Source organism: Xenopus laevis, chromosome 6S (assembly GCF_017654675.1).
Source record: "Xenopus laevis strain J_2021 chromosome 6S, Xenopus_laevis_v10.1, whole genome shotgun sequence".
Lineage (NCBI taxonomy): Eukaryota > Metazoa > Chordata > Amphibia > Anura > Pipidae > Xenopus > Xenopus laevis.
The window spans coordinates 74,064,997-74,137,085 of record NC_054382.1 but is presented as its reverse complement, the minus strand read 5'-3'; the positions used below and the strand labels follow the sequence as shown (position 1 = coordinate 74,137,085).

The following is a 72,089-nucleotide window of genomic DNA, read 5'->3' as shown; positions in this document are numbered from 1 at the left end:
GTGTGTTATTTATTTGTGTATGGCTTTATGAAGTGTATGAATTAATAGTTTCTTAAATAAGTGAAATTGTGCTTGTAAGTGAGACATTTATATATGTGTGTAAACATATAGTGATAAAAATATGTCAGAATTGGTCTGTGTGGGTGAGTTCCTCTTATATAGTGAATAAAGTACCCCCTATTGTAAAATATAAGAATATTATAAGTCACAGAGGAGTTCCAAAGGCCAAGTGCTTTTCAACAGAACATGGAACTCCAAGATTACTTCTAATATCCTCATATTCGCGAACTTGCGTCAAAAATGCGAACGGTTCGCGAACGTCGCGAACCCCATAGACTTCAATGGGAAGGCGAATTTTAAAAGCTAGAAAAGACATTTCTGGCCAGAAAAATGATTTTAAAGTTGTTTAAAGGGTGCAACGACCTGGACAGTGCCATGCCAGAGGGGGATCAAGGGCAAAAATGTTTCTAAAAAATCCATTGTTGACACAGCGCTGCGTTTTGTGCTGTAAAGGGCAGAAATCACACTACATTTCTAAACCTGTGTAATAAAATGCTTTAAAACGTCCGGCGTCTACATGCCAATCAAGTCGTGTAAAGGTTACAGCCTGTTCACACGCAAAGACGAAACGCGGTGCTTACTGCAACGCAAAAAGACGCAAAGAGCTTTAATGAATGATACCGTCAAGTGAGCAAATAATAGTTTTTAATTACTAGTTGCTTCTCACCTCCAGGATGTTCGTCCTGTTGGTGGCAATATTTCTGTAGTGGTGTGTTTAGCAGTCACCGTGCTTGTGCGCACGTGCACGGTCAGGCAGAGGTAATTCAATGTACAGTGAAGTGAACCAAAAAACACTGATTCTGCAGTGTGGGCCCAGTTTTGGTCTACTTTATTGATCACCTGCGGTGACCATAAAAGATGCGATTTTGCCACTGTTGCAGAACCCTGAAAAATTAGGCATGTGTACTTTCCTGAAAAATTATGTTTTTTTTGTCGCAGCCACTGAACCAGAAGTCCAGAAACAATATGCCATATAAATGCTGAAAATATTAATTTTTTTTTGTGGCAGCCACTGCAGCACAGAGGCCAGAAAAAATATGCCATGTAAATGCAAACAATATTAATTTTTTTTTGTCGCAGCCACTGCAGCACAGAGGCCAGAAAAAATATGCCATATAAATGCTGAAAATATAAAATTTTTTTGGTCGCAGCCACTGAAGCACAGAGGCCAGAAAAAATATGCCATATAAATGCTGAAAATATTCTGTTTTTTTTGGTCGCAGCCACTGAAGCACAGAGGCCAGAAAAAATATGCCATATAAATGCTGAAAATATTCTGTTTTTTTTGGTCGCAGCCACTGAAGCACAGAGGCCAGAAAAAATATGCCATATAAATGCTGAAAATATTAAATTTTTTTGTCACAGCCACTGAAGCACAGAGGCCAGAAAAAATATGCCATATAAATGCTGAAAATATTCTGTTTTTTTTGGTCGCAGCCACTGAAGCACAGAGGCCAGAAAAAATATGCCATATAAATGCTGAAAATATTCAGTTTTTTTTGGTCGCAGCCACTGAAGCACAGAGGCCAGAAAAAATATGCCATATAAATGCTGAAAATATTCATTTTTTTGTCACAGCCACTGAAGCACAGAGGCCAGAAAAAATATGCCATATAAATGCTGAAAATATTCTGTTTTTTTTGGTCGCAGCCACTGAAGCACAGAGGCCAGAAAAACTCAGGATTTACCTGGATTCAAATTAAACCAGTAGGGTTTGCACCCTAGTTTGTAACGGTGGTGGAGGGAGGAGGACGCTAAAGGACAGCTGTATGTGGAGTCATGAGGCGTGCAGAGAAGGACAGCTGCATGGGGAGTCAGAATCAGAAACTCAGAACAAGTCTTCCGGCGTGCAGTAACCCTCCGAGATCCACCCCTCATTCATTTTAATAAAGGTCAGGTAATCCACACTTTTGTGACCTAGGCGAGTTCTCTTCTCAGTTACAATCCCTCCTGCTGCACTGAAGGTCCTTTCTGAGAGGACACTTGAGGCGGGGCAAGACAAGAGGTTCATGGCAAATTGTGACAGCTCTGGCCACAGATCAAGCCTGCGCACCCAGTAGTCCAGGGGTTCATCGCTCCTCAGAGTGTCGATATCTGCAGTTAATGCCAGGTAGTCCGCTACCTGCCGGTCGAGGCGTTCTTTGAGGGTGGATCCAGAAGGGTTCTGCCGCTGCCTTGGACAAAAAAACATTTGCATGTCTGACGTTACAGAGTGGCCAAAGTGCTTTGTCCTTGCAGGTGCACTCGTGGCAGGATTACTGGCACCTCTGCCCCTGGAATGTTGATGAGTTCCTGAAGTGACATCACCCTTAAAAGCATTGTACAACATGTTTTGCAGGCTGGTTTGTAAATGCAGCATCCTTTCAGACTTGTGGTATGTTGGTAACATTTCTGCCACTTTATGCTTGTACCGAGGGTCTAGTAGAGTCGCGACCCAGTACAGGTCCTTCTCCTTAAGCCTCTTGATACGGGGGTCCTTCAACAGGCATGACAGCATGAAAGACCCCATTCTCACAAGGTTGGATGCAGAGGTATCCATCTCTGCTTCCTCGTTATCAAGGACTGCATCATCCACGGTCTCCTCCCCCCAGCCACGTACAAGACCAGGGGTCCCCAAAAGGTCACCACTAGCCCCCTGGGAAGCCTGCTCCTGTTGGTCCTCCTCCTCCACAAAGCCACCTTCCTCCTCTGACTCCACTTCTGACACCTCTCCCTGCGTTGCAGCAGGTGCCTGGGTTCGTTCTGGTGATTCCGACCAGAAATCGTGCGCTTCCTGCTCCTCGTCACGCTGGTCTACAGCCTCATCTGTCACTCGTCGCACGGCACGCTCCAGGAAGAAAGCAAAGGGTATTAGGTCGCTGATGGTGCCTTCGGTGCGACTGACCATATTTGTAACCTCTTCAAAAGGGGCGCATGAGCCTGCAGGCATCGCGCATAAGCACCCAGTAACGGGGGAAAAAAATCCCCAGCTCTGCAGATCCAGTCCTACCACCCAGTTCAAACAGGTATTCGTTGACGGCTCTTTGTTGTTGCAGCAGACGTTCCAACATGAGGAGCGTTGAATTCCAGCGAGTCTGGCTGTCGCAAATCAAACGCCTGACTGGCATGTTGTACCGCTGCTGAATGTCAGCAAGGCGTGCCATGGCTGTATAGGAACGTCTGAAATGGGCCGACACCTTCCTGGACTGCCTGAGAACGTCCTGGAATCCTGGGTACTTTGAGACAAAACGTTGTACTATTAAATTCAGAACATGTGCCATGCAGGGCACATGTGTTAAATTGCCCAGTCTCAGTGCTGCCAACAGATTGCTTCCATTGTCACACACCACTTTTCCGATCTTCAGTTGGTGTGGGGTCAGCCACCGATCGGCCTGTGACTGCAGAGATGACAGGAGTACAGATCCGGTATGGTTTTTGCTTTCCAGGCACGTCATCCCCAAGACAGCATGACAACGGCGTACCTGGCACGTCGAATAGCCTAGGGGGAGCTGGGGGTGCACAGGTGTGGAGGAGGAGGACCCAGCAGCAGAGGACGAAGAAGAGGAAGAAGACGAGGTAGAGAGCGAAGGAGGAGTAGAGGTGGTGGCAGAACCGCGTGCAATCCGTGGCGGTGACACCAACTCCACTGTCGTTGTTGAGCCACACATTTCCTGCTTCCCAGCCATGACCAAGTTCACCCAGTGGGCAGTGTAGGTGACATACCTGCCCTGACCATGCTTGGAGGACCATGCGTCAGTAGTCATATGGACCTTTGGCCCAACACTAAGTGACAGAGATGCGGTGACTTGGCTCTGCACATGGTGGTACAGGTGTGGTATTCCCTTTTTTGAAAAAAAATTGCGGCTGGGTACCTTCCACTGCGGTGTCCCAATTGCTACAAATTTGCGGAAGGCCTCAGAGTCCACCAGCTGGTATGGTAAAAGCTGGCGGGCTAAGAGTGCAGACAAGCCAGCTGTCAGACGCCGGGCAAGGGTTGACTCGCAGACATTGGCTTCTTACGCTCAAACATGGCCCTCACAGAAACTTGGCTGGGGGCAGATGACTGGGAATGGGAACTGGTGGTCAAGGTGGAAGGCGGAGTGGAGGGTGGTTCAGACGGGTCAAGGACAGCAGAGGTAGAGCAGTAAGATGCTGGACCAGAAGGAGGGTGGCTTTTAGTTTGCCTGTTGCCTTTGAGGTGTTGCTCCCAAAGTGCTTTGTGCTTGCCGTTCATGTGCCTTCGCATAGAAGTTGTACCTATGTGGCTGTTGGGCTTCCCAAGACTCAGTTTCTGACTGCACTCATTGCAAATTACAACGCTTTTGTCAGAGGCACACACATTAAAAAAATCCCACACTGCTGACCTTTTTGAAGCTGGCAATCTGGCGGTAACAGTAGAAGTTGGCGGCGTTGGCGGCAATGGCGGGTGCGTTGGCCGGCTGACCACAGGTGCCGATACATGTTGTTGCCCTACTGTTCCCTGCGAGCTGTCCTCCCTGCTTCTTCTAAGTCTTATTCTCCTCCTGCCTCTCTGCCTCTCCGTCTCTCCATCTGAACTATCCTCCTCTTGCTCTCTTCTACTGGGCACCCACAAAACATCAATCTCCTCATCATCATTCTCCTCAGATGCATCAATTTCTTCTAACAGCTCACAGAAGGAAGCAGCAGCGGGGACCTCCTCGTCATCACTCATTATGTCCATCTCTGTTGTGTTCTCTGCCAGAATTAAATCTGGTGTAACGTCCTCATCTCCTTCATCTTCTTCTGCCAATAATGGTTGCGCATCACTCAGTTCAAGAAACTCATGTGAAAATAACTCCTCTGACTCCAGTGAAGAAGGGGCGCCGGTGGTGGAGGAAGTGTTACGTGGGGTGGCCATAGCAGTGGAGGATGAGGATGTTGTGGTAAAGTTAGAAACGGTAGAGGATGGGGTGTGCTGTGTAAGCCAGTCAACTACCTCTTCAGCATTTTGGGAGTTCAGGGTCATTGCCTTTTTAAAACTGGGCAATTTCCTAGGGCCACAGGATAGCATAGCAGCACGGCCCCTAGTGCCTCTGCGTGGCGGCCTGCCTTTGCCTGGCATTATTTTTAAAACAAAAACAACAACAACTCAGGTGGTGTTTCTGGAGACGGTATTATTATTGATATTTAGACAGAATGTGAACAAGCTCACACAGCTAAGTGGCAGTGGTTTGAAAATGAAGAACACACTGGGCAAATAATGCCTGCAAGGTCAACGTATACACTACAGCAGTGGTGGATACGGAATATATTATTGCTGCTTGAAAAACGTCACTCAGGTGGTGTTTCTGGAGACGGTATTATTATTGATATTTAGACAGAATGTGAAAAAGCTCACACAGCTAAGTGGCAGTGGTTTGAAAATGAAGAACACACTGGGCAAATAATGCCTGCAAGGTCAACGTATACACTACAGCAGTGGTGGATACGGAATATATTATTGCTGCTTGAAAAACGTCACTCAGGTGGTGTTTCTGGAGACGGTATTATTATTGATATTTAGACAGAATGTGAAAAAGCTCACACAGCTAAGTGGCAGTGGTTTGAAAATGAAGAACACACTGGGCAAATAATGCCTGCAAGGTCAACGTATACACTACAGCAGTGGTGGATACGGAATATATTATTGCTGCTTGAAAAACGTCACTCAGGTGGTGTTTCTGGAGACGGTATTATTATTGATATTTAGACAGAATGTGAAAAAGCTCACACAGCTAAGTGGCAGTGGTTTGAAAATGAAGAACACACTGGGCAAATAATGCCTGCAAGGTCAACGTATACACTACAGCAGTGGTGGATACGGAATATATTATTGCAGCTTGAAAAACGTCACTCAGGTGGTGTTTCTGGAGACGGTATTATTATTGATATTTAGACAGAATGTGAACAAGCTCACACAGCTAGATGGCAGTGGTTTGAAAATGAAGAACACACTGGGCAAATAATGCCTACAAGGTCAACGTATACACTACAGCAGTGGTGGATACGGAATATATTATTGCTGCTTGAAAAACGTCACTCAGGTGGTGTTTCTGGAGACGGTATTATTATTGATATTTAGACAGAATGTGAAAAAGCTCACACAGCTAAGTGGCAGTGGTTTGAAAATGAAGAACACACTGGGCAAATAATGCCTGCAAGAACAACGTATACACTACAGCAGTGGTGGATACGGAATATATTATTGCTGCTTGAAAAACGTCACTCAGGTGGTGTTTCTGGAGACGGTATTATTATTGATATTTAGACAGAATGTGAACAAGCTCACACAGCTAGATGGCCACTGGGCAAATAATGCCTGCAAGTGCACTACTATTGGTGCACTACTATGAAGAACAGCAAACAGCACTGGACACCTTAAAGAACAGTAAGATAAGTAAAATAAAAAAAAAATTATATGTATATTAAAAAAATTTTCTCGGGTTGGTGCTGCTGAACTACTAGGAGCAGCACAGTAGCACACCAGTCCCACTCCCCAACACTGCTAGACTAATAGCACTTGGCTGTTAAAGTAGCAAAGTAAAACAACAAAAAAGAAAATAAAAGCAGTCCTTACAAGGACTATTGGGTTATTACAGCAGTCAGCAGATGAGATCAGAAGAGATCAGTGCCCACAGCAGGCAGCTACATACAGAGCACTGCAGTAGAAGGTAGATTACTAGCCAGCAAAGCTACCCTAAAATTTCCCTCAAATCCCTGCAGACTTCTGTCCCTCCAATACAGAGCAGTATCAAGTAGATTACTAGCCAGCAAACTTACTATCAACTGTCCCTCAAAGAAATCAGTGAAATCAGTAACAGCTCTCTCCCTACACTAGCTCTTGCAAGCACACACAGGCAGAATGAAAAAACGCTGCAGGGCTTCAGTTTATATATGGAAGGGGAGTGGTCCAGGGGGTGTGGGGGTGGTCCAGGAGGGAGAGCTTCCTGATTGGCTGCCATGTATCTGCTGGTCTGGGGTGAGAGGTCAAAAAAAAGCGCCAGGTAAGGCGAACCCAAAATGGCGAACGTCGCGCGACGTTCGCGAACTTGCGGCGGACGCGAACAGCCGATGTTCGCGCGAACAAGTTCGCCGGCGAACAGTCCGCGACATCCCTATTTATTATAATACACAAGTTTTAGTAGTCATGTGACAAAAATTACATCACTACTCACCGTTTATAACTGATGACATCACTAGTCACTGTTTATAAGGATATAATTTATAGGATATTCATGGCTTTTGTGTATTATAAATAAAAAAGTGAGCAGTTAAGTGATTATATTTGCGTATATTTATAAAATTGTACCGTATATACTCGAGTATAACCCGAGTTTTTCAGCACCCAAAATGTGCTGAAAAGGTCTACCTCGGCTTATACTCGAGTCATTGGGCTTCCCCCTATAGTTAGCTGCCTGCTGCCAGTACCTTTGTGCCTTTGGTTGGAGTCGAGGCTGCTGAGGACCCTGCTATGCATTCCCGCTGGCGACTGGCTGCACTGCGCCTGCATGAAAAATTCTACATTGACGGCAGGAAGCAGCAAACGTAATGCTGTCTTCGCATGCGCATGCGCATGCGCATTCTATTACGCGAGGCTATTACGAAGGAGCGCAATCTGGACTGCTACTTTCCGTGTCTGCACCCCCTCAGGACCGCACCACGGGGGCTCCAGGTCCTAAAGGGCCCCCACCATTGCTGCTGGCCAGTACCTGCCTGGAGCTGAGCAGATCCAGGAGCTACAAATCTGCTCCTGACTCCTAGCGCCGGTAAGTGTGACTTACAACTGTCCCAAGTTTGCATGTACTTGCGCTGGTTGCCTCTTTCTCTTGTCCCACTCGGGTGGTGCGGGGCTTGGGGTGACAGAAAAGGGGGCAGGCTGGAGCACTGCTGGAAAAGTGGGGAGCCAGCAGCTGTGTGTTAAGGAGCACTAAAGGGGAAGCACTGACCCTGTGCACCCAGGTTCACCTGTCACACACCCGTACAGTGTGCCCGCTCACACTCCTGTCCATAGGAGGCTGGCGCTCTCACTTGCACAGGCGGTCCAAAGCCAGTCCATAGCAGCAGCAGCAGCACCCTCACTTACACCAGAGCCCATATGGGATAGTGAAGGAGAGGGAGGAAGCCAACAGAAAACCTGGAAACGCTAGCGTGGCTAGTATGATGCAGGAGCGTGTGTTCTGCTGAAGATGTCCTAAAATGCATTTCTCACCCCTAGGCTTATACTCGAGTCAATAAGTTTTACAAGTTTTTGTAGGTAAAATTAGGTACCTCGGCTTATACTCGGGTCGGCTTATACTCGAGTATATACGGTACATAAAAAGGATGTGTTATGCAAATAATTAGATGACCTTATACCCCTAGATAATACAGGTGTATAGATTTACCTACATAAGCAGACAGAACCTCTAAGTTATTTTAATCAAATTACCCGTATTCATGATTATAAATGTGTATGTAATTAACTATATTTGCTTAAACGGGTAAGTGGGAATCTAATATAGGTGAGGTAAGGCATATAAAATGAGTATGTTTTCTCACATTTCTCACATTTCAAAATGTTAAGCCTCTGACCCACTTTCTGGACACATTCATCATCTGAGGCTAGATTTATACCTTCTTACATTGTATACCTGTTAATGCTCATATGGCCATTCCTAGGTGCCCGTCTAACTAGGATGGGTCTTACAGTCCCTCACACTGTAATTTGAACCATAAGAGGGGCCGAAAAAGGGAAGAATATAGACAATATCGCAAACTGTGAAATACTTTTACACATCTCAAAGGCTTATAGTTCTTCCATCAGATCTTCTTAGCTTTCACATATATTTAACTTGAACATTTTCACAGAACCTTTATATTCTATTATAGTCTCTAGTCTCTTAGCTTTACAGTATTAATCTTGTAATCATAAAAAATATTATCCAATTCCATGTTGCCATATATGAAATCACTCCAACCGATGTTTAATGGATGTCATAATTACCGTTCCTGAAGGACGATAGTTATGTTTCTCTTCTAGGGGAAGGGTTTCTATCCCAACAGCGTTGGTGTATCATATGTTCTCTTTACAACTTGAGTCTGTCGGCCTTACCAGAGTTGAGCAAACTTTAGGTCTACTGGACACAGTTATGCTGTAAGCCATCCTGGAAGATCCATCTGGGGCAGTTGCATCTTTATAAGAAAGTTCTTTGTATCCTTTGGGAATCTGATTGTGGCTTGTTGCTCGTCTCTGGTAGCTGTTAATGAGAATGGGAAACCCCATCTATATTGTAGCTTTTTCTCCCTCAGGGTTTCAGTCAAAGGTCTCAGTGATCTTCGTTTTGTTACGGTTATCCCAGAGATATCCTGAAATAGTTTCACCGGTGCTTTGTCAAAAGTTAAATTGTTACTTTCTCTGGCTTTAAACAGAATTTCTTCCTTTAGTGCGAAGATTTTCAAGCAACATAAGATGTCCCTTGATGCGCTTAATGGTGCGGATTTGGATTTTTGCACCCTCTGTGCTCTCTCAATGCCTAAGTCAGTAGACAAATCTCTATTCAGGATGCCGCTACACAGTTTAATTAATGCAGATTTAATGGTAGGTTTTGGTAGTTTCCGGTATCCCACTTATGCGAATGTTATTTCTTCTCCTTCTATTTTCTTGGTCCTCTAACTGCCTTTTCATTTCCATCAGCTGCGAGGTAAGAGAGAAAATAGAAGTATGCATTGATTTTTGATTAGAAATGACTTTACTTTGGCAGGATTCCAATTCTTCCGTTCTATTTGCCAGCATAATTATATCCTTTTTTAGTTCCTTTATTTCCTCTTTTAGGGTGTAAATTACTTCTTGCAACATACTCCTTAGATCTGCTTTGGAAGGCAGTTTGGTTAAATAAGCTGCAATGTCAACCATTCCTTCCCCTTCACTCTCCTTTTCCGAGGAATCTTGCTGCATGTCCGCAGCCTCCTCTGTTTGCTCTTGGGCTCGTGCCATCTTACACTGCACTCACTCCATTTTTTCCTTTCTAAACAGCGGTGCTAGTTCTGTTTGTTGAGATGGTTGTTTTTTCTCTTGTGTTCTCTCCTTTTCTACTTCGGTCTTTTGCGATTTACCCATATTCCTTTCCCTTTAATGCTTTGCGCTTTCTATTTGGGTAAAAAATTGTTCAAGTGCTTGATTAACTCGCTCAGCTGCGCTGTTAGACTGAGGATGGTAAGCAGAAGAAAATTTAAGAGAAATATTAAGGGCTTTGCATAAAGATCTCCAAAATTTAGAAACAAGTTGGGACCCTCTATCTGACACGATTTCAGCCAGAAATCCGTGAAGACGAAAAATGAGCTGTATGAATAATTTAGAAAATTCCACAGCCGGCTTACATAGAGGCAGGGGCGCTGCCAACGAGGCGAGTTGAGAAACTCGCCTCAGGTGGCACGCCGGAGAGGTTTCCAGGGGCGGCAAAAAGCCGCTCCTGGTACCTTTAAAGTGGACCTGTCACCTACACATAAAAAGCTGCATAATGAAAGTCCTTTGCAAATTAAATATGAAACCCATAAAATTGTTTTCATTAAAACATCCATACCAGTTATAAAGGTGTTTAAATATCTAAACTGTCAATCAAATATTACCTGCCCCGCCTCTATGCCCGTGGCATAGAGGAGGGGCAGTCAATTAATTTCACTTTCCATTCAGCACTTCCTACATGTCACTGCTCTCCTTACATTCCCCCTTCCCTCCTCAGGCTCTTTAATTGTGTAGGGCACTGCACATGGACATCAGGTCCCCCATTCTGGTGCATACACAAGATTTTGGGGTGATACACAATTTCCCTTAGTAACTGTGTCCACAAAATGACTGCTGCCTGCTTGCTGTGATTGTATAATTCCGTGACAGAAGGAAACAAAATGAAAATAATAAATACAGTGTAAGTAAAGATTATTTTGCTCAACTAACATGATAGAAAAGAATTTGAAATTATTTCTTAGGGTGACAGGTCCCCTTTAACAGCGGAAATTCGGCTTTACTAATGCGAGAGAGCACAATTGCGCTCTCCGCATTAGAGTTCCTGCCTCCCCTCCCGACAGGTAAACTGGGAGGGGGGCGGCATTGCAGGAGCCGCCTCAGGCAGCTATTTTCTCTGAATCGGCGTTGCATAGAGGTATGAAATGGGCCATCTTACTAAATCCACCACCACCCAGATGACAGGGTGACCCAGGGAAACAGGTAGATCTACAATAAAATTCATAGCTAGATGGGTCCAGGGTCGAGAGGGTATGGAGAAGTCCTTTAGGAGGAGAATGTCCCCATTTAGATGCAGCACACACTGTACAGGAAGATATGATGTCCCTGATGTCCTTCCAACAAAAGATTTGTCCATGAAATTCCCAGCTGTGCCGGAATCTAGGAAGGCTTGCAAATGGATGATTCTTGAAGCCACTTGAAGGTGTACAGGAAGGAGAAGTCTGTGAGTAGCTTGATGAGGAAAAGGAACAATTCCACCCAGGTGAGTCTCCCCAAACTTACCTAGGTTTTGAAGTTTCCCTTTTTCGCAGAGCAGTTGTAGGCAAAATAAGCTTTGCCCCCACAATACAGGCATAACCCGGCAGCACGTCTTCGCTGTTTCTCTTGTTCTTCATAGGTTCTTCAGAAGAAACCAAAGACGGAGCAGCAGGTGTGCTGGGTAGTAAGGTTTTCTGGAAACGTGGGGCCAGCATGGGTTGAAACTTCCTACTTCTCTCTTTATCAGACTGATGCTCTCTCAGCCGAGTGTCCACCTTGATGGCTAGTGCGATGAGGTCATCCAATTGTGTGAACAGATCACGAGAGACCAGGTCAACTTTCAGCCGAGTAGAGAGCCCATGATAAAATGCGGCATGGTAGGCTTCATTATTCCAGCCTGTCTCAGCGGCTAACGTGTGGAAATCTATGGCATATTCGCTAGCAATTCAATTCCCTTGGCGATTCTGTAATAGCCGCGAAGAAGCAGAAGCAACCCAGCCAGGAGTGTCAAAAACAGTCTGAAAAACCAGGAGTAATGCTTTGGCATCCTGAATTAAGGGAGATTCTTTTTCTCACAGGGGAGATTCCCATTCTAGAGCTTTCCCTTCCAGACGGGTATTCATGTATCCCACCTTGGCTCGCTCAGACACATACTGAGTAGATTGCAATTCAAATTGGATTAGGCACTGATTGACAAATCCTCTGCAAGCCTGTGGGTCTCCCCTGTAAAGAGGAGGTGCTGGAATACGTGGATCCAAAGCAGGAGCTGGAGCAGCTGGAAGAGGAACTGCTGCTGGTACTGGTGCCTGAGTTGCTGGCATGAGAGTGGAGAGCTTGTCTAGAATCGCTTCCAGACCTTGGCCGAAATGTGACTGCCGGGCCTCCATGCGGAATGCCAATCCGCGAAAGGCCCTGCCGAGTCGGGTTGGGCTTCCTCAGAAGGGTCCATAGCCCAATTATACTGTCAGGGCCCGAAGGCTCCGCTAGGATTTGCGGACCAAGGAGGAAGCAACAAGTCCAACACAGTTCATGGTATCCAAAGAGTTAAGCAGAAGAGTAATCAAAGTCCAGGCAAAAGGGTCAATACAGGCAGCAAGGTTCTTAGTCTATATAACAGGCCAAGGTCAATAAAAGGAATCAGAATCAGTATCAATAAATCACACCCAGGAACACAGAAAGTCAAACCTATAATTGGGCAAGTTCTGTAATGTTCTGGCGTGTTATATACAGTAGGCTGATTTTCATGCCAAATGAGTGTGATGACGTCATGCATCACGTGCTGATGTTGCGCGTTTTGATGCGCCGCCATCATGACGCTACACATGTTTTGACATGCTGGTGTAAAGACGTTTTGCACGTTTCGACGCATTGGCATCAGAACAGGCCACGTGGGAGGACTGGGTGCCGCCATCTTGTCCATGGCGTCGGCTGGAATCGGCAGACAGGTAAGTGTTTTTGCCACGACAGAAAAAGCAAGTAGGTTTGTAAATATGACGAATGACAACTTTTTATTTCAGTTTGTTCAAGAATAGTGATGACCAAAATTTCCCCTAGGTTTCGGTGCAATAATGACGCCCATAGACTCTAATGGGTGAAAAAAATTGTTGCACGTCAAAAAAAATGTCACCCATAGACTTTAATGCATTTTGGCAAATGTTCACTGTTTCGAGAATTTTCAGCAGAAGAAACGGGTCAGATTCACCCATCACTATTCAAGAACCTACTAGGAATGATTTTGTTTTGGATCTTGTAATAACGAATAATTCCGAACTCATGGCTAACAACTGAGTGGGTGAGCATTTAGGGAAAAGTGGTCATAACATTGTCTCCTTTGAGCAGTGGCGGAACTACCGGGGGTGCAGGGGGGGCGGGGGGCCTGGCTGCACGTCCCACACCAGGGCCCGTCCCCCTCTAGTTACGTTACTGCCTTTGAGATTATGTTGCAGATGAACTCTATAAGGGAGTAACTAGAACACAAATTTTAGATGTGCAGACATTTACAGTATAAGGGCATCTCTGCAACATATTAAGTGGGAAATGCTTTTCACAGGGTTAAACAAAGACCAGAAATGGGACGTCTTAAACATGCTGCTTATATTCCCAGTATATTCCCCTTGTAAGTAAGGAACGTCATCGCAAAGCAAAACCTGTGTGGTTTAATAGAATTGTTGGTGTTGAGGTGGGTAAGAAAAGACATGCTTTTAAGGCTTTCAAGTTAGCTGGGACAGCCGAAACATTTATCAGGTAGAAGGAAGCCAGTAAATCATGCAAAAAATCTATCACCCAAGCTAAAGTCAATATGGAAAAGGCTATTGCAGCAAGCAGTAAAAGGAATCCAAATTAAATTTTTCAATATGTAAATAGTAAAAGAATTAAGGGGTGGGACCCTTAATATAAGAAGGGGGTCAGCTGGATGATGAGAATAGAAAAAAGCAGAGATTCTGAACTGCTATTTTTCATCTGTTTAAACAAATGAGGAACCAGTTGATGAAGGTTTCCTTCTTAATAGTCCCAATTCTAACTAATGGTGCATGGTTCAAGCAGTAGGAAATTCAAAAGAGACTAGAACATGTTAAGATAAACAAAGGTTCAGGTATTCATCCATGCGTACTTAGCGAGTTTAGCTGTGTGATTGCCAAACCTCTTTACTTAATGTTTCAGGATTCATCAGGCATGGTGCAGAGAGACTGGCGAATTGCAAATGTGGTGCCGCTATTCAAAAAGCGATCCCGTTCTCAGCCTCAAAAACTATAGGATGGTTAGTCTGACATCACTGGTAGGAAAGCTTTTCGAAGGGCTATTAAGGGATAAGATACATACATACATTTTCGTTACTGCGCAAATTCACTAACGAACGCTGGCGTAGATTCGCTAGTGTTACTTCGCTAGGGACGTAACTACGCAAATTCTCTAACGCGCGCAGTGTACTGAACGCTACCTTTTACGCTAGACTTCCTTCGCCACCTCAGACCAGGCGAAGTGCAATAGAGTAGATAGGGATTGCTTCAAAAAAAGACAACATTTTTTCTAAGTCCCAAAAAATGCTGGCGTGTTTTCTACATTATGGGTGATAGGCTGAAAAAGATCGAAAATTTTTTTGGGGCTCCCCTCCTTCCCCCCTACATTTCCTGACTCATGGCAACTTACCTATACAGTGGGCACATGTGTAGGGCAAAATAAAATTTTTATTTGATGTTTTGAAGGTTTCCCAGGCATTTGTAGTGATTCTACGTATTCCTCCATTGAAATTTGAATTTGGCGCCGTATGCAAATTAACCATCACTAGCGTAACTTCGCTTCGCTTAGCGAATAAACGCTAGCGCAACTTCGCAACCTTACGCTACCCCTGAGCGCAGTTTCGGATTTTAGTGAATTTGCGAAGCGCTGGCGAAACTACGCCTGGCGAAGTGTGGCGAAGTGCGGCGAAGTTACGCCTGGCGCAACTACGAATCTTAGTGAATTTGCCCCTATGAGTTTGTGCCAGCATGGTTTTATGCACAATAGATCGTGCCAGACTAATTTAATTTCTTTTTATGAGAAGGTGAGCAGGGACCTCGATTCTGGGATGGCAGTGGATATGATCTACTTGTACTTTGCTACAGCATTTGATACAGTGCCACATAAAAGGTTATTGGTTAAATTAAGGAATGTTGGCCTTGAACACAGTATTTGTATCTGTATAGAGGACTGGCTAAAAGATAAATTGCAAAGAGTGGTGGTGAATGGAACAGTTTCTAATTGGATCAGTGTGGTTAGTGGGGTACCGCAGGGCTCTGTATTTGGTCCTTTGATTTTCAACTTGTTTATTAATGACCTGGAGGTGGGCATTGACAGTAATGTTAATTTTTTTGCTGATGATAAAAAATTATGCAGAACTATAGGTTTCATGCAGGATCCTACCACTTTGCAGAGTGATTTTACTGAATTAGAAAACTAGGCAGCAAACTGGAAAATGTGGCTCAATGTTTATAAATGCAAGGTTATGCACTTAGGCAAAATGGATGTAAATGCAAGTTATACACTAAATGGCAATATAAGGATCTACGGGTTTTTGTAGATAACACGTTGTCTAATTCTGGCAGTGACCACTAAAACAAATAAAGTACTGTGTGGCATAATAAAAGGGCATAGACTCAAGGAATAAAAACATAATTTTGTCTCTTTATAGGTCCCTGGTGAGGCCTCACCTGGAGTATGCAGTGCAGTTTTGGGCTCCAGTTCTTAAGAGGGATATAAATGAGCTGGAGAGAGTGCAGAGATGTGCAATTAAACTGGTTAGAGGGATGGAAGACTTAAATTATGAGGGTGGACTGTCAAGGTTGGGGTTGTTTTCTCTAGAAAAAAAGACGCTTGCAAGGGGACATGATTACACTTTACAAGTACACTAGTGGACATTATAGACAAATAGCAGGGGACCTTTTTACTCATAAAGAGGATCACTACACCAGAGGCCACCCATTCAGACTACAGGTGAAAGGCAGCGGTTAAAGGCAGAAGTGAGAGCCGAGACCAGGGAGCCTAGCTTGGGTTCTGGATATAGGGTGCCGAACGTGACAGAGGGGTTGAACTTGACGGACTTTGGTCTTTTTTAAACCTGATTTAACTATGTAACTATCTCTCTATCTCTTAGCCAGCAACATGAAGGGAACATAACTGTTCAGTTAGTTTACTTTTGATCCTTCAGCCATCTCCAATATATACAAAGATATGACTAACAATGATATAATTGGTTTCACAATGGTTTGTGTAGAAAAACACTTTACATTATCACCTACTGTAATGTGGAGAATTATTACATGTGCTTATAGTTCAGTGGAGAAAATGTGTAAGTGTACATGTCCATCTCGAAGGTTAAATCAGAATTTCCCACAAATAATAAGGAATAATCTTGGCGGAACTCACCAGTCTGTGCTACGTTGTCTCACATGTCCTCTAGGCCACTGCACTCCACCACCATGAATCCTTAATTGTACCTAGCCAATATTGTGCTAGCCCAGAAACGTCACGGAGATTGCTGAGTACATCAAATTTTGGTTTTATTCAGGCATACACGGTCATATTAAGTGGCAGTAACAGTGCAATACAAGCTTACCCATTTTGTGCCTAATACTTCCTCAAAGCATCCTGAGGGTGTGCTGGTCCATTAAGGCATGAAATGTGTAGCTTGTATTGCACTGTTATACTGTTATTGCCATTTAATATCACTATGTGTGCCTGAATAAAGACAAATTTTGAAGTCTCTGGACTAGTGCAATATAGCTACAATTAAGAATAAATCAGATTTTTTAAAAAAATCTTGTTATTTATAAAGTAAGTTCTTTATTTGCTTTAGAAGACACTGACACACTGGCCAGGGATGCACAGTCTGTTGTACACACAAAAATTCTTCTCAATTAAAGAAGAAAGGAATGAAATATATAATCATTAGGAGATGCCCTAGACACCACCAAGTAATTATATCTGTCTGCCAATTTGCTCCTCAGTTCTACAATTTAGTCACATCTCTCTAAAAAAACAACACCCTTCCTGGTACTTATAGAATATTTTGCACAAATTGGTATGATCAGAAAAGCTTCCAAACTTAAGGTAATTTATGAACAAATTTAAAAAATCACGAACCAAGGCCAGAACCATGAGGTATTCTACTAACAACACTGGTACAATTAGAAAATGATTAATTTACTATCACTCTTTCTACTATCAGTCTTTCCTATCCAAGTAAAAATATTTTGTTCAAGGCTAATTATATATTAATTTATTATATTAATTTAATCCTTAACCTTCTGTGCAGTACTGTAGATCACATTCACCTCAATCCCAATGTCTAGGTTCCAGCTCACCACCTCATAGAAGGCAATTAAATTTGTCTGGCAAGATCTATTGTGCAAAAAAAACGTGCTGGTAAAATCTCACAGTATTTTGAAATGTATTCCTGTACTATAACTCTGATTTCCTCAGAAGAGGTTGGTGCCTAGAGCAAAATGGTATGTGTGTGTGTGTGGGGGGGGGGGTGCACTGGGCATGCACTTCTTCTGCCTACTCCTAGCCCAGCCCTAGGGGAGCAATTTTAAAACCCAAAAGTGACAAGCGGGGTACCGCATCACTACCCTGTACTTGTCATCCGTCCCCTTCCAGCCCACATTTGTGTGCGATCACTTCATCATGAAGGCAGGGGTGTGCGATCCAGTATGGCTTTGCCTAGGGTAACCATCAAGGTTGACCCTTCTCTGCAGCTCTCTAATGGCAGACATTAAAGAATCCTTCATTAAATGGTTTCTGAACTGTGTAAACAGAAGAAAATTTTAATCTTCACTCCTATTCTAATAAACCAATTTACTTACCTCTGTAAAGTTATCATTTCCTTCTTCTTCACAGAAAACTAGCTTAACCTTGATAATCATTCCTCGCAGCTTAATTGCTCCTATGCTTTCACAGTTCAGTTGCACACTAGTGATGTGTGGGTTGGGTTTGTCCTGACCCACACCCGACCGCCACCTGTCCTCCCTCCACCTGCGCCCACCTGAGCCCAACTTCCTGGTTCCTGTTATAGACCCGCACCGCCGATGACGTCACAAAAGGGGCAGGGTGAACAGGCGCGCATCTATAAAAGAAGACCTATTTCCATCAACCAATTTACCAAGAACTCCACACTTTATTTTTTTGTACTGTATGATTATTATTTTTCTGAGGCTGTGATCATTTTGAGCTCACCATACAGAAGAAATTTTACTACAAAAACTGCAAATAGATAGGGGCACATTTACTTAGGGTCGAATATCGAGGGTTAATTAACCCTCGATATTCGACCATCGAAGTAAAATCCTTCGACTTCGAATATCGAAGTCAAAGGATTTACCGCATTTCCTATGATCGAACGATCGAAGGAAAAATCGTTCGATCGCATGATTAAATCCTTCGAATCGAACGATTCGAAGGATTTTAATCCATCAATCGACGATTTTCCTTCGATCAGAAAATTGTTAGGAAGCCTATGGGGACCTTCCCCATAGGCTAACATTGATGTTCGGTAGGTTTTAGGTGGCGAAGTACTTGGTCGAAGTTTTTTTTAAAGAGACAGTACTTCGACTATCGAATGGTCGAATGGTCGAATAGTCGAACGATTTTTCGAAGTTTTTTTTCTTCTATTCCTTCACTCGAGCTAAGTAAATGTGCCCCATAGTCTTTTCTTCTCCATGCTCATCAGTTTGCTGAAGCTTTATGTTTTTAAGCTACAACACTATGGGGGCTTTTTATTATAGTCCGAATGCCAAAAAGACCTGCCGTGGTTGTATGTAAGTCAGTGGGAGAAGTCCCGAAGATGTCCTGATCTGTGATAGATTTTGTGCAATAATCTGAAGATTTAGTAGTTTTCGGGCATCTGAAAAAATCTGAGTTTTTGGGCGGAAAACCCAAAAAACTCATACGATTTGATTTTTCGAGTCTTTTTCCACACAGTGCAGATTTGGTCAGAGTCATTTTTAGAAAAAGTAAACCCCCCCCCCCGCCTGAGGCGACAGCCTCAACTTGCCTCATTGGCGAAGCACCCCTGGATCACCCAGTTGATATATTAAACCAAGAAGCAACAGAAAACAGTGGAGTGTCAAAAATGTATCACTTGAAAGAATATTATTATATAAAGTTACTTTAACTATAATGTTACAAGACAAACATTCAGAATTGGCAATACATCAAAAGCATTGTAGTGTTAGGGGCATATGTATTATGCTTTGTAAAAAATGGCAGGATAATAAACCACACATTGCTGCGCTCCACAGTGTAGAAAATGGTATACACTTTTAAGCATTTTTTCTTATGTGACTTCTGCAGAACTAATGTTTCACATGGAGTAACATTACATACACCTTTGCCATTTATTTTACACAGCTTTTTACACAGTTTTTCGGCGAATTTTGTTTTACACAACATAATAAATATGCCCCTAAAAGTAGAAGAATACTTAGGGGGTGATTTATCAAGGTTCCAATTTCAATTTTTGGCACGATTCAAATTTTTTTGCACAAAAACTCACAAATTTTAATTATATTTAAAATCAGCATCCAAAAGCTGGCAATTTCATGTAGAAGGCAGTTGTGAGTTGTCCTAGGTAAAATTCAAGCCATTTTTAAAATTTGTTTTTGACTTTGTAAACTCACAAATTCAAGTATCGATTTTTGATAACTAAGCTCACACCAGTCCTTTTGCTGTATGTGTGAAAGTAATAGAAGAAATCTTCCATTTCTCTGAATACAAGCCATTGAGATGAGAATATATGTCTAACCTAAGGATGGAGGTACGGGATTATATGAGTGGAAACCATTCTGTATATTCTATTTACAAACCAGGATTCCATTTAGAATTTTAATCATAAACTTGCTTTTTTGAAGGAGTCTGGCTTTATTTCCTCCATTATTATTTTTTAGTCATAGGTCTATTAGAATAAATTGTAACTTCATTATGTAGCACAAATTTCCATGTAAGTCATATTAATTTGGTTAACCACTATATGGTCTTGAGTGCTGGCCTAGTTGGCCACCAATGGTACCATACAATAAGGTAAAAGAAAGAACCCAGAAACATAGAATTTACAGTAAACTGGAAATATGATCTTAAAGGACGTAAGGGTTTTACTATGAAACCATAACTTCCATGGCAACATAAAATGACATAGGCATTTTTATTATCTATATTTACCAGATGGACCACTGGACCCTTTGACTCAACATCAGTATTTCCAGCTACTTCCTCCAATTTTATATATTATATATAATTTACAGAAAGGTATTTATTCTGGCTATTGCATCAAATGAAGCTTAGGTGGTGATTTATCAAGGTTCAAATTTGAATTTTTAAAACAATTCAAATTTTTTGCACAAAACTCACAAATTCAAATTATATTTTCAAATACTTGAATATCTGATATTTATTAAGCAAAAAAAACTTTTACCTACAAAAATCGGCATCTAAAAGGTCACATAGAAGTCAATGGGAGGTGCCCCTTTTGAGTTTGTAAACTCGGAAATTTTACTTTTTTAAGATTATAAACCTGAAAAAATCAGGGCACTCAAATTTTTTTAAATTGTGAATTTAGTCAAAGTAGAATAAAACCTCACACATTTGATTTTTGATAAATAACCCCATTACTATAAATTGTGTCATAATGGCCATGTCCATCAAATATGGGATGCTAAATATGTATGTTTAATACAGCTCAACTGTATTTATTTTAGTAACAGCATTTTGCACTTTACAAACTTATACAGATAATTGTTTTCTATTGAAGTAAACAAACAACTCTAAAGTTATAAAAATTTGGAGATTTTCATGCACAAATGATCCCCGGAATTGATTTAGAAAAATAGATTGTCCCTGGAAATTACAGATAAAGTAAAGTCTACATTAGATTCAGTCTAAGGCGTTTCTTATACATTGGGGATACAGTATGAAAGTCTTAAAAATGTTCAGCTTTAAATGTATAGAAAGCAGGAAAAAAGATTTAAAATAACTTTCATTTTCTTGGGCCATAAACTTTGTCTTGAAGGATTCGTTTAGGAAATGTACTAAGCAGGTGTCAAAGTTGAGCTGCTATTTTGGGTTAAAGGAGACATATAGGATAAATGAAAAACTGCTAATTTTGTAGGCAATAATGAATAATATATGGTGCTGATTTCATTTTGAGCTAAAATGATCAGTATCTCAAAACCCAGAACTAACTCGATGTTCAGTTCTCGGCCCGCTCTTCTGCCTTTAGCAGCTGCCTTTGGCTTCTGGTGGAGCCCTCCGCTACTCAGATGCTGCCAGGTCTTATTGCGGCAGAACCAGGGAGAGAATTCTGGGCAAGCACAGGGACCGAACATGTATGGATAGGACAGCGGAGCAGATAACGGGGTCAAGGAACAGGCTGGATGAAGCACGCACAGGCTATGCAGTAAAAAAAGGGAGTAGCTGGAGCAAGGTCGAAGTCCCAGGCTAAGGTCATACACAGGAATTCAATGCAGTACCAATTCAGAAACAAGAAAGTTCTCAAGCCAGGCAGGGATCAGTTCAGGCAGCAAGAAGCAAAGTCAGGGAAAGGCAAGGGTCAATAAACAGGAATCACACTCAAAGTCAGACCTTTATAACTTAAGTCTACTAGAAAATGTAAACATTAAATAACCCCAATAGGCTGGTTTTAAGTCCAATAAGGATTAATTATATCTATATAATACACAAAAGCCATGAATATCTTGTAAATTATATCCTTATAAACGGTGAGTACTGATGTCATCAGTTATAAACTGTGAGTTCTGATGTCATTTCTGTCACATGACTCACTGAAATTTGTGTATTATAATAAATAAAGTACCCCCAGTTATAAAATATAAGGATATTAGAAGTTACCTCGGAGTTCCATGACCTGTATAAAAACACTCGGCCTTCGGCCTCGTGTTTTTATATGGTCATGAAACTCCTCGGTAACTTATAATATCCTTATATTTTACAAGAGGGGGTACTTTATTCACTATATATATCTTGTATTAATTATAAGTACAAGGTACTGTTTTATTATTACAGAGAAAAGGGAAATCATTTTTGAAAATGTGGATTATTTAATTATTAAGAAGTCTATGGGAGATGGCCATTCCATAGTTTGGATATTTCTGGATAACGGATCCCATACATGTATTGTTTTCAAAGATATTAATTATCAAAAAAAGGGTGCTTTAAATAAATAAATGTAAGATCATAAAATGCAAAGCCAGCATTTCCAATTCATGGTGAAAATCCCCTGTATGGTATACTTGAAAGATATTTGGTTTTTGCATTTAACGTGAAAAAGTATACTGTGACAAGTTCTCTATATAAAATGCCTTTGCCCAGGCAAGCAATATGGTGCCTCCTTACATATATCTTCAAAGAAAAGTAAAATGTTATTCTTACAATAATAATTTGACACTTTATTAAGATTCAGTATACCATCACAAGTTCTCTTCTTTCTCTGTGTTGAAGACTCAATAAAGATATATTTTAAATTCATGGTGAAAATCCTACAGTGGTCATATTATTACTTCATCTTAAAAATAAGAGACTATGACATAGCTGCATATTATAACACTGCTTAAAAAGTATATGAAACTTCCCCTTGGGGAGATGGAAAAACCATACCTAACAAATATAAATTGAGCGGTAATTGTCTGTTATATTCTTCAATAGACTTGAAGAGAGGTGGTCAAATATACATTGAATGTGTATATACTGACAGAACAGAAAATTCTGAATGAAGGGATGGCCATCTCCCATAGACTGCTTTTTGAGCAAAAAAAAATTCTGTGTAATAATATCATGTACTTGATCCCGACTAAGATATAATTAATCCTTACCAAATGCAAAACAATCCTGTAGGGTTTACTTAATACCTGAATGATTTTTAAGTAGAGTTAAGCTATGAAGATCCAAATTGTGGAAAGATCCATTATATGGAAAACCCGAGGTCTTGAGCATTCTGCACAACAGGTGCCATACTTGTATATATATCCCACCCCAGCCTACTGCTGGAATTTAAAACCAGTAGTTTATGAGTTGTGCTACTTCATATTAATAAATGCACAAACTGTAACTTTACAATAGGTTATACTGTGACATATCTTCACAAGGGCAGCACTCTGCTTATATAGCTTGCCCCAGGTGCACGGTAAATAGTTCACATATTCCAAAAAAGACCAGCAACATGGGGATATTTGTGTATCAAAGTTAAAGTGTATTCACATTTGCATGAAAATCCGACGTGACGTTTCGGTCCACACAGGGACCTTCCTCATCTCATGTCGGCTATTCATGAAAATGTGAATACACTTTAACTTTGATATAATACAAACTCAAATGCACCATTTTGATGAGAACTGTAAAACTGTGTGGAAAAAAGTGCAGCTGTTATCTTTTTGTCCTGCTGTGATACTAAGGTGTAACTCAAAAGATGAAATGTAATACATTTAATTTTTATTAAATCCAAAGACATTTGTAGTTAAAGAGGGTATTTGTTGAACTTAAGTATGGTCTGGGCACATATATCCTTCTGATGAACCAATATGGAGCAGGCACTCAAAAAAGGCAAACTTCCACCAGGCAGCAATTCATGTCACGAAACGCGTCAGGCTGAGGACACAATAAACTCTTTTCACTATGAATTGTTGCCTGGTGGAAGTTTGCCTTTTTTGAGTGCCTGCTCCATATTGGTTCGTCGGTTTTTCCGCTCCCCCGTGCTGAGGGCTCAGGGCGGTGCACCTGGGCCACTTCTTTTCTGTGGTGAGTAATCATTATACTGCCTGGAGACCCCAATACTACAGATGTGTTTTCACATATATCCTTCTGACCAAATCCCAATGGTACCCAAAGGCAGCCACCTACCCTAAAACAAGTTTGCAATGGCCATTCTGAGATAGGGTTGCCACTTTTTCTGGAAAAAAAATACCAGCCTTCCTATATATTTATCTTTTTTTCCCCTATTAATAACATTGGGATTTGCAGGTGGCAACCCTATTCTCAGCCCTCACAAATAATAACAAACACAGTTTCCAACTCCTTTGAACAGAACATTAGAAAGTCAGTTCAGTAATAATTAGCCGATTTTTTTGGCGGGCCTGTGCCAATGAGCTGTCCTATCGCTAGCCTGTGGCACATTACTGTGGGATAAGAAACACTAGAAATTGTTGGTTTGAGAAAGACGATTTTCAACTTATTACCGCACCAATTTAAAGTCTGGTCAGTGCCTATGTGATAAGTTGTGGAAAGGGGACAAGCATGAACGTTTCCATTCACAATGGATGGGACAGCGGGATCCCCGCTATAGCGCTCAGACCGAACCCCAAGAGCTGACCAGTCAGCACTGTTTGCGATGCGGTGGGTGGGTCCGAGTTGGAAGGACAATGGGAGTGAGCGCAGGAAGCAGGAGGAGGGAGTAACGAGCGACCTAAAGCGAGAGAGAGCGGAAAGAGGGAGGGGTGTAATAATAGTGGTGGGCGGTTCGGTTATTGGTGCTGAAGGATACACCGACGAAGAAGAACCCTGAGCTCGGATCGCGCTAACCCACCCGTCCTTTCCCCCCTCCTCCCCACCCCGCGCTATCTGAGCTCGATTAAGGATCCTGTGGAGCGCCGAGGAGCTGCCGCTTGTGCAGCGCTGTGTGCACACATCTTCTCAGACAGTGCTCGGTTGCCCGTGTGAGTGTGCCCGAGCAGTGAGTGTGCGAGGCAGCTGCGCAGCTCCTCTGCGCACACTACCACACTGGCATTTCAGCGAGAGGAGAGAGCGAGACTGGGAGAAAAGGAGGAGGCCAAGCACACAACTGAAAGAAAGTAATCTCCTCTGCCCGGCAGCGGCTCCAACCCCCCTTACCCCCTCCAGCATGGCTTCTGAGGAACTCTACGAGGTACTGGAACCCCTTGACACCGGCTAGCATAGGGAGATCCCAAATAGGGCGGTGGGAGGGGGAATCAGCGACCCTTCTAGTTGCTGCAGTTCTCTCTTTCCCCTTTATTATCTCCCCTTTGCCTAGAGTTTACTTCACTGACTCGCCCTTGTTTAATTGGGTGTATGACTCTCCAATCCCGAGTTGCTGATCAACACCGGCAGCTACACCTTCATCCTCGCCCTCCTCTTCCTCCCTGTGTGTGCGCCTGCTGTTAGCGAGCACTTTGCTGGGCTCATACGAGAAGAGGAAAGGAAGAAACAGCACGGAGAAGTGTTTGGCCTTCCTCTTAGGCTACTGAGATGAGGAAGATGAGGGTGTAGCAGCCTTGACAGTGACTTTGCTTGCGTTATTGTGTGATAAGTGTCAAGGGAAGTGGCTCAACTGCGTTTGCGTTCAGTGGAGCCAACACTAGTTCAACTATCTCAAAACCTAAGGCTGATGGAAGCTGCCTGTACTTACAGAAATGAGCAAAGCCGTGTGTAAATGTGCTGAGGCAGCAAGGCACGTAGTTTGTGGGGAGGGAGGGGAGACACGTGTGGTTGGGGGATACAAAGTTTAGGGGTTGTATTTACCTCTACTAAAGTCTTTGAGCCCCTGTGTTATGTCTCATTTCTCAAGAGATAGAGGTTTTGAAGCTTATTATCCACTTGGAATTAGGGCTTACAACTTTTTAAAAGGCTTCCTGAACTTTACTTTCTTTTTGGACCTTGATGAAGAATGCTTCGCCCAAACAAGATGGCACTCATTTCTTGAATAATTGGTTTCACAACTGAATAAGGGATGCCCTGAATTCATATTATTTGTATTCAGCCATATACTCAACCCACTTCAAAAAACTTGGCCAAACCAACCCCTAATTCGCATATTAAAATTTGACAAAAAGCAAACATTGGCCCCATCTGCTAACAAGAATTGCTAAACATGTTAAAGTCACACGATAAAGGAGAACACAAGCTAAACAAAGAAGTAGGTTGGAAATGCTGCACATTATGTTTTGGGGTATTGAAACAGCACAAAGCAACCAAAACCCTTTAATAATCTGTGGATCAGAAGTTGCCCCCAGTAGATCCCCATCATCTTTTCTGCTACTTACAGCACATACTCTGATTTCACTTATTTGAGCTTAGGGACCAACTCATGATATACTGTATATATAGAATGTATATGGCATTTATATAGTAAATAAAGTACCCCCTCTTGTAAAATATGAGGATATTATAAATTACAGAGGAGTTTCATGACCATATATTACTTTTATATTACCATATATTTATATTATTTTTATACAGGTCATGGAACTCCGGGGTAACTTCTAATATCCTCATATTTTTCAGCTAGGGATACTTTATTTATTACAATACATAAGTCAGCTGCTCAGCCATGGGGGCAGCCATTTAAACACAGGATACACGATACATAATAAAAAACAGATAAGTGCAGAAGAATCCCACTGTATACTATAGAGCTTATCTGTTCTCTCCTGTGTATCCTGTACCTTTTCTCCTTTACCAACTGGAAAAGGCCGTCCCCATGGCTACACAACAGCTTTTTTTATATAAACTATAATAATGTTTCTGAAGCAAACACACCAGTTGTACCAGTGCATTGCAACAGTACTTTACATGTTAATTAGTTGAAAACACACTTTTTTTTGGTGTTTCTGTTCCTTTAATTATTAAATACTGCGTTAAATAATCAGCCCTGTAGGTAAATTTTTTTATGACCGACAGACCTAATAATTTCTGCTTGATAATTTCTGACAACTCCAAAGCTCAGCTTAACTGCTCAACGCATGCGAGTGTCACTGGCACTTCTAACAAAATCCAATATGGGGAGCTCCTGTGTACATATTTGAATGCCTGAATCATTACTGCTTGAAATGCTGAACCTTTAGGCTGGTGTAGTAAGTTCAGTATATGAAATATGGCATTTGTAGCCATAATAGTTTTTAGGGTTTAGTTCCCCTTTAAAGGAGAAGTCAGAAAGGTCCACCTAAATATACCAGTAACGTAGTGCTGCTGAGTCCCTGTCAAAAGAAACACTGCATTTCTTTCCTTCTATTGTGTACCAATGTGCTTCTGTATCAGACTTCCTGCCTTCATCTTAAACCTCCTTGCCCTGGGCCTGAGCATGCTCAGTTTTCTCCTCTCCCCCCCCCCCCTTCTCTGCTGTAATCTGAGCCCAGAGCTATAAGTGAGCAGGAAGAGACTCAGGCAGGAAGTGATGTCACAACAAGCTAATACTGCAGCTGCTATTCTGAACAGACAGAAAGCTTGTAGAGCTTTTTACTCCGGTATGGTAGAGCATTCTACAGAATAAACATAGCATTCTAGCTTGCACTAATGTAGCAAATCTATTGGCAATAAAATGCCTCCGTAGCTTTCCTTCTCTATCTCTAAGATGGACTCAAATATCAGTGCAAGCTTATTATTCTAGGCAGTGTTGTCCACTTTCTATCATGTAGTGGGACAGCTGACATTTCACATGCTAATGGATCAGGTTAAATTAAAATATTGCTGTCACTAAAGTAGTCTGTAGATCCCTTGAGCATGTAGCTCACTTGGAGAGTAGTGTTTGGTTTAAAGGCAACTAGCTGGACAGCCCTGATCTTAAGCTTCTTATAGGAACAGAAGTTTGGAACATTCTCATCGAGTTTGATATTTACCAAAGGTTTTTAGGGCTAAGAATATTGCAGATTACTATTGTGTAGCACAGGAAATGCACATGCTATAGATATTTTTTAGAATCTGTTTGAGGCTTTCTATCCAGTAAGAATTGGGTAATTTCATTGACTATGTATTTCATTATGTATTATTAATACTATGTATTTCACTTCACTATGTATAGGCTGTTTATCAGTTATGGTGGTTTGTTTGAATATTCACTGTTTGTGAAGTTAAGACCTGCCCTTGATGTTTATTAGGAGTAAAGTGGTCCGATGTTGCGGAACTCGGTCTTCCTTCTCCAGATTGTTACAGATGACAGATATTGCTATAAGGATTTTTTTGCAATCGTTAATATGATTTGGGATCAAACCAGAAACTGAAAAACTTGGTAAACTGTATTATGAGCACCTTCTGGCTGATGTTGCATCTTGAAAGGCATACGTCTCTCATTGCTCACTGGGCAGGTTTAGGCCTCAGAATGTGCACTTGGATGTTTTTAGACTGAAATCTGCCCTGTGTGCACAGTGACAGACAGATGCCCTTTCTGTTCTCTGTCTGTACTGACTGCAGGCACTGGTGCAATAGGGAAGGTTTTCTATTTACTGATGTGGCAGGGACAACTCTAAGTACGACATTAGCCTACGTTCATGCTGTGGCTAGGAAATTTTAGTTGGTCTATTTTATATCTAATTTAATGTTTTATGAATACTGTCCTAATGTGAATTGTAAGCCTGATGTTGCACTAAGAGGATTCTCTGCTGGTGGAGAAACGCTTGTAACCACCTATGCAGCATCCTATAGACTTTTATGAAAACTGCATTATTCACTTTCCATAAAAGTTTATAGGCGGCACCATGCTGCTTTCAGAATTTATATTGTAGGCAAAGAATGTCCTGTAATAAAATGTTTCGTTTTTAGGTCAAGAGAGATGCGTAGATGGGTACGTGGTCAACCATACCTGCATGTCTTCATTGGTTGATGAGATTCAGTGAAGAACATAGCGAGAGACCAGGAGGTTTTTACAGTTATGACATAAATTTATGACTTATATCTATCAACGGTTGAACTCCCACTTTCACCCCTTGATAAACATGCCCCTGTAGCAAGCTCTGTTTAACTTTTGATAAATATGCCTATGTATTGTAGCCCCTGCATAGCAGGTGAAACCCTAGGACTGCTGTCTATCAACTAGGAGACTGCAAAGGTTTACATTTTCAATTGCAATGTAAGAGGATGATTTGTCCAGCTTTGAGTCTATCTCTATTTTTAGGGCTTGCCACAAAATTATACTCACTTTCTACAAGCTAATTCACTAATTTCTAATGAAAAGTGGATTTGTTGCTGATTGGGTGTTTCATTTGCAATTATCATATAAGGAAGGCTAAATGCTCTTTCTCCTGTTTTTGTGTTGACAATATCTCATGGTAGGTCTCTGTTTATGCAAGATGCTGTCACTGCCTGTCTAAGAGTCAAAATATTTATTAGAAAAGGGGACAGGTGACATTTTGGAGTTCAGTGTAAAAGACACCTTTAACTATATAGTAATTGAGATTGAATTACTGATTGTAATATGCAATAGAGTGGTTGCTGATTGAGTCTGATATTACCCAAATGATATGTTTGTAATTCCAGTAACGAGTCCAATTGGAGGACATATTGCATATTAGGTTATAATCATTTATATCCACATACGTGTTCTTCCCCATCACAATTTCTTGCAAGTTCTTTATCTGTTAAATATTATACTTACCACCTTTCTATGGCAAAATAGAACCTCAAAAAATCCTTTTTAAGATTCTGAACACTCCCTAGCCTAATGATATAGTGTGCTTTCCATTGCTCATCCTGTACTTGTCAGAAGACTACAAAGCAAAATAGATGTTACAAAGATTTTTGTCCAATCTTTACACACAGCTTTACAAGTGAAGGGCAGTACTCGTTCATTTCGGAGTGATTGCTTAACTTTGGACTAATCCACACATCCTGGAATTCAAATATTACCTTCAGGCCACAGCACGGATTTAGGTTCCTAAATGAAACTATGCTGCAGAAACCTCAACTTGCATCTACTGTTCAACTCTTTCTTTATAACTTTCTTTGTGACTTCTTTCTTATCAGAAAGAACTTGTGTATGTTAAAAACATAATGCCTTCAACTATTATCCAAAATGGTTAGCTATAGTTGAATACTTGTTGTATCTCTCTCTAGACTTGAGCAAACTTATATCTGTGACACAGACTTTTATGTTTCGAGGTGATTTATTTGCTACCAAATTGGCACAGAACAGATCTGTAAATCAGACCAATATTCCTTTTTCTTATTTGCTTTGGTTCAAGCAGCTTCTAATACTGAAAAATGGTATTAGCTAATGAATTACATTGCCTTGTGTGTGAGCTATGGACCCCCTCCTCCAAAGTGATCCGTTTTATTAGCTTACTAAATTGTCTGCAGATCTGGTTATTTGATAATCTAGTTGTAATATTTTTTGTAGGTTTTCAACATTTTGTGCAAATCTTATGCAGTTTAGGCTTTGTTTACCCTGAGGCCATTCAACTTACCAGTTTATTGGCAAGGAACCATAGAACATTAGGTAGGCAGTATCGAGATGTGGTTATTCTTCAAAATTGTACACCACCCTTCAGAGTGGTTTCTTAAGTTCAGTTGAGTGGTAGGGAATTCTCTGGCATTTTAAAGCCTTAAAGGGAAACTGTCATGGGAAAACATGTTTTTTTCCCAGAATGCATCCGTTAATAGTGGTGCTCCAGCAGACTTCAGCACTGAAATCTGTTTTTCAAAAGAGCAACCTGATTTTTTTTATATTTAATTTTGAAATTTGACATTTCGGATAGAAATATTGTCAGTTCCCCAGGTGCCCCCAGTCGAATAACTTGTGCTTTGATAAACTTTAGTCACTCTTTACTGCTGTACTGCGAGTTGGAGTGATATCCACCCCTCCCAAGCAGAACAACAGAACAATGGGAAGGTAATTAGATAGCAGCTCCCTAACACAAGATAACCGCTACCTGGTTGATCTCAGAACAGCACTCACTAGTAAGGGGCCCATTTACATAGTTTGAGTGAAGAAATAGAGGAAAAAAAGTTTGAATTTCGAATGGTCGAATATGGCTACTTCGACCATCTAATGGGCTACTTCGACTACGACCTTCGACTTTGAATCGAACGATTCAAACTAAAAATCATTCGACCATTCGATAGTCGAAGTACTGTCTCTTTTAAAAAAAATTTCGACACCCTAGTTCGCCACCTAAAACTTACCGAGGCCAATGTTAGCCTATGGGGATGGTCCCCATAGGCTTCCTAACAATTTCCTGATCGAAGGAATATCCTTCGATCGATGGATTAAAATCCTTCGAAACGTTAGATTCGAAGGATTTAATCATTCGATCGAACGATTATTCCTTCGATCGTAGGAATAGCACAAAATCCTTCGACTTCGATATTCGAAGTCGAAGGATTTTACTTTGACGGTATTCGACCCTTCGTAAATGTGCCCCTAAATATCCAAGTCCCACTGCAACACATTGAGTTACATTGAGCAGGAGAAACAACAGCCTGCAAAATGACCTGAGATGGCTGCCTATGCACTAATATTACAACTAAAAAAAAATACAGTTCTTGGTTAAGGAATTACATTTTATATGGCACAGTGAATTATTTTCAGTGTAAACAGTGTAATTTAGAAATCAAAACTAGACCATAAAATCATGATGAAATCCATTTAAGGCTAATGGTGCAGCAGGCAAAATATGATTATTTTCTGCCTGGGGATCACACAGAGTGGCACAGTTATTTTTGAGTGATCTATAACTAGGCTCAGAACATGACAAGATAACACACCACCAGTAACACCCTACAGAAGACAGATGACTTTGGTCTATGGTGAGCTAATAAATATGGTTTTAGCAAACAAGTTTTTTATTACTTTATATTCAGGCCTCACTTATTCATATTCCAGTCTCTTATTCAAATCAGTAGGGTAATTTAGCGACCAGGTTGCGGAAATTGCATACTAGAGAGTTGCTGCATAAAAAGCTAAATCACTTAAAATCCACAAATAATAAAAAAATGAAAACCAATTGCAAATTGTTTCAGAATAGTCTACATCATACTATAAGTTAATTCAAAGGTTAACAACCCCAACCCTATGACCAAGCTTACATTAAAGGGGAACTCCACACAAACATAACTTAAGCTTTTTGAAAAGTAAACATAATTTCAAGCAACTTTGCATTATATATCAATTAAAAAATATGCAGACTTTTCATGATTTTTAATGGTTTGGAAAAGTTCCCTAAGCCTAGCCCCCTGCTCTCCTGCTGATCTGTCTGACTACTTTCCTTAGCTGGCTGACTACTGTTACTTTGTATCAGCAGCCATCTGTCCTTGGCCTGCATTCTCCAAACCACATAATTCCCTGCACACGTGATATCAATAAGGAACGGAACATCACCGTGCAATGCATTGTGGGTATGTAGTTCCTGCATGCTGTCTGTAAGCTGTGGAGAAGTTGGTACAATTTGTAACATCTGTGTTTAGTCCCTTCTTCCCTGCCAGGATTTCAAATGATGCAGAAAGAACTGTTAAACAGCTGGATTTCAGCATAAAAAATTGCTTTTTTTCATACTTTTTGAAGAAATAGGTAACTGTGATGGGTATATTAGGGGTTTCTGTGTTATGTTGTGTTATGTTATCATTGAACAATTTTGCACTGAATGTGCAATGAATATGATTTGTTCTGAACATATTTTTACCTTTAGTTTTAGTAATGGTGTTTTATATTCTTTGCAGTAAAAAGAGCAAAATTTGGAATTGTAAGTAGTCACATTTTACTTAATGTTTTAGTAGCACATGCAAAACAAATGATCAGTCCACTGAGAAGACTCTGATGAGCTTATTCTAATCACGCAGCCTAACAATGGTTTCAGTTTTGGAAAGGGAGGAGTTTCTTTAAACAAATTGCTTCTTAGCGGACTTGAAGTAGCGTTTGACTTTACTTTCGATTTCCGATTTTTTTCCTATTTATTGAAAACCTAAAACACCAAGAGTAGGAAAAAAGTATTTTCATCTCAAGCACTATTCATTAATAGTTTAAAATAGCACTCTGCGGATAGCTCGATTAAGCAACTTGTTTACTACCCACCATAGAACTGGGTCGTTTTCTGAAGTGTCAAGCAATGGAGCATCTTGTCATTTCCTGTGCCTAGTTACAGACCTTTTAAGCAAACACTCCACTTAATCTGTCTGTTCCACAGTTTAGTGCAAGAAATCTCAATGTATCTGAGTTAAACCCTTTTTTGCAGAGAGGAGTGGTCTAAGCTTTTTCACCAAGCCATGTGAAATTATATAAAATTATAGCAACTGTTTGGATGCAGTTATTACTGCTAATGTTCATGCAACAAATTACCTATTAAGCTTTTGGGGCAATTACTTTTTCGTATTGGTTATATGGGTGTTACATAACTTTGTTCCTTAAAGTGACCCACATCTGCAAAACTATTTTTTGTATAACAAAATAAAATTATCAACTTTCCAATATACAATTATACATTTAGTGATTTTAATGTAATTGCTTTAATCCCAGACTTTCTTCCTCTTGTTATATCCTTATTGTATTTTGCACTCTCTGATGGCATTGTAAAATTGATCATCTTTCTGGTATCACCTGAATACTAGCAATACTTGTGAACACATGTATGAGAAGCACTCCTCACATAATTCAATTTTAAAGTGGATCCTTCCCCATGATACTATGATGTTCTACTGCTGTACTATTTAATAATATGCCCTTATTGCTATTCTTCTTTATTTTCCTGTTTATTCCTTTTGTATTAAATTTTAAAAAAAAATGCAGTGCTGTCTCCTGAAACAATGTTGCAAACCAACACCTTAAGGAAACTAAAAGTTTATTTATCAACATTCAAATTTGAATTTTTGACATTATTCAAATTTTTTTTTTGTAAAAAAACTCACAAATTTGAATTACATTTTCAATAACTTAAAAATGCTTTGTATTTATTCAGCACAAAAAAACCTTGAATGTAAATCTTCGGCATTTATAGCTTTTGCGTTCATGTGAACGTCAATGGGAGTTGTCCTAAGCAAAAATTCAAGCTATTTTTTCCATTTGAATCTTTTGAGTTTATCTGAGCTTGTAAAACTTACAAATTCAGTTCTTTTAAGATTTATTTTTTCTCGATTCTATCCAATTTTAAATTAACATTTTGTAATAAATAAACAGATTTTTTTTCGAGTTTTTTAAATTGTGGGTTTATTCAAATTAGAGAAAACTCTAAAACCTCACAAATCACATATATTATAAATACGCCCATTAAAGTCACTCTAGCTAGCCTCAGAGAAGCTCAGAGTAAGTACACATCCATTCATTTTTTTGGGTATAGATCCCGTTCAAATAAATGCAGTACTTTACAGATTGTTGTGTTTACTCAGGTTCCTCTTGTCTAATACACTGTAAGTTGGAGTCTCTGCACCATCCACAAATCTAATTTAAAAAGCCTTTATTGGTATCATGGCTCAAATCTCCAACAACAAATGACATTTCAAGCCCGGGCTTTTTTCAAGTTAAAAAATTTATGGTGCTGTGACTCCAACTTCCATCGTATAAGACAGTTGAGGTGGACAACTTTACAGGAGAACAGGCACCATAAATTTTGGTGATTTTTCAACCAGTTTGGTGAGTGCTGACCAATTGCAATTTTCCCCTTGTCCAATATCGCATGTTTAAAGATCAAATGTAAAATAATTGGGAATATCCGTAATGGGAAAAATACCTTTTTAACTTTTGTTTTAATTGCTTCAGCGATGTTAAAATAAAATGAAAGTAGACACATCTTACAACGAAGTTTTAAGGGTTCTGCAGTATATACAATTCTTCTTTTCAAAGTTAAAAAAGATATAAAAAGTTTTTATTGCTTCAACAGAATGATACTAGATATTCTTTATAGCCCTAACAATCTTTTCTGTCATGGTTTCTTTCTAATTGTATATATACTTTATTATTAACATCTTTTAATTGTTTGCATTTTTACATTTACAGGTAGAACAAATTATCGATAAAAGGAAAAACAAAAAAGGTAAAATTGAATATTTGGTGCACTGGAAAGGATATGACAGTGGAGATGATACATGGGAGCCAGAACAACATTTAGTAAATTGTGAGGAATATATCCATGAATTCAACAGAAAACACAGTGAGAAGCCGAAAGACAACACTACTTTAAGATCTAACCGGACATCTCCAAATAATGCTAGAAAACAAATTTCAAGGTCTACAAATAGTTCTATTACACGAACATCTCCAAAATCTTTGCCTGGAAATAAGGAAAGTGACTCAAAAAATCAGTTCCTCCCCAGCAGTCCAAAATTGCGCAGAAGTCCTTCCCAAGCAATTCCAAGCAGGAAAAATATAGACCTTTCCAGATCTGGAATTAAAATACTTGTGCCCAAAAGTCCAATGAAAAGTAGAACTTCTGTAGATGGATTTCAGAATGAAAATACAGAAAAATTAAATCATTTAGAACAGGAACAAGACTCTACAGCCCCTGAGGTAACAGCTGAGAAACCAGTTGGGGCATTATTGGGACCTGGTGCTGAAAGGGCTCGTATGGGGAGCAGACCAAGGCCTCAGCCTTTGCTACCACAGATTCAAATGCCACTAGCAGTGACTGCAGCATCTGCATTAGCTGTAAATGGTAAAGGTAAGATGAGTTTGTAACCCCAATATTCATTCAGCATCAATTTTTTTTTAATATAACCTAAATAGAATGTCATTGTTATAAAGATGTGATGTTAATTTTACAGTAGTACAGAAATGCAAAATTTGATACAATTTTATAATTTTACACACACAATGGTGCTTGAAAGTTTAATATGAATGTGACCTAAAACATCATTTGATTTTCAAACAACTTCTAAAAATAGATGAAGAAAACCTAATAACCTCAACCTTCTGTTGAGAAGCTAAGCTTTAGGGGGAATCACAAATTATCGAGCAGAAAATTAGGTTGGTCTGTAATATAAACTGAAGCTACAGGGCTGATTATTAAATTCTGATTCTAGTTGCACTGGTTCTGTGCTGCCATTAGTAATTATCTGTATTAATTACTAATCAGCCTTATATTGGGACATTTCTATTCTATGTGTACTGTATATTATAAGTTGGTCCCTAAGCTCAGTAAGTTAAAGCAGCACAGAGCATGTGCAAGTGAATCCATAGAAAAGAAGATGGGGAGCTACTGGGGCATCTTTGGAGGCACAGATCTTCCCTGCTAAAGGGCTGTGGTTGCCTTGGGCTGGTACAGAAGCACAAAACATAATGTACAACATGTCTGGCTACTTCTTTAGTTCTCCTTAAACCATTCTTCCAAATAATGGCTTAGTCTGTTTAGGATCCTTATCTAGCTGCATAACCCACTGTCTCTTGAGATTCAGTTCATGAATCAAGACAGATGTCTTAATATTTTCCTTTAGGCTTCTCTGGTATAGTTCAGAATTAATTGTCCCATCAGTGATGGCTAGCCGCCCAGGCCCAGATGCTGCAAAACAGGCCCAAACCAGAACACTCCCACCATCATGTTTCATAGAGGGGATAAGATGCTAATGCTGGAATGCAGTGTTTTACTTTCTCCAAGTGTAACTCTCCTCATTTAAGCCAAAAAGTTATATTTTGACTTAGTCTGTTGGGGGAGAGCAGCTGGCTTCTCCTTGCTACCCTGCCATACACACCATTGTTGTTCAGTGTTCTCCTAATGGTGGACTCATGAACATCAACATTTGCCAATGTGAGACAGTCTTTCAGTTGTTAAGAAGTGCCTTCTTTGTAACCTTTTAGACAAGTGCTGTCCAACTTCTGTGCTACCGAGGGCTGAAATTTTTCTGGCCTACATTGTGGAGGGCCAATAATGGAAGCCAGTGTTGACAACTCCCTTTTTTAAACCACACCCACTTTAAACCACACCCATGTTACCGCAAGACTATGCCCACATTAATTGTGGTTGCACACCACAAAACCAAATGTTTGTTGCTCATTGCAGGGATATCACTTGTCACTTGTATGTGAAAAAAGTTAAGTCAAATTTAAACATACCCTTAAATCCAAATGCCTCCTCTTTCCCTGTGAATAACACAGCACCCCCAGCACATGATTAAACACCTTAGGGGCCCCTAACAATAATTTATTTTCAAATGCTAACAAACCCCCAGAAGAAATACCAGACTTATGTTCCATAGGCAGGGCACGCACACACATGGGGAAGGCAGAACAGGTCAGGAGACAGGGAAACCCATCAGGACAACTCTCAGATGTACTACATACAGTGACACAGTGCTGGTGCACCATTAGCATTTTTAATAAAGTGTGAACAATGTGGGCAGTTTCAGTCTGGGTCTCAGGTGTGAACAGTACAGGGTTTTAGGGGTGTAAACAATAGAGGTGTCACAAGTGTGAGCAATGCAGGGGGATCACAGGTGTGAACAATACAGGGGATTCGTCTAAATTTGAGGTTTAAACTATGCAGGGGCCAGTTAATCTCTGTAGTGATACAATTTAAATCTTACACATGGTAAGTAAACACAGCAGGTAGGTGGGGGCCACACAAGGGGTGGTTGGAGTTATTTTTGATGGTGACCACTTATTGAATTTCCTCCATTTGTACACAATCTGACTGTTGGTGGAGTCTGTACTCTTAAAAGATGATCTTGTAACCTTTTCCAGTGTTATGGGCATCAATAACTCTTTTTCCTCTGACTCCTCCTTTGTTCTAGCCATGATACGCATCCACAAATGTGTTGTGTGTATGATCAGGCTTTGGTGGATCCCCCTTTCTTTAAATAATACTTGGTCTTTCAATCACACCTGATTATCATCTCATTGACTGAAAATACCAGACTGATTTCACCTTCAAATTATATGATAATGATGTGTGTGTGTGTGTGTATGTATATAGATAGATAGATAGATAGATAGATAGATAGATATGTATGTGTATAAATAGATATATATATAGATAGATAGATAGATAGATATATAGATATGTATGTGTGTAAATATATATATATATATATATATATTTATACACATACATATCTCTATATATATATATATATATATCTATATCTATCTATCTATCTATATATAAATTCACAAAGTACCTGCACTCCTGCCTTGTTGGTCGAAAGTGGGTGCTTGGTCAATCAGGGTATACAATGTTGAAAGTGGACCAGCACACGAAATGTTCAATCAAAAAAGGTTTATTTCAACGCATGAGTGAGAGAGTGAGAGAGTGAGAGAGTGAGAGAGTGAGAGAGTGAGAGAGTGAGAGAGAGAGAGAGAGAGACATCACTTGTCACTTGTATGTGAAAAAAGTTAAGTCAAATTTAAACATACCCTTAAATCCAAATGCCTCCTCTTTCCCTGTGAATAACACAGCACCCCCAGCACATGATTAAACACCTTAGGGGCCCCTAACAATAATTTATTTTCAAATGCTAACAAACCCCCAGAAGAAATACCAGGCTTATGTTCCATAGGCAGGGCACGCACACACATGGGGAAGGCAGAACAGGTCAGGAGACAGGGAAACCCATCAGGACAACTCTCAGATGTACTACATACAGTGACACAGTGCTGGTGCACCATTAGCATTTTTAATAAAGTGTGAACAATGTGGGCAGTTTCAGTCTGGGTCTCAGGTGTGAACAGTACAGGGTTTTAGGGGTGTAAACAATAGAGGTGTCACAAGTGTGAGCAATGCAGGGGGATCACAGGTGTGAACAATACAGGGGATTCGTCTAAATTTGAGGTTTAAACTATGCAGGGGCCAGTTAATCTCTGTAGTGATACAATTTAAATCTTACACATGGTAAGTAAACACAGCAGGTAGGTGGGGGCCACACAAGGGGTGGTTGGAGTTATTTTTGATGGTGACCACTTATTGAATTTCCTCCATTTGTACACAATCTGACTGTTGGTGGAGTCTGTACTCTTAAAAGATGATCTTGTAACCTTTTCCAGTGTTATGGGCATCAATAACTCTTTTTCCTCTGACTCCTCCTTTGTTCTAGCCATGATACGCATCCACAAATGTGTTGTGTGTATGATCAGGCTTTGGTGGATCCCCCTTTCTTTAAATAATACTTGGTCTTTCAATCACACCTGATTATCATCTCATTGACTGAAAATACCAGACTGATTTCACCTTCAAATTATATGATAATGATGAGTGTGTGTGTGTGTGTATGTATATAGATAGATAGATAGATAGATATGTATGCGTATAAATAGATATATAGATAGATAGATAGATAGATAGATAGATAGATATAGATATAGATATATATATAGATATGTATGTGTGTAAATATATATATATATATATATATATTTATACACATACATATCTCTCTATATATATATATATATATATATATCTATATCTATCTATCTATCTATATATAAATTCACAAAGTACCTGCACTCCTGCCTTGTTGGTCGAAAGTGGGTGCTTGGTCAATCAGGGTATACAATGTTGAAAGTGGACCAGCACACGAAATGTTCAATCAAAAAAGGTTTATTTCAACACATGAGAAAGAGAGTGAGAGAGAGTGAGAGAGAGTGAGAGAGAGTGAGAGAGAGTGAGAGAGAGTGAGAGAGAGTGAGAGAGAGTGAGAGAGAGTGAGAGAGAGTGAGAGAGAGTGAGAGAGAGTGAGAGAGAGTGAGAGAGAGTGAGAGAGTGAGAGAGAGAGAGAGAGAGAGAGAGAGAGAGAGAGAGAGAGAGAGAGAGTGAGAGAGTGAGAGAGTGAGAGAGTGAGAGAGTGAGAGAGTGAGAGATTGACTGATTGGAGTCACTTTTAATCATTCCTATACCAACAGTACACTTGGGGAGAGAGACTGCAATATCCCACAATGCCCTCTGTTGGTTATATGAAAGAATAACAGTGCGCCCTCTGTTGGTTATATGAAAGAATAACAGTGACTGCAATATCACACAGCGCCCTCTGTTGGTTATACGAAAGATTAACAGTGATGGCAATATCAAACAGCACCCTCTGCACATGGTAGTGGGACAGTGGGACAATGCACACAGTAATCCGTTTGGCAATTCTCTGTCACCATCAACTTTGCAAAGAAGTCCGGTTGAGCGCTGGGGGGGTCGCTTTGGCAGAATGTGCGCTGCTGGGAGACGGGGCTGTAGTTGTGTCTAGGCTTATACTAGAGTCAATAAGTTTTCCCAGTTTTCGTAGGTAAAATTAGGTACCTCGGCTTATACTCGGGTCGGCTTATACTCGAGTATATACGGTATGTATGTGTGTGTATATATAGATAGATAGATATGTGTATATATATACAGAAACGTTAGGTCAGTGCACCCAGAAAACAAAAGAATGCCTAGGTGCAAGGACTTAAAACATTAATGAAAACAAAACAATAAATAGTCCGCACACATAGGTCTTACTTGAAAAATTGGTGTGATTTATTCAACGTTTTGGCTCAGCCACATGAGCCATCTTCAGGAAGTGAGGGTTCACAATAAACATACGAATTTAAAGGCAATGGTATACATGAAAGGGCGCCAAATACAAAATGACGCAGGTGATGGGCATGTGTGGGATAATGGCGTCATGCTATTGGTGGCGACAGAGTACTGAGGCGACTGTGCCAGATGCACTGCAAGGTGTTTGAATATTTACGAGGTGCTCACCCCGTTTTTGATGTTCATTCTTCGGCGGGACTAATCGTGTATCTTTAACCATAAGATACGGGGTCCTCCTTTTGTTTTTATTACGCTATAATTGTCACGATCACTTTATTAGGTTAAGCACCATTATTTATGTATACACACGGTGGCAGATGTTGTTTATACACGTTGTATTCCCATTACACCTTCACCCCTGCAGCAATGGTGATTGGTTTGACACATTTATGACGCCATTATCCCACACCTGCGTCATTTTGTATTTGTCGCCCTTTCATGTATACCATTGCCTTTAAATTCGTATGTTTATTGTGAACCCTCACTTCCTGAAGACGGCTCTATGAGAGCCGAAACGCCTTGATGCACCATGCATGAATAAATACACTTTGAATCACACCTGATGGGCAATGCCGTGAGTGCTTTCTTTGAACTTTATATATATATATATATATATATATATATATATATATATATAAAATATCAAAACAGGGGGGTTGTGGGAGCACTCTAAAGGCTTTAAAGTATATATATATATATGTATAATAAATGCTATTGCATATGTACCCAAAACAGGGGTTATTTTGTTACAAAGTTATGATCATAAAATTGATAAGCCACCCCGAATGGCGGTCCCTAACTTGTTTTATATTTTATGTGCAATATATATATATATATATATATATATATATATATATATATATATATATATATATATATATATATATATATATATATTCATGTGTGTGTTTAAACATTAAACAAACCCAAAAATGTTTTGCTACCAATAAGGATTTGTGAAGGTTATTAGGATCAAGTTACTGTTTTATTATTACAGAAAAAAAGGCAATAATTTTTAAATATTATTTACGTATAATTGACTCTATTGGAGATGGCTGCCCTCTAATTCAGAGCTTTCTGAATATTTCCAGATAAGGCATCCCATTTCTATATCCAAGCTTTCTGCATAAGGGATCCCATACCATAAATATTATGTTCCATGCCAATTTTCTTTTAATTTCTGTGTGGTACTGTATCGCATGCTTTAGCAAATCACATCCATTACCACTTCAATGTCTTGACTTCTGCTCATTGGAAACAAAAGTATCTGGTAAGATCTATTAAAGGAACCCATAACTTAAAATGTTTAAAAGTAGTTAAAATATAATGCACTGTTTCCCTGCATTGATACAACTGGTGTGTTTGCTTGAAAAACACTACTAAACTGCTAGATCGACTGTGTAGCCATGGGGCAGTCATTGAAGGCACGGGTTACATAGCAGATAACGGATACTCTGTAGAATGTAGGGCTTAAGTGTGTGTTCCCGGCATGAGAAGGTTGCTATAAAGAAAGGTTTAATTTTGTATGCTTACCTGATTGTAGTCAGCGAAGTCCCTGGCTTGATTGAAGGTCTCGCGCGACAGCTGGGTAGCAAAGAAAGTCGATTGGTGGATAGCAATCATGTGACCTAAACGAAAGGGTATAAAAGCCGGTTCGCGGCTAGCTTACCTATCAGTCGGTGAAGATTGGTGAAGGAGGAGTATCGTCAACATGCTGTCCAGATTTGCCGCTACAGCCGCATCTGAACCTCCGCCGATCGCTGCCGAGGACGTCTTGCGATGGCTTCAGGAGAAGGCGGGTCTGGAAGAAATCAAGCGTGTCATCGTTGGTTGCCGCCAGGAGCTTCAAGGGGATTCAGATGAGAACTCCACCTGCCAATCAGAAGACACTTCCGGGTCCCGCAACCAGCCAATCGGATCGTCGCCTACGAAGAGAGGAAAAAGAAAAGCTCCGGTTAAAAAAGCCGCATTCAAGAACCATCCGGCGCAGAGGAAGAAGCTCCCAGCTGTTACTCCATGGAAGAATCTTCGCACCCCAGCAGCAGCAAGCAAGCCAGTCACCGCTTCCGACAAGGATCTTCAGGGACAACTCCACCTCGCTCCAGGTTGTTAGACGAGGACCCACGCTCCGCCGACGCTTCTCCGCTCGGATCCTGTGACACCAAGTCAAGAGAGGCCAAGCACGTCAGCGGAGTCTGCTAGCAACGTCCCCAGATGGCCGGCATCTTCTCCGCCGCAGAGGTCTTCGCTGGCAGAGGTCGACTTTGGGATGGCATCGGAGGCGGCCATGGAGCTCCAGAGCGCTGATGCAAGTGTCTCTTGGGCTTGCTACTTTAGCGATGCCAAACCATTCTAGCCATCCTATAGTGGCTAGGGCAGCCTCTGTTCCTCCCTCCCATCTTAGGTTGGGATTCAACAGGATCCACAGCCCCAGGCTAGTGTGGAGCAGGGTTCAAGACTACTACTAGAACTAGGTAATATATTTAAAACTTTAATTAACTCTAACTCTCCTGGTGTGGTGAATACGCAAATAAGCACAGGAATTCATGAAAATAGTTACAAGGATGTTTTTGTGTGTCAGGTTACTCCGCTGGGCCTACATTTATCGGGTACAGTTAAAGGGATACTGTCATGGGAAAAATTTTTTTTTTCAAAATGAATCTGTTAATAGTGCTGCTCCAGCAGAATTCTGCACTGAAATCCATTTCTCAAAAGAGCAAACAGATTTTTTTATATTCAATTTTGAAATCTGACATGGGGCTAGACATTTTGTCAATTTCCCAGCTGCCCCATGTCATGTGACTTGTGCTCTGATAAACTTCAATCACTCTTTACTGCTGTACTGCAAGTTGGAGTGATATCACCCCCTCCCTTTTCCCCCCAGCAGCCAAACAAAAGAACAATGGGAAGGTAACCAGATAACAGCTCCCTAACACAAGATAACAGCTGCCTGGTAGATCTAAGAACAACACTCAATCGTAAAAACCCATGTCCCACTGAGACTCCTTCAGTTACATTGAGAAGGAGAAACAGCAGCCTGCCAAAAAGCATTACTCTCCTGAAGTGCAGGCACAAGTCACATGACATGGGGCAGCTGGGAAATTGACAAAATGTCTAGCCCCGTGTCAGATTTCAAAATTGAATATAAAAAAATCTGTTTGCTCTTTTGAGAAATGGATTTCAGTGCAGAATTCTGCTGGAGCAGCACTATTAACTGATTCATTTTGAAAAAAAATTTTTTTCCCATGACAGTATCCCTTTAAGGATAAAATCCTAAAAGGAGATTATATAGACTTGCTTTCACTTTTGCCTTCGGCCAAGGAATTTTTAAAATCAGACCATAAGGGGGATACTGAGGAAGAAAGACGCAGACCAGTGGCCAGGACATTCACAAATTGGTTGCAGGCCTTTTGCATATATTCTAATATATAATGTGAGAGGTTTCCCAATGTTTATTTAAACATTTAAATATTATTTTGGAGGCATATAGGAGCTATGGCGGAGTAGCTTGGTTTTTATATGATGACCGGGTAAGACAAAAAATGGCAGTTCATAAGTCTATGCTTTGGTGTTCTAAGGACATAGATTTATGGATGGGAATGTTAGCACCAAAACCTCAGCTGCTGCAGAATCAGACTAAGAATGTTGCAGGTAGGAATGCTTGTTGGTCCTTTAATGAAAATTTTTGCAAATGGCAAAATAGTTGGCGATATAAACATGAATGCTCTATTTGCACGGGGGCACACCCGGCCTTTCGTTGCGCAAAGAGATTTACTGAAGCTGTAAAATTCAATCAAAAAGAACAGCACCAAAAAAGTGATAACGCCAGTGATACTGTACGCAATGTTACCCTACTTAAGGGTCTATCCAAACCAACAGAAAGCAACACTAATTGAATCGGGTTTTGGTGAAGGTTTTATAATCCCTTCAGATAACACAAAATGGTCTCCAGTTGTAGTAGATAATTTAAAATCAGCTAAAAAATATCCTGAGGTTGTCAGGGAAAAATTGCTTAAGGAATTATCTTTTAGCAGAATTGCTGGTCCTTTTAAGGATATTCCATTGTTTAAAATGAGAATTTCTCCTTTAGGAGTAGTACCTAAAAAGCAAACTGTCTCTTTTAGATTAATTCATCATTTGTCATTTCCTAATGGTTTATCAGTTAATGATAGCATTTCTCCAGAGTTATGTTCAGTGGAAATGCGTCTTTTGACAAAGCGGTTAACTTGCTCAGACTTTGCGGTGCAGGAGCACAATTGGCAAAAAGTGATATTCAGTCTGCTTTCAGATTACTTTCCATTCATCCCGATTGTTATTTTCTGTTAGATTTCCATTTTGATGGGTGTTATTACTATGACAGATGTTTGCCCATGGGCTGTGCTGTATCTTGCAATTATTTTGAATTATTTTCTAATTTTTTGGAATGGACGGTTAAATTTGAAACTGGTTCTTAATTTATTTTACATTATCTAGATGATTTTTTATTTATCGGTCCAGCCGGTACAGACACTTGCAACATTCTTTTAAACACATTTTTGTTGTTAGCTAAAAAATCTGGGATACCTATAGCCATGGATAAGACATTTAAACCGACTAATTCTTTACAGTTTTTAGGTATCTAAATTGATTCTGAAGTTTGCTTTCGGCTGCTCTAGTAGCCCAAAAACTGACACTCAAACATATTCAATCGCTAGTAGGGCATTTAAATTTTGCGACTAGGATAATCCGGATCGGTAGGGTTTTTAACCTGAGGCTCATACAATTTACAGTTGGTATGTGTAACCCTTACTGGCATATTCGTATCCCTAATGAGGTTAAGGCGGATTTGATCATTTGGCAGCCGTTTCTAATGCATTTTAATGATAGAACCTGCTGGCAGGATAATTTCATTGAAAACTCTGCACTACACCTTTATTCACATGCTGCAGCATCAACTGGTTTTGGCATTATATTTAAACAACGTTGGTGTTGTGAGGCTTGGCCCACATATTGGATGAACAGATTTAATTAAAAATTTGGTTTTACTTGAACTATTCCCAGTATTGGTTGCGTTAGAAATTTGGGGACATCTACTTGTTAATAAAAGGATTATATTACATTGTGACAACATGGGCGTAGTTCAAGTAATAAATACTTTATCAGCAAAATCTCCGCCAGTTGTGAACATTTTACGACAAATAGTTTTTAGAGCATTCAAGCATAACATATGGATAAAAGCAAAACATGTTCCGGGGTGTCAGAACTCAATGGCAGATGCTTTGTCTCGTTTTCAGCTTACTCTTTTTAGTCAGCTAGCGGGAGACATCGATCCAGACAGTTTTGACTGCCCGAGTTATCTGTGGAATTTAATAGCAAATTAGAAGAGTTTATTTCTCAATCGTTTTCAAAGAAAACTTGGAGAGATTATCTGAGCACTTGGCAAAATTGGTTAAATCAAAAAGCAAAAAGGGAAGGAGTCAAAGGGGATTAAGATAATTTAATTTTGTTAATGTTGGAGCATACTGAAGCTCAACATTCGGTAGTTTATGTTAAAAAACAACTGGCTGGCATTTCTTTCTTTTTGAGACTGGTCAATCTGATGTTACTAAAGCAGCAGTTGTTAAACAATTTTTAAAAGGTTGGCATAAAGAAAAATTTGTAGCTGATAAAAGAAAGCCAATTACTTTGAATTTGTTACACAAATTGTTACTTGTATCAGAGTCAGTATGTTTATCTGATTACGAAGTTACTTTGTTTAAGTTACTCTTCCTCTTGATGTTTTTTGCAGCATTAAGAGTAAGTGAAGCTGTTTCTAAATTGAAACAAGGTGGTTTACATATAAACGATGTGCAACTGGTAGATAATAAATTGAGAGTTTTAATTAAAAAATCAAAGACAGACCAGTTAGGCAAAGGAACACTGCTGTGGATAGGATCATTTGAATGTTTAAATCTATGCCCAGTCAAAGCCTATGAGAGCTTCCTCGCCATTAAACCTAATGTGGATGGTTCTTTTTTCATACATTGTGATGGCTTACCGGTTACAAAATTTCAGTTGGAACATGTTCTTAAGCGTTGTTTACAAAAATTGAACATGGAGCCTAATGCATATAAGTCGCACTCTTTTCATATTGGTGCTGCTATTGGGTTTTATCAAGAGGCTAGGACGATGGGATTCAAAAAGATACAGATCGTACATTAGGCCAAATCTAATTGACAAATGTCTTCGCTGGCAGAGGTCGACTTTGGGATGGCATCGGAGGCGGCCATGGAGCTCCAGAGCGCTGATGCAAGTGTCTCTTGGGCTCGCTACTTTAGCGATGCCAAACCATTCTAGCCATCCTATAGTGGCTAGGGCAGCCTCTGTTCCTCCCTCCCATCTTAGGTTGGGATTCAACAGGATCCACAGCCCCAGGCTAGTGTGGAGCAGGGTTCAAGACTACTACTAGAACTAGGTAATATATTTAAAACTTTAATTAACTCTAACTCTCCTGGTGTGGTGAATACGCAAATAAGCACAGGAATTCATGAAAATAGTTACAAGGATGTTTTTGTGTGTCAGGTTACTCCGCTGGGCCTACATTTATCGGGTACAGTTAAGGATAAAATCCTAAAAGGAGATTATATAGACTTGCTTTCACTTTTGCCTTCGGCCAAGGAATTTTTAAAATCAGACCATAAGGGGGATACTGAGGAAGAAAGACGCAGACCAGTGGCCAGGACATTCACAAATTGGTTGCAGGCCTTTTGCATATATTCTAATATATAATGTGAGAGGTTTCCCAATGTTTATTTAAACATTTAAATATTATTTTGGAGGCATATAGGAGCTATGGCGGAGTAGCTTGGTTTTTATATGATGACCGGGTAAGACAAAAAATGGCAGTTCATAAGTCTATGCTTTGGTGTTCTAAGGACATAGATTTATGGATGGGAATGTTAGCACCAAAACCTCAGCTGCTGCAGAATCAGACTAAGAATGTTGCAGGTAGGAATGCTTGTTGGTCCTTTAATGAAAATTTTTGCAAATGGCAAAATAGTTGGCGATATAAACATGAATGCTCTATTTGCACGGGGGCACACCCGGCCTTTCGTTGCGCAAAGAGATTTACTGAAGCTGTAAAATTCAATCAAAAAGAACAGCACCAAAAAAGTGATAACGCCAGTGATACTGTACGCAATGTTACCCTACTTAAGGGTCTATCCAAACCAACAGAAAGCAACACTAATTGAATCGGGTTTTGGTGAAGGTTTTATAATCCCTTCAGATAACACAAAATGGTCTCCAGTTGTAGTAGATAATTTAAAATCAGCTAAAAAATATCCTGAGGTTGTCAGGGAAAAATTGCTTAAGGAATTATCTTTTAGCAGAATTGCTGGTCCTTTTAAGGATATTCCATTTTTTAAAATGAGAATTTCTCCTTTAGGAGTAGTACCTAAAAAGCAAACTGTCTCTTTTAGATTAATTCATCATTTGTCATTTCCTAATGGTTTATCAGTTAATGATAGCATTTCTCCAGAGTTATGTTCAGTGGAAATGCGTCTTTTGACAAAGCGGTTAACTTGCTCAGACTTTGCGGTGCAGGAGCACAATTGGCAAAAAGTGATATTCAGTCTGCTTTCAGATTACTTTCCATTCATCCCGATTGTTATTTTCTGTTAGATTTCCATTTTGATGGGTGTTATTACTATGACAGATGTTTGCCCATGGGCTGTGCTGTATCTTGCAATTATTTTGAATTATTTTCTAATTTTTTGGAATGGACGGTTAAATTTGAAACTGGTTCTTAATTTATTTTACATTATCTAGATGATTTTTTATTTATCGGTCCAGCCGGTACAGACACTTGCAACATTCTTTTAAACACATTTTTGTTGTTAGCTAAAAAATCTGGGATACCTATAGCCATGGATAAGACATTTAAACCGACTAATTCTTTACAGTTTTTAGGTATCTAAATTGATTCTGAAGTTTGCTTTCGGCTGCTCTAGTAGCCCAAAAACTGACACTCAAACATATTCAATCGCTAGTAGGGCATTTAAATTTTGCGACTAGGATAATCCGGATCGGTAGGGTTTTTAACCTGAGGCTCATACAATTTACAGTTGGTATGTGTAACCCTTACTGGCATATTCGTATCCCTAATGAGGTTAAGGCGGATTTGATCATTTGGCAGCCGTTTCTAATGCATTTTAATGATAGAACCTGCTGGCAGGATAATTTCATTGAAAACTCTGCACTACACCTTTATTCACATGCTGCAGCATCAACTGGTTTTGGCATTATATTTAAACAACGTTGGTGTTGTGAGGCTTGGCCCACATATTGGATGAACAGATTTAATTAAAAATTTGGTTTTACTTGAACTATTCCCAGTATTGGTTGCGTTAGAAATTTGGGGACATCTACTTGTTAATAAAAGGATTATATTACATTGTGACAACATGGGCGTAGTTCAAGTAATAAATACTTTATCAGCAAAATCTCCGCCAGTTGTGAACATTTTACGACAAATAGTTTTTAGAGCATTCAAGCATAACATATGGATAAAAGCAAAACATGTTCCGGGGTGTCAGAACTCAATGGCAGATGCTTTGTCTCGTTTTCAGCTTACTCTTTTAGTCAGCTAGCGGGAGACATCGATCCAGACAGTTTTGACTGCCCGAGTTATCTGTGGAATTTAATAGCAAATTAGAAGAGTTTATTTCTCAATCGTTTTCAAAGAAAACTTGGAGAGATTATCTGAGCACTTGGCAAAATTGGTTAAATCAAAAAGCAAAAAGGGAAGGAGTCAAAGGGGATTAAGATAATTTAATTTTGTTAATGTTGGAGCATACTGAAGCTCAACATTCGGTAGTTTATGTTAAAAAACAACTGGCTGGCATTTCTTTCTTTTTGAGACTGGTCAATCTGATGTTACTAAAGCAGCAGTTGTTAAACAATTTTTAAAAGGTTGGCATAAAGAAAAATTTGTAGCTGATAAAAGAAAGCCAATTACTTTGAATTTGTTACACAAATTGTTACTTGTATCAGAGTCAGTATGTTTATCTGATTACGAAGTTACTTTGTTTAAGTTACTCTTCCTCTTGATGTTTTTTGCAGCATTAAGAGTAAGTGAAGCTGTTTCTAAATTGAAACAAGGTGGTTTACATATAAACGATGTGCAACTGGTAGATAATAAATTGAGAGTTTTAATTAAAAAATCAAAGACAGACCAGTTAGGCAAAGGAACACTGCTGTGGATAGGATCATTTGAATGTTTAAATCTATGCCCAGTCAAAGCCTATGAGAGCTTCCTCGCCATTAAACCTAATGTGGATGGTTCTTTTTTCATACATTGTGATGGCTTACCGGTTACAAAATTTCAGTTGGAACATGTTCTTAAGCGTTGTTTACAAAAATTGAACATGGAGCCTAATGCATATAAGTCGCACTCTTTTCATATTGGTGCTGCTATTGGGTTTTATCAAGAGGCTAGGACGATGGGATTCAAAAAGATACAGATCGTACATTAGGCCAAATCTAATTGACAAATGTTAATTGATCTATTTCAGGTGAAAAGCAGTATCTGGTTTGGATCATTGGCCATGCTTTCATATATTGGGCCAAGAGACAAGCATTAATCAGGAGTTATGGACTTAATTTAAGTTTTCCATATAACAGAGTTAAGATTCATTGGTTAGGCATTAGAGGTGCAGTTTGGAATGATTTATGGCAATTGTTTTCATTAATGTTACACAAGTGGGGAAAACCTGACATTGTGATCATTCATTTGGGAGGGAACGATATAGGTAAAACAAATGGGATCTTACTAGACAGATGAAAAAAGATTTAGCAGTTTTACATTTCAATTTACGCTATTCAAGCTATTATCGTTTGGTCAGAAATGGTGTCTCGGTTGCCGTGGCTTCAACAGCCTAATTTGAAGGCTTTGGAACGCTGCAAAAAGAAGTACAATTTTGGAATTTGCAAGTTCATGAAATTTTTAAATTTGCTCACATACAGACATGAAGAGTTGGAATTAGGTGGAGATGGAAATGTTATTCTACCTGCCTAGCTAGCTTTCCTATAGATAGATAGCTAGGTAGATATAGATTTGTCATGTAGCAGGACAATAGCAGCAAAAATAAAGGCAAAACTGCACAACCCAAAACTCTTTGTACCTCATCTGTTTTGATCATTCTTCAATGCATATAGTATAGATGTGCGTGTTAAATGATACATTGTATGTTTAGTAATATAAGTACTATAAATTATCATTAGTCGCAGATTCTGGCAGCGGACTTAACGGCATCCATCTTCCGAGTCCTTGGTAAACTGAGTGGGAGATCGTCAATTTCGGCGCATGCGCAGTTGTCGAAAACCGGCAAATTGCTCCAACTGCGCATGCACCGACATACCGATCTCCCAGTCAGCTTACAGAGGACCCGGAAGATGGATGCCGTGAAGTCCACTGCCAGAATCTGTGACGAGGGGTAAGTATAAAGTATGGGGCGTTTACCGAGGGGCAGTTATCCTGGGGGGAGGAGGGAGAGGGGTCTACGTGCGGTGGGGGGTAATATACTCCTTAAAGTGATACTGACACTAAAAAATGAATTTTAGCATATGAATGTACATTAAATGTTACCTAGGTCATGTTGATCATTTGTTGCTGAGAGGTTTGTTTTTGTATATAATTGTTAGTTGAAGTTCCTAAGCCTGACTCTCTGACTCTCTGACACTCTGACTTTGCCAACCTGACTGTCCCATCTCAGCCTGTTAGTTACAGTTTCTAATGCTAACGGACTCCTGCTGCACAAATATGGCAGCCCCCTCATACAGGAACATGGGGCATCAGACAGGTAATGTAAAAGCATCATGCAAATACTTTATGGCAAAGTTAGAAGTAGCTTGCAAAGCCAATATTATAATAGATGTAAAAAAAAGTTTAATTTCAGGTGTCAGTATCTCTTTAAACAAGATGGGAAGCTACCTAAACAGTTTATTGCCAATAGATTAGCCACAATAGTGTAAGCTATAACACTATATTTATTCTGCAGAATGCTTTACCATACCTGAGTAAACAGCTCTAGAAGCTCTCTCTGTTTGTTTTGGATAGCAGCTGCCATATTATCTTAGTGTGACATCACTTCCTGCCTGAGTCTCTCGCTGCTCACTCCATGCTCTGGGCTCAGGTTATAGCAGGGAGGGAGAGAGGAGCAAACTGAGCATGCCCTAGCCCTGGAGGTTTATGCTGAAAAAAGTAAGTCTTGATACAGAACTCCATGTGTACCCAAAATAATTGTTTGTTTTGACAGAGGACTCAGAGTAGCATTACTTTGAGGGTCTACTGGTGTATTTATATAGACCTTTCTGATAAGGCTTACTTAATTTTAGCCTTTCCCTCTCCATTAACGCACACAGTTATATACCATATACACACAGTATAACCATATACCATCTTCTCATGGGAGACGATTTTGGAATAATAATCTGTACAATGCTGAAATACAATTTTCTGATTGCCAGTGATGAGTTTTTATGAAATATTATTGATAACTTTTTTTTAACAGGCTATATGTATAATTTTTAATAGTCTAGTGAGTATTTGTTAGTGCAAAGTGAGTAGGTTGGCCAGCCACGATTTTAATTTATGTAGTTTATTATACAGTATATTGATGGACTGAGAGATGTAAAGATTAATTTGTTTTTAGTATAATAATCTTAGTTTTGGTGTTGCTACTACCCAGTGGGCCTCCTGGTAGCTCGCTAAACCTACTATTTCAAATACTAATCATTTTTATGAAAAGATAAAATGTTGCATATGAAAGCGCAGTATAACTGATTAGTAGAACTGACTGCATGCACCTCTCTAATGGTCTTTGTGTTGTACTGGTTTTGTTTGATTTGTCAACAAGCACCCATGGCTCTTGACTACATTTTTGTCAATAGTAGCATATAGTACAGATGGTTCTCCTGTGGTCCCAGTGAGGACATTAATGGCTTACAGTATATACCCAGCATCCAAGCTGGATTTAATAGAAACATTATTCTTCCATTTTCCTTTGGAAGCAGCCTTGATGTGTGAAGGCTTTAACAAATGTGCCTACTTCTATACACTAGTTCAAATCTGTATGCCCAGTCAAGTGAAAGTGAGTAAAATGTTGCTCACATGCTGAGCAGAACTAAATTTAAAGCATCTGCTCATTTTAATTCAGATTTCACCAAGCTTGTTTTTTAGAATAACATTTTTCTGTTCATTATTCCTAATGCCTGTTCGTATTGATGGCACTAGAAGTTAGCTAAATCTGAAAGGTCTTTCACAAAGCCTCTTTGTCATCTGGCCAAATAGGCTTTATTATCTCTGTATTGAAAGCAATATAAATACTAGGGATGAAGTCCTGGAGTAATTTCTTTGACAGTTAAACCATTGTGTTTTCACGTGTACATTTTTGTTATTTTGCCTTTCAGTGGAAATTACCTGTAGCTACTGTATATAATGATCAGGGTCAGTCAATACCAGAATTGTTTTGAAGGACTCTCCAACCATCACTGTTAAGGCTTTTCTAAGAATTGTTTCAGCAGTATGCTGTGTTGCCATATGTGCCCTGATGAGGTTGAGCAGTTTGGCAGATTTCCACCATACTGCTCTTCTGTCTGGGCATGTGTGCTGCCTTGTGTGGGCAGTCGTGATACATGCAGTTCTTGCACAGATGCAAATGTGAAGGGAAGCTGTTTGTTTTTCATGATTGGACCATCAGTAGAGTTGACTTCCAGATTCTCTGTGTCCAAATTTAACATCGGTGCATTTTTCCCTGCATTGATAGTGTGTTGCAATGACAGGCTTTTTAACTTTTAGGGTTTTTTGTTCCCATTTTGTTGGTTTTTTTTAAATTTTTTTAACATTTTAATGTACATAACAATACATCCGGAATTGATGCAAAAGGAAAAGAAATCATTTTATAACAGGTTAAGAGGATAGAGATATTTTCTATGATTAGCATGCCTCCAACCATAACATCCATTGAGGCAAGCAAATAACATCCATTGAGGCAAGCAAATGAACAGTGTTATGTAACCGTTTAACAACTGGTGGGGCAGGGGGGCACAATAGAAACCTGAGCAGCTTATTAAAGTTATGTAGGCATGTTTTTGCTAAATGTAGACTAGCTCTCTACATTCTGTAGTAACATTGTGTGTTTATGTAATTAGCCATTCATGTAAAAATAAAGTCTAGCAAAATCTCCACTGAAAAACACGTACTGAAATTTTTTTTTGCTTTTATAAGTCCTTTTCCAAATTTACTATACTTAATAACAACATAATTGTGTTTAATATGACCATCTTTTTTGTAATTGTTTGCAGGTACTTCTACTTTAATGGAGGCTTTAACAGCCAGTGTTACTACCAATATACAGAATTCAGCAGGAGTAACAGGCAAGAGAAAATTCATTGATGAAAGAAGAGACCAGCCTTTTGATAAGAGACTACGTTTTAGCGTGAGACAAACTGAAAGTGCATACCGCTATAGAGACATAGTTGTCAGAAAGCAAGATGGTTTCACACATATTTTACTTTCTACGAAGTCTTCCGAAAATAATTCACTAAATCCGGAGGTTAGTTCTTTAAACCATTCAATAGTATATCCAGTAAGTATGACTGTATTGTTCATATGTATGTATATTTTTTATTTGTATAGCGCAATTTGAGGGCAAAGCACTGAAGAGCAGAACAATAAATTGGTAAAAACAAACGGGTTCATTGCAATAGTAAATACAAATAAGTACAAAAATACACATAAATATAATGTGCATTTACAATACAGATTAAGTGCTTAGTGCAAAGGAGACAAAAGGATGGAGGTCCGTGCCCAATCTGTTTTCAAACATGGCTGTCAACTAAAAGATGGTAGTTTTTTGAAAATAATCAATGTATTACAATAAATGCTGTTGGAAAGCACTTATCTTTTGATAACTACAAGTTCATAGATTTATGATTAAATGGATGCATTGTAGAATATGCTGAATGAAATACCACAGCCTTTTTTTCTAAATCGGCCCTACCTGTCAGTGCAGGACGACTGGGGTTAACTTGCTCCTCTCTGGAGGCAGGACAAACTCTTGCTTCTTGAGACTCCTCCTTCCTGGTATCTCCACCTCCTCTCCAGTTTTTAGTTTGTCCTGCCTTGGAGGCAGCAATTTTCTCCTTCTCCTGCATATATCTATATATAACCTGTATGTGTGCTCTCTGCCTTATATCTCATGATATCTAACAGATTGAGCCCAGCTACGACGGGATGGGAATTTGGACAGCATTTCTCATAAGTGGCGTTCAGGCTGGTTGAGCCCTTCACTGCGTGCTCCCTCTGTAACATCTACGGCCTGGTTGAGCCCACTCAGAGCGCTCCCATACTAAGCCGGTTGGTTTCCTTCTACTGGGTAAACCTAGCTGCTGAAAGTGCTCCCTTACCTACCCGGGTTGAGCCTACCAGCATACTGCGAGCAGAGGCCAGGTAGACGCAATCCGCGTACAGCGGTCACTGACAGGCCTTGCAAGGTATGCGTTCCATCACCGTGCACTTGCGTTCCACAAGCGCGCCATTGCGGTCTGCCTCTGTTTCGCGCCTACTGATGTGGGCGGTCATGTTTATTGCCGCGCACGTTCCGGCGGCCATATTGGTTTACATCCAGGCGCAGTAAGACGCATATCAGCATCCTCCACGCTATCCGGTTTCAAAAGCACTACAACCGGTAAGCGACTCACGGCAATATATCCTCATATCACGCTCTGCACTATGGCCTCAGCAGACGAGGATTTAGTTTCTTTGATAGAAGAAATTGATTTGCCAGATAGGCACCGCAAGCTTAAGGCAAAAATTAAAAAAGCTCCCAAAGCTTCTGGCAAGCGTAAGGAGCGCTCACGATCTCCTTCTCCAGCGCAATCTGCAGTGCAAACATCCAGCGCACCACCTAGTCATTGTGGCTTAACAACAGCACTGATACATGCCACTCAGGACTCACAAACACAAGGTCAGACTCCATTATCTATATCTCCTGTTCAGCCTTCAGGTTCAGTACAGGCTACAACTCAGAGTCAAACATCCCCTGATCTCTCACAATTTTTATCATGGTTTCAGTCCACCATTCAATCTACTCTAGACAGAGCAGTTACAAAACAGCCAGACCCTACCCCTATGTTGGGAGGGAAGAAGAAGAGGAAACGTTCCCCTTCCCCCTCTTCAGAGGAAGACCTAGCATCTGCTTCCAATTTTTCTCCTAAAGAATCTGATTCATATTCCTCTTCTGAGGAGGGAGCCTTATCTGACTCGCAATCTACTTCCTCAGAGGATGCTTCCAAACAACCGGAAGAAGTTAAAGATCTCCTCAAATACATTTTTGCAACACTGGAGATTAAGGAGGAACAGATTTCTCTTTCAAAAGCTGATAAAGTGCTAGGCAATTCGTCCAAACGACCTCGATCCTTTCCTGTCTGTAAATCTACTACTAAACTGATTGATGCCGAGTGGGCACAACCAGATAGGAAGGGTAATATACCTCCAAAGTTTTTCAACTCTTATCCAGTTCAGGAAGAATTTAAGATATGGGATAAGATCCCAAAGGTTGATCCACCCATTGTTAGATTATCTAAGCACACCATGCTACCAGCCGAGGATGCCGGTTCCCTACGGGACCCAATGGATAAAAAAATGGACTATGTTCTCAAAAAAGATTTTCAAAGTTCTGCGGCCATATTACGACCAGCAGCAGCCGCATCCACAGTTGCTAAAACAGCAAAATATTGGTGCCAGGAACTAAGCCAGGCTCCACCTACTGACCCACAAAAATTTGTGCAAGATGTGGAAAGAATCAAGTCAGCCTTGACTTTCTTAGGGGAAGCTGCTTTAGACATCACAAAGCTAGCAGCCAGAGCATCGGCAGCATCAGTGGCAGCCCGTAGAGCACTTTGGCTCCGCCATTGGGCGGGTGACGCAGCCTCAAAGAACAGACTCACCTCCCTAAAATTTTCTGGCTCACAGTTGTTTGGCCCAGAGCTTAAGCAAATTATTTCAGAAGTCACAGGAGGTAAGGGATCCTTTCTTCCCCAGGCCAAACGCCCACGACGTGACTTCCATAGGCGGAATTATCATCATAAATCGTGGTCCCCCAGCACCATCAAACAGTCTAGACCACCTAGACAACAGCATCCTGGACAATCCAATAGGCGCTACAGATCTACTTGGCAATCCTCTTGGCAAAACCAACAAAAAAATACCAAGAAACCGATCTCTGCAAGGGGTCAGGATTCCTGACTACAGTACACTAACGACAACTGTTCAGCAGGTCGGAGGAAGGTTACAAAACTTTGCACACGTTTGGCAACGCTCTATCACAGACCCCTGGGTCCTCCGTCTTGTCAACGACGGTTACAAGATACCATTTTTAACGAGGCGGCCAATGGCCAGATTTGTTCCTTCCTCCATTCCACTACACAGCGGAAAGAAAAAAGCTCTAGACAACATTCTTGCAGATCTCATCGGAAGCAACGTCATCGCTCAAGTGCCAAACAGGCAGCGCTTTACCGGGTTCTATTCTAACCTCTTTCTCGTTCCCAAAAAGGACGGAGGTTATCGGCCAGTCCTGAACCTTCGCCCACTCAACCGATTCGTGAGGTACGAAAGATTCAAGATGGAGTCCTTGCCTTCCATCATCAAAAGCCTACGACCTGCTACATGGATGTCAAAGATCGACATAAAGGACGCGTACCTTCACGTTCCGATTCACACAGATCACCAGTGCTTTCTAAGGTTCGCCATTGCTCACGCACATTTTCAATTTCAGGCACTGCCATTTGGCCTATCATCGGCTCCTCGTATTTTTACGAAGATCCTCAATGCCCTCCTGGCCACCTTAAGAACTCAAGGTATTCATGTCACGGCTTATCTCGACGACCTTCTCATATCAGCAAGTTCAGAGGAAACAGCCGCACAGCATACTCTGACTTGTTTGCAGACTCTGCAACTTCATGGTTGGCTCATAAATCATCGAAAAAGTCAGCTTATTCCGTGTCAGAACATAGAGTTTTTGGGCATGACCATAGACACAACACTATGCAAAGTCTCTCTACCGGTCACCAAGGCCTTAATCCTAAGCGATACAGCACTTCAGCTGATCAAGGACGAAAGCACGACGGCACAAAACATTCTCCGATTATTGGGCCTCATGGCTTCAAGCATAGAAGCTCTGCCGTACGCAAAGTTTCATCTCCGCCCGTTACAGTGTTTCTTTCTTCACCACTGGAACAAAGATCACCAAGACCTATCCCAACCCTTCACCCTGTCAACTCAGGTCAAAACCAGTCTGTTATGGTGGACATCATTTCCCCGCCTACAGCGAGGTCGCATCTGGGACAGACCAGTTCAGGAAGTGATCACCACGGACGCAAGTCTAGCAGGGTGGGGGGCCTCATGGCCCCCAAGAGTCTGCCAAGGGAAATGGTCAAGTCAGGAAGCCAGGTTGCACATCAACAATCTGGAACTCAGAGCAGTCTTCAATGCCCTCCAACAATGGCAGCGGTATCTAACCAACAAACATGTTCGTATTCAATCGGACAACGGAACCACGGTTGCATATCTCAACCGCCAAGGGGGCACCAGAAGTGCAACAGCACTGAGAGAGGTGACGCGGATCATGGCATGGGCGGAACAGAACAATATCCTTATCACGGCTGTCTTCATACCAGGGGTACAGAACTGGCAGGCCGATTACCTCAGCCGGCACACCCTGGACCCCGGAGAATGGCAGCTGAATCCGGACATATTTCAGGCCATATCACGCAGGTGGGGGACGCCATCGGTGGACATGATGGCTTCCCGATTCAACACACAGCTTCCACGATTCTATGCAAGAATCCGCGACCACAAGGCGGAACGGGTAGATGCGTTAGTGAGTCCGTGGGACTGCCAGCTCGCATACGTGTTCCCTCCCATTCCACTCATTCCCAAGGTCATTCAAAAGATACGAATGGAAAATGTGTCCACAATTCTAATAGCACCATGGTGGCCCCGACGCACTTGGTTCGCGGATCTCATTCAGTTGTCACAAGCAGAACCATGGATCCTCCCTCAGATTCCCAACCTTCTATCTCAGGGACCGGCAGTGGCGGACAACATCCATCAACTAAAATTGACTGCATGGCTATTGAATCCCGGCTATGGCACGACAGAGGATTCTCTCCAGCAGTCACAACTACACTGTTAGCCGCCCGCAAAGCTTCTACGGCACAATCTTACTATCGGATTTGGCAGAGGTTTCTCGGATGGTCAAAATCCCTTCACTTAGACTGGAAAGTCTGTCGCTCACCACAGATCATGGACTTTTTGCAACATGGGCTCGATAAAGGTCTCAGTATCTCAGCGTTAAAGGTTCAGTTGTCGGCCCTTTCCTCCCTTTATCAGACTCAATGGGCACTCTTGCCGGAGTTCAGGCAATATTTCCAAGCACTATTACACCTTTATCCTCCACATAAGGACCCAGTTCCTCCTTGGGACTTGAATCTTGTCTTGGGAGCTCTTCAACAGGCACCGTTTGAACCTATGGATACGGTGGACATCAAGTATGTTTCTTGGAAAGTAGCATTTTTGCTTGCAATTTGCTCAGGACGCAGGGTCTCCGATCTCACGGCTTTGTCCTACAAGCAACCTTGGTTAGTTTTTCATCAGGATAAAGCGGTGCTCCGCACGGTTCCATCTTACCTGCCGAAAGTCACATCTCCATTCCACATTAACCAGGAAATTGTCCTTCCATCCTTTTACCCGCAGCCTTCCAACCATACTGACAGACAACTTCATAAACTGGATCCAGTCCGAGCTCTGAAGTTTTATCTCGAGATCGTCCATATTCCGGAAGGGAGATGCTATTTTGGTTCTTTTTGGTTCCAATAAGATGGGTCAGCCTGCTTCTAGAGCTACTCTAGCTAGATGGATAGTATCCACTATTGCAGAATCCTATACTAGAGCTGGTCAGGGCATTCCCTCTAATCTCAGGGCCCATTCTACCAGGAAGGTCAGTACTTCCTGGGCACTTCAAAATTCGGCTTCTCCAGATATGTTATGTAAGGCAGCCACCTGGAGTTCGCTACACACATTCTCCAAATTTTATAAATTGGATGTTCTTGCCTCTTCAGAAGGGGTTTTTGGCAGGAAGGTGCTACAAGCAGCAGTAGCATCTACTTAGTTCCTGCATAGTCTGATCTACACACTACAGTTTGTTCAGTTCAGTTAAGTTTTTTGCCCACCCTCTTTTGGACGGCTCTGGGACATCCCCAGTCGTCCTGACTGACAGGTAGGGCCGACTTAGAAAAGGAGATTTTCTTACCTGAAAAATCTTTTTCTAATAGGCCCGTACTGTCAGTGCAGCATCCCGCCCTTTGGTGGAGTGCCGGTTTTTTGCTGCTCGTCTGTACATAGTTAGGTTAGTTAGGTTAACCATCTCCACCGACAGGCTTGATAATTAACTGGAGAGGAGGTGGAGATACCAGGAAGGAGGAGTCTCAAGAAGCAAGAGTTTGTCCTGCCTCCAGAGAGGAGCAAGTTAACCCCAGTCGTCCTGCACTGACAGTACGGGCCTATTAGAAAAAGATTTTTCAGGTAAGAAAATCTCCTTTTCTTCATGGACATAAGAGGCACAGTGGTAATTTAATGGCTGTTCATTTTAGACATTTTTATAATCAAACTTTTTTCTGCCTTTTGCATTATATGAATTACAAATCTACAATATATAAAATACGTAGACTACAATAATACATGTAACCACATAGGGCCTTAAAGTGTGCATTAAAACTAGAATTTTCAGACAACAGTCACCCAAAAAGTAGCGCTTTTCCATCGAACATAGCAAGAGGCAGCGGTACAAGTTTTAGAGTTTTTTAAGGCTTCTAGAACATATTTTTTTGGGGGGGTTGTATTTCTGTGGTTTGCCATAAAAAACGAGATAGTTGCAACTGGTATCAATGTCAAATATCGACATTAAGGAGATTATTTACTTAAACTACAAAAAATTATCTGCATGAATCTCATTCATCATTGACATTAATGATTTGTAAACAGACCAATGATGCTATATCTAATACTGATGTAATATTGGCAAACTTTGATGAAAGCAGTTTATATTCCTCACATGGGAGAGTTAAGTCAGTTACAGGTTAAGGTTTATTAACATTCGGTTTTTGTAGGTTTGCTTGCTTTTTATTCTTTTTTTAATGATACATATCATTTGCCATTCAACGCAATGTCCACAGGCTCCTACATAAGTGCATGCATGTCTATTCAGATGACATTGTTAAGCCTGGTGGAAATGTATTGGTGTTGTGTTGATCCTGTGGGATTCATTTATGGAATAAGTATCCACAAAAAAAAAAAAAAAGAAACATTTTTTTTTTTCTGAAACTGAATATCCCTTATCACTGCTAGATTCAATTCATCATACCGAGGACATATTTTGTCAGGCAGGGTGATTTTTAGCAGGTCACAGTTGTGAATTTTGTGTCTTAGTATATATAATGAAGCAAGTACTACAATTTTAAAATGATTGAAGGAAACGTTTGTGCTAAAACAAGTTGTGGCAAAGCAACATTTTTATTTGCTGTAAACATTATAATTATACATATTTCTGCGTACAGTTGGGATCTATATACCCATTAGCAGGCAGTATACCTCCTTGTTCAACAGAAGTGTAGGGTTCAGCACAGTTTCATGCAATAGGACAGAGAAAAGACTGAAACTGGAAACTGGCCAACTATAGGAGGAGAACAATTTAGTTACTAGTCTACAGATAAACCATCAGTATAATAAGACGCTGCTTATTCAAAAGCCTGACAATGACTGTGGTGAGAAAGTGGCACCAAAGCTTGTTTATTTCCCGTTAAAACGTTCCTTTGGTAAAGGTTTCTACTCAACATTTCTACTTGATGCCCTACTAGGAAAGGTGTAGAACAGTAAACCCCAACCAGTGGCTCGTGAGCAACTTGTTGCTCCTAGAGGCCTCAACGCTGGTCCTAATTTTTGTATTCCAAGCTTGGAGGCAAGTTTTTGTGCATAACAACCAGGGGTACTGTGTTGCTCCCCACTCTTTACATTTGAACATGGCTCATGGGGGGAAAAAAAGGTTTAGGGACACCCGGTGTAGAAAAACCCTTGTCTTCTTATCTTTTAATACTGTCAAGTATGTGCTTTGGCTTCACTATTGCCCTCCCTTCTCTGTTTGCCCAGTGTTTTATAACCGCTCCTGTATCCCCTAATATATATTTAGAATACAAAATGGTCCTGTATATAAAGGAAATAAGGGAATGAAATACCACATCAGAAATATAATAAAATGGTTACAATTGAGGAAGTATGGCCATGAAGAAAAAAGAGGTCAAAGATAAAGCCTTTCATCAAAGCCTGCACACATGACAGAGATAAAATGAGGATGGTTAATAGGAAACGGCAAAAGATTTGAGTACATCATGTATGATGTCAGCTGGAAGATTCAAAGGCAGCTGGGAGCATTGGAAAAAATACAATAGTGGGAAATGTATAGAATAGTGCATGTTTAACTGTACTACCAATTCACTGAAAATTGGCAAAAGACTTTTTTTTGTCATTAAAGATAATAAAGGTGAGTATCCCATGTTTCTACTAAAACAGCGATTGCAAGTAGTATTTTTTTTAAGCAGAGCAAAATGGATAGATATATATTTTCTTTATTAAAGCAGCTTTATGTGAAACACTGCTTCATCTAAATAACCCACTTTCATAAAAATATAATAAGCTTAAGTAGATAAACTGCAATAAGTACTAAATGTTGCCCCCTGGCTCGTACAATTCACTGTGCTCACACAAACCGACTGTTCCATTAACCAATGAATGGCTTTAATCCCACAAATAAGAATGAAAAAGTGCATTTCACAAAGCAATATTCTTCCTTAGACTATTATTGTATTGAGCATTTAAATTACGCATTGCAAACTTTTAAGGTTGAAGTTGTCGTAATGTTTTGGAGCAAATATAACAACTTCTTCAGTAAGCAATTTTATTACATACACTGCACTGGCGCAAACTACAAAATTTACAATCTTTCTTCCACTTTCACAAAAGCTATATTAAATTTGCCCAAAGGAACATTTTGTTTCCAACATTATTACAATTATATGAAATTCATGTTTTATGTTATGTTTTTTTGTATCAATGGTATTCTAAATAGAGACTGCACGTGATTGTCTTTTTAAGATGGGCTCCAATTCCCTTTAGATTATCAGAGAAAATATCCAATTTTAATACTGTTTTGTCTGTTAATATTGTAACTCATGTTATATGTCATTATTATTATTGTAATAGCAATACTGACTTGAATTGAATATTTTGTGTTTTTTTTTTAGATAATGAAGGAAGTACAAGGTGCACTAAATACCGCAGCTGCTGATGACAGCAAACTTGTTCTCTTTAGTGCAGTTGGAAGTGTCTTCTGCTGTGGTCTTGATTTCATCTATTTTATACGCCGTTTAACGGATGATAGAAAAAAGGAAAGCACTAAAATGGCGGACGCTATTAGGTAAGTGTTCATCAGTTACTTTGTTTTATATTTACAGCTATGCCATGTAGTATCTCTTAGAGTCCTCCCCAGAAATTGTGTTTTGTTTGTTGTACTTATGGTACTCTGTTGTTTGCATTACCATATATATAGTCTCTAGTCTAGTAGAACTGTGTTAGATTCGCTCTAAAAAATTACATAGAGGCATTTTGGCATACTGCTTTTGTAAGTTTTGCTTCTGCCTACATAGCCACCATAAATGTGGGTGGCAATTCAGATTTTGCGAATTTCTTGGGCTACTTTTTATCTAGCAGCATTATCAGGGCAAAATCATTGCCACAGTATGATTGAAAGACAAGGAAGGGGTGATCGCATCAGTGGTGCAGCTAAATGTAGCCTTTACACTAATTACAAATCCTTGGGTTTACTTTGTCAGCTTTTTATAGAAAACACTTCTGCAATGATTACCCAAATGTCAATGCTCCAAGCCAAGCCATGGTAAAGGCTTTCTTGCTGCACAGAATTTTAATCTTGCGATTATCTATTCGTCATGTGGCATCACTATTTAAATGTATATTTGCATTGCTTTGTTGATCATATTTGTGCCACTGCCTGCTCCCTCTTGTGTTGTAGTTGCTGGCTTCCAAAACAATATTCTAAATGTTAGACAAGCAAGCAAGAATAGAAAGTATTTTACAAGCATTTCCTTGTCCTTTTACGAAGCAACCTCTCTCACCTTCATCTTTTTTGTTGTACCATCATAAAATCATTTAGCGGCTGCTCAATTTTTGTTTATTCAGGTCAAGCATTTTCAGAAAATGTAAGTAGGTCCCACAAGCAAACTGAAGTAGGAAGGCAAGTACATCCAACATGCTGACATCTACATGTATTCTAGTAGCTATTCACATGTTGAATGTACAGTGTAACTTTTCAAGTTCAGTTTACAAATTTAGCAAAAAAATGATTTTTTTTTTTTTGTTCATGGTACTCCTTAATATTGTTGACCTTAAAAAAATAAACCTATTTTTGAATTCATTTGAGGGATGTAAACTTGAAGATCTGAACATTACTTTTTAAGCATATTACACTGGCCACTCTCTAAATGATCAGGATGGCAAATCTAGCCATAGTAATCAGATTTGACTCACTTGCTCATTTTGATTAATCCAGACTTCATGAATGGCATCATGGTCACTAGTGATATGCGTGTCACGATTTCCATAACCCATCCTCCCTTAGCCTGCATCCGCACTTCCGGGTTGCTTTTATAGACCTGCGCCGCCCCGCCCCACCGATGGCATCAGAAAAGGGGCGGGGCTAGCAGGCGCATCGTAAATAAAAGAAACTGGAAGGCATTTGACGGTGGTGGGCGGGGAGAGCAGGAGAAGAGCTCAACACACACCCCGTGAAAAAGCGGGTCCTGTGGATATAGGGCCGGCCCCCACATCACAAATGGTCACCCAGAATGTAAAATTGCACAGGTCACCCAGAAATATTTTCCCCCACTGCAGGTGTGGATTAATAGAGCACATGGGCTGTGTTTGGCACTATGCCCTTTGTTCTGTTGGTCACAGAAGTAGCTTTGTCTTCTCTGTTGTGGGTAAAAATAAAAGTTAACGGCTGGTTCATTACAAATGGTACTTTTCCCATTTTTCCCTGTATTACATAAACCCTAGTTGTTGATTACATAGCCTAAGAGTGGGACTTTTGAATCTGACCACTCATACTGGAACAATGTTTACAGCTGTACAGTGAATAAGCCACTGCTATTCAGTGCACAGAACAAGGGAAATAATTAGCATACATTCCAATTCCTAGGATAATTATTTGTTCACATATGTTCATTCACTGTTTTAAACAGTAGGAAAAGCCTTTGTAACCTTAACAATAAGCCAGTTCTTATAACTGGCCCTGATATACAGTAAAATGAAGTAGAGTATGTGTGTGGTGCTTTAAGAATATAGAAAGTCTGCACAAATTTGTTTTGTGAGATAAATTTCTATTATATATTTGTTAGAAACTACACTATATAAATAACGGAAATGTATTTTTGTATTTTCAAGGGCGTTTGTAAATACATTTATTCAGTTTAAGAAGCCGATAATTGTTGCTGTAAATGGACCTGCCGTTGGACTTGGAGCGTCAATATTGCCTCTTTGTGATGTTGTTTGGGCTAACGAGAAAGCTTGGTTTCAGACGCCTTACACTACTTTTGGACAGAGCCCAGATGGATGCTCTTCTCTTATGTTTCCTAAAATTATGGGCCTTGCTTCAGTAAGTAGTAGTCTGTTTCATCCTCCCTTTTCAAAAGTGAGTTTTCACATGCATTCCATATCTCCAAAGAACCAACGTAAATTTTGCAAGTTTAAAGTTTGTCACTTAGGGGCAGGTTTATCAAAGTTTGAATTTAGAACTCACCACAAAAAAACGCACTTATTTTCTATTCATTCCTACGGGACAATTAAAAACATTTATCAAGATCGAAAGGTGACTTATGGCCATATCTCCCCCTTTGCTTGTTTTTTGTTTGCTTTTTCCTCTTTATGTTATTACCCTTTAATGTTTTGATGTTTTTCTGACAATGGTATGTACAAGACTCAAGCTTATCTGTCTACTGCATTTGATAATGTTGTAAGAAAGAATGAAAAATATGGACAAAAGACAGATGACGTTACTTATGTATTTTCTTTATTGTGAAAACGAATAAAAAAAACATTTATCAAATAGCGAATTCAATTAATTTATTAAAAGATCCAAATATAAAAAGCACAACTGAATAAAAACGGTGAACAAATCCGAATACTAATATGAAAACCTTGTGCAATTACAATCTAAAAACCCTGAAAACTTCTAAAAGCTTGAATTAAAGAATGATTTTACAATTTTATAAAGACAACTTAACCTTGACAGTTTTTATATGGAACAGTTTTATATTAGTGCGTTTCGTGTTTTTTTTTTTATATAAATTCTAAAGTTTTCATGGTTTCGAGTAATCCACAATTTTTAGCGCTAAATCTAATTGTGGAAAAGAATAAAAAAAACACCCTTAATGTTGCATTCTTTAGAGTTTAGTCATCGACGCTCTACAATATTTATTTTCCATGATTACATCTTGGGGGGGGGAGAAATTGGTCTAACATGTAATACCCTTGAATTGATTCATTCATTGATTTATTAGGCGTAACATAGATTTCAATGAAGGCAAATTAGATTTCTACAAAAGTTAGGTGTGATTGTTAAAGGGATTCTGTCATGATATTTATGATTTAGTTTTCATTTCTAAATTACACTGTTTACACTGCAAAGAATTCACTCTACAAAATAAAAATTAATTCCTGGACCAGCAAGTGTACTTTTTTTTAGTTGTAATATTGGTGTGTAGGCAGCCATCTCAGGTCATCCTCATGTGCTTTCAGAAAGAGCCAGCACTTTAGGATGGAACTGCTTTCTGGCAGGCTGTTGTCTCTCCTACTCAATGTAACTGAATGTGCCGCAGTGGGACCTGGACCTGGAAGCTGTTATCTGGTTACCTTCCCATTGTTCTGTTGTTAGGCTGCTGGGGGTAAAGGGAGGGGGATAATATTACTCCAACTTGTAGTAAAGAGTAACTGAAGTTTATCAGAGCACAAGTCAAATAACTGGGGCAGCTGGGAAACTGACCATACAGTATGTCTAACCCCATGTCAGATTTCAGAATTAAATATAAAATCTGTTCACTCTTTTGAGAAACGGATATCAGTGCAAAATTCTTCTGGAACAGCACTATTAACTGATGCATTCATTTCTTATGACAGTATCCCTGTAAATCAGACCTACAATCCTTATCATTGCTATAAAGATTGTGTAAACTAATGCTTTGAAAGTCTGTTTATTATAAATAAAAATGTGCATGACTTTATCCTTTAGATTTTTTTGGATCTTAAGGGGCAGGTTTATTAAGGTTGAATTGTAAATTTAAATTTTCGAGTTGGATTTTTGGTCAAAACTCAAGTTGGGAATAATACAAATTCTAAATGGAGATTTATCATACCTGGACCCTGGGAACAACTCAAATTCGACTATTCCCCACCTAGAACCTGCCGAGTTCATGTAGAAGTCAATGGCAGAGGTCCAGTGACCCATTTGAAGATGTTAATAGCCTTCCCGACATTCAAGATTTTTCGAGAAAAAAACTCGAGTTTAGTTGAATTTGATTTGTATTCGAGTTTTCGGGTCGGTAATATTAGTTCAAGTTTTAGACGTTCCAGTTCTTTCTTAAATAAGATACTATTCGAATTTCGAGGTAATTTGAGTTCATTCAAGGTAAAAAAAAAAAAACTTTGACCTTTGATAAATCGGCCCCTAAATGTCTGATAATTAATTTTAGCATTTACATTAACAAAAGGTGGTGTCGCTTAGTTGTCTAGACTTTTTCTATCCACTGGGATTTGCATTGTACATTGTTTATTAATCTAATTTGTTATTCTAGGCAAATGAAATGTTGTTCAGTGGAAGAAAACTGACTGCACAAGAGGCCTGTGCTAAAGGTCTAGTTTCCCAGGTGTTTTGGCCAGGAACTTTCACCCAAGAGGTTATGGTTCGCATTAAGGAACTTGTGACCTGCAATCCAGTAGTGCGTCATTTTGATTGATAAATCTAATTTACTGTTATTTTATGCCATTATCTGCCATTGTTACATTATTTAAAGTGTCTCTCCTATTTTTTTTTTAGGTACTTGAAGAATCTAAAGGTCTAGTTCGTAATGTCATGAGAGGAGATTTGGAACAAACAAATGAAAGAGAGTGTGAAGTGTTAAAAAAAATTTGGGGATCTCCACAAGGCATGGACTCAATGTTAAAATATTTGCAAAGAAAAATTGATGAGTTCTAAAAGATAATTCTGCCTATCCTTTTGCACATAAAAGAACTAAAAAAATATGAATTGGCAAGTACAAGATATCCATACTAAACAGAAATACTGTAACAGGGATGTGAAAACTTCCTTAAAAATTGAAGAACCCACCATGTCTTGGATACATTGGCTTGTACTGTATTGAGAAAAGACTTTGACGAACATTGCTTTTTGTTTGTGAGACAGGGATGCCTAAAAAACTGCTCTATTGTTTGTTTGTATTTTGTTTGTTTATAATATATATTTAAAACGGGTAAACTCCAACCCATACTTTTAATTAATGTTAGTCTTAGGCAGTGCTATATTTCAAAAGGTTAAAATACCTCACCATTAACTCTCAAGAAACAAAATTCCAAAATGTATTAATATATTTAAATAATCCCAAAATTTGTTTGTGTGCTCTGGACATGCTAATAAAGAGAAGAAGGTAAAAAAGTTACATACTTGTGGGAAAAGACCTGGTTGTTACCATGATGAAACCACAATACGCTACCATGATGAAACCACAATACGCTATTTGTTTCGGTATTTGTTAGTCACTGAATATACTATGTTTTAGGTTGCAGGTAATCCTAAAATTATAATCTGGATTTTTTTTTTTTGTACTTCACTTCTTGGATGATATTGTCCGTAGCTATTTGCAAGTTAAATGTGTTGCACCAAAAATGTTTTATGTTTATACATGTATAAATTTTAGGTTCTGCTGGAATATATTTTATTTAATAAGTTAATTTTGGTACTCTATTAAATGAAGAAATCCCCCAAACTACCTTCTTTTGTTTTGTTTTTGCTTTTGTTAAAAGTCCTCTTGTTAGAATTTTTAGAAATTTCTAATATATATATATATATATATATATATATATATATATATATATATATATATATGTATATATATATATATATATATATATTTTGTTTTGTTTGTTTTTTTTGTTTTTTTTACTTTGTGATAATGTATAGTGTGGAACAGTGTACTGTAAATATGCTTAATTTGTCATTCCTTTTCTGGAGTATTTAAATGATTTATAAATGCAGATATGTTGTTCTTAAATATCTGTATCTGTAATTTTTTGAATGTATGAAGAAGTAGTAATCATATTTTTGTACAGTTTTAAATTTTATACTTCAAACTGTACACCATCTCCACTTAGCATACAGTGCAGCATTTTGTGCAAAGCTGCCTCTAAATTTGGTTGGTACAGTATTTTTGCATTGAACCTACACTTTCTGTTCTGAATATAAATATATATATATATACATAAATATATGCATAAACTGTACAGTATGTAAAGTTTTATAAATTTCCTGCTGTGAAATTGGCAAAAATAAAACTAATATTTCATAACATGTATTTACTGTTATCTTTACAAACATTTGTTTTTATATTTTTCATTACGTTTATGAGTATATTGTAATTGCAGTTTAGCATGTCCGTTGCTGGTACATTGCTATTTAGTTTGGTTAATGTCACACTGAGAAATTCATGGTTGGTGACATGACTATGGACATAATGCACTACTAAGATAGACTACCGACAATTCCTTTTTGTTTGTTCTAATATGGTCCTCAAAAAAATACTAAAAACTAGGATAAAATATCTTATATTGCTAACTAAGTACTACAACACTTAAACCTTCTGTGGATTGTAACAAGAAGAAAATGTGTAAAAAAAATTTTAAGAAAAGTATTGACTAATACAGGTATGGGACCTGTTATCCAGAATGCTTGGGACCTGTTGCTTTCCAGATAATGGATCCTTCTGTAATTTGGATCTTCATGCCTTAAGTCTAATAGAAAATCATAAGTATTAAATAAGTTTAGAAAAGGCATAACTGGTCCGACTTTGAGGCTGGCAGCACTTAGCATTTATCCGGATGCAGGAAACTCTTAGCTTCCCAGGCCGGACAAAGTAGAGGAAGGAGAAAGGGTGAAGTTCCGCACACCAGATTATTGGTTAAAAGATGAAATCTTTATTAATCCATATTAAGAACATGCTGCATGGTTAGCTTGATGCGTTTCTGGCACAGCTGCCCTTAATCATAAGCTTATGATTAAGGGCAGCTGTGCCCAAAATGGGCCACCTACGTCTGCCCACGTCCCCACTTGCATCCCCTTCCTCACTGGTAAAAGATTGGCTGGGGAGGAGGGGATTTTCTTATTAGCTATAGAGGAAGTGGACGCCACAGTCCAGGCCCCCCTGTGACTGTGGGGTCTGCTTCCTCTATAGTTACGCCACTGCTTAATATGATGTAAACTACAGTATGTGTTGCTTAAATATTCATTTTGGAGGTATAGTTGTTCTATGTAAAAGTAAAGAAGAAAACCCTTAATCAAAAGTATTAAAAATATTGATTCAATTTCATTTTAAATGTAAAGCTATTATAGTTTCTTGCATGCAATCTCATATGGTTCCACCTTAGTTTAAGCTAAAACAATTTGTTCCTTTATACCACAGTCTTCCAGCCTAATGATTTGTTTACACAAGATAAACATGGCAAATAAGAAAACAAATCATATGATCCTACCTACAAGTCCCAGAGCAGAGAACGTGTGTAACGCCTGTTTGGAGTCAAGTGCCGATAGGTGTAAGGCCTAAAACTGCCAAGAGCCAAAAACAATATCTTAAAAAAAAAAAAAAGCACCAATGGCACTACTGATGCAGTTGAACTGGTGAAGGATGTTTATAAGCTCATGTCAAAGTGGCAACGTTTTGGGCCTATACAGTGCCCTTTTGCCAAGCCTAATGCATCTTCAATATTTGCATACACCGATGCAGATGCTGCACGTAATCGAGAAAAAGGTAATAATGCCTTCTTAACATTACAGATAAGGAGTAACCTAGCCAGAGAATTGGAGAGGGAAAGGAAGCACTTTAATAGGACATGAATTTTACTATAACGCAAGAAGAATTCCACTTGGATTAAGGATCCACTTGAGACCACCTATTTTTATGGAATATGTGGAATTTACTAAGCGTTATGAACAAATAATTAACAAGTGCTCATTCGATATCTTGCTGTTAAAAAGCGAATACCGGTACCTGCAATCGGCTATCCCCGGGTTCAAGCAAACCACTGTGATTGAACAGAAACTCTGTGAGAGCTCCAGCACAGAAGAGTTAGAATTACTACTTACTTGCACAGAAGAGGAGGGTTCCAGGCATCGCAGATTCATAGAGAGTGGGGACTGTTTTTCCGGTGGAACGCAGAGGCCGGGAGCCTGCAGTGGGACATATCCCAGGAATGGCAAGGTGCATAGCAGGACATCCTGTGAGAACTGCAACGCTGGGGAGACACGAGGCACATCCACTACAGGAAGCAACTCAAATGGGATTTTCCACCAAGATCATTGAGCGAGAGATTATTTTTTAGAATGTAGCCCGCAGGACATGGAGAGGGGGCAATAGACAACATGCACAGAATTCCACATACAGTGAACTACCATCGAACGCCATCATCACGTGGCAACAATTGAGAGGAGAATACAACCCAGCAGGACAGCACAGAAGACACACAGAAAATGTTAGTATATGTCTTCTGAACAAGTGTCTGTACTACAGAAAATTTTATCTTATTGTCCAACCAGCACATGTGATACATTCTCCCTTGATGTAGATTTACAAAGATTCTTTCGTAATCTATCTCAAATGCCATTTTTCTAAGATACCTAAAACATGAAGTAACCTATACCAATGCAGATCTGGGATATTCCCAATTATCTCTTAAACAAGTGCTTCTGAGGAAAAAAAGCTCATTCATACCTCCTTAAAGGAAGGTATGAACAAAACGCATCATAGTGCTACTCCAGCAGAATTCTGCACTGAAATCCATTTTTCAAAAGAGCAAACAGATTTTTTTATATTCAGTTTTGAAATCTGACATGGGCTAGACATTTTGTGAATTTCTCAGCTGTCCCCAGTCATGTGACTTGTGCCTGCACTTTAGGAGAGAAATGCTTTCTGGCAGGCTGCTGTTTTTCCTTCTCAATGTAACTGAATGTGTCTCAGTGGGACATGGGTTTTTACTATTGAGTGCTGTTTTTTGATCTACCAGTGAGCTGTTAGGGAGCTGCTATCTGGTTACCTTCACATTGTTCTTTTGTTTGGCTGCTGGGGGGAAAAGGGAGGGGGTGATAACACTCTAACTTGCAGTACAGCAGTAAAGAGTGATTGAAGTTTATCAGAGCACAAGTCACATGACTTGGGGCAGCTGGGAAATTGGCAATATGTCTAGCCCCAGATTTCAAAATTGAATATAAAAAAATCTGTTTGCTCTTTTGTGAAATGAATTTCAGTGCAGAATTCTTCTGGAGCAGCACTATTAACTAATTCATTTTGAAAAAAAAAAAAATGCCCATGACAGTATCCCTTTAAAATGATAATGTTGTTGAGCTTACTCTATTAAAATCACAAGACATTGTGTCTTTCTACATGCAGGATTTGTGCAAAAGGCAGTTATTTTGTTAATTTTGTTTTGCTGG

At 39.8% G+C, this 72,089-nt stretch overlaps 1 protein-coding gene across 2 annotated transcripts; it reads left to right on the top strand.

Annotated features, from left to right (window-relative positions):
* Positions 1-24,424: 24,424 nt before the first annotated feature.
* On the top strand, positions 24,425-68,429 carry cdyl.S (chromodomain Y like S homeolog). Of its 2 annotated transcripts, XM_018269445.2 has the most exons (7): positions 24,428-24,917; positions 34,701-35,361; positions 53,518-53,768; positions 62,569-62,741; positions 64,784-64,994; positions 67,189-67,332; positions 67,431-68,427. In XM_018269445.2, the coding sequence occupies exons 1-7, from the start codon at positions 24,894-24,896 to the stop codon at positions 67,587-67,589; spliced, it is 1,623 nt and encodes a 540-aa protein (XP_018124934.1). In that variant the 5' UTR covers positions 24,428-24,893; the 3' UTR covers positions 67,590-68,427. The 2 variants fall into 2 exon arrangements, with proteins under 2 accessions (XP_041423603.1, XP_018124934.1); XM_041567669.1 differs by lacking the exon at positions 67,189-67,332 and having other exon boundaries at positions 24,425-24,917; positions 67,431-68,429.
* Positions 68,430-72,089: the final 3,660 nt, after the last annotated feature.

Excerpts from the sequence above, each read along its gene's own strand:
- cdyl.S (XM_018269445.2), top strand. The coding sequence starts at position 24,894 with ATGGCTTCTGAGGAACTCTACGAG. Across the intron at positions 53,769-62,568 it reads ATAATTCACTAAATCCGGAG|ATAATGAAGGAAGTACAAGG; the intron begins GTTAGTTCTTTA and ends TTTTTTTTTTAG. Across the intron at positions 67,333-67,430 it reads TTGTGACCTGCAATCCAGTA|GTACTTGAAGAATCTAAAGG; the intron begins GTGCGTCATTTT and ends TTTTTTTTTTAG.